Source organism: Alligator mississippiensis, chromosome 2, assembly GCF_030867095.1.
Source record: "Alligator mississippiensis isolate rAllMis1 chromosome 2, rAllMis1, whole genome shotgun sequence".
Taxonomy (NCBI): domain Eukaryota; kingdom Metazoa; phylum Chordata; order Crocodylia; family Alligatoridae; genus Alligator; species Alligator mississippiensis.
In genome coordinates this window covers 172958747-173011163 of record NC_081825.1, presented here as the reverse complement: position 1 = coordinate 173011163, position 52417 = coordinate 172958747, and the positions used below count along the sequence as shown (strand labels likewise).

Below are 52417 nucleotides of genomic sequence, written 5' to 3'. Positions count from 1 at the left end.
AAAGAGCAAGACTCCCTCTTGTATACACAAATATCTTCATTGTGCCTTCTTTACATGGCCTCATTTTTTTTACACAAAGCATTTCTAACCACACTTCAGGATATGATAGGCCATCCTTCCCTTATGATCTTTTGGGCTTGATTTTTGCTCTGAAATAAATGCTCTAGTTCAAGCAGAGGAGGAGGGATCACTGCAGGGATAACTGAGTGAAGTTCCCTCCATGTAAAGAAGGAAAGCATGTGGAATGATCAGGTGTTCATTTTGGCCTTAAAAAGCTATGAACAAAATATCACCATCCACACTGAGGGAAATCCTACCTAATTAGATCATTTAGCAATACCATGTGGGGGCTAATAGGCACAGTGCCCCTGAACGCTTAGAAAATCTTTGTAAATATACTGACAAATATATCCTAAATTATGTAGTACTTCCCTATTTTAGCATGGAGAAATTTGAGAATAAATCCTCTTTCATCAGAACACTCTCCTCCTACGATCTCATCATGTTAGGTTGTACACACAGGATCCCTACAGAGTAATTTACCCTGAATTTTTCTCCACAGTAAATTCACTGTTTAGTAAACAGCAGACCATGGGCAGATCTGGGATTTTGAAAAGGGGGTTGCAGATGGCATGGCGCACCATCATATATAACACAACACATATTTTTCTCCAGTTAAAAAAGAAACTAGAATCTTTACTAAAGAGCTAGGGGCCTAAGGCTATATTATTCAGCTTAAGATCAAAGCCCAGAAAAAAAAATATTAGAATGTGCATTAATTTGCTATATCATGCATTATGTATAAAAACAGAACAAACTAGGCACAAATAACCAAAAGATGCTGTTTCATTAGTTCTGTAGCCATTAGAATTTCACGTACACCTCTTTCAGATTCATAAAACAAAATCTAGTTTTCTTGAGCACCTTGACAGTGCATTCAACACTTCACTGAAAGTTATTTCCACACCTGAGTTAATGTTTTAAGCAATAGTTAAAAGCGGTGTGCAGGGCTGTGAAATAGGAGCTACATGACTTGGAGCAGCTTACAGACAGCAGAATTGCAGAAGGACAGATAGGGGAATAATTCTAGTGGAATTAATAAAGACCATTAAAAAAGGAGAGAAGGTTGTTAACACTTTTGCAATGCAGAGTTTAGCAGAAATCAGGTAGATTATAATGACATATTAAGACACATGACTCCCTCAGTGCTGCCTAAATAGAAATGCTGCTGACACTGCCAAGCAGTTTGTTTCAAACTTTGGGTGGACCATGAATCAAAGGGGGCTACAAATGCACCACTGCACTCTGTCACCACACTCTCTCAACCCCATCAGCCCCTGGAGCAGACAAACAACTAGCTTTCTCCAGCCAGCCCCCTGCATTAGGTGCTTTTACAGTGTGTAACAAATAGGTGGTAAGGAGCTTGTCTGCACAGAACAAACACCTAACCAAGGATAAAACTGACTAGGAGCACAGACCCTCAGCACTTCCTCTGCAGTCAGTTACACTAAAATAAAGTTATTAAAGTTTTTTTTGCAGGGTAACTTTGCCCCAGAAAAGAGACAGGTAATCTGTAGTAAGACTCTGCCATGTGTCCACTCCAATTTTACTATGGTGTGGAGCAACTATACCCCACAGTAAATGAGCCTTGTGTCCACAAGCTTCATGTTTGCCCTTCCTTCAGCAATGAGGGGAAGGATGGGCCAGTGATTTAGAGCTATTGCATATACAGGAGACCCAAGTTCAGGAGCAAATGGGGGGGGGGAGGTATTGGTACATTGACACCCCTCCTTTGATTCCTGCCCCACCCAAACCTGCCTGGTAGGGGCAGTGGCATTTCTATTCAGGCAATGCTGAGTCAATTGTCTTTGTGGCTCATTAACCATCTCCCTGATTCCTGCTGATCTCTCCACTCCACAGCTGTTAATGACCCTCTATCCTTTGCAATGGTCTTGACGTTCCACTATTCAAACTATCCTTTCTTCTGCAATTTTGCTGTCTGTTAGCCATTCCTGGTAATGTCTCTTTTCTTTTTCACAGCCCTGTTTTTAGCTCTTGCTAAAATTCTTAACTCAGGTGTGGTAATACTAACTGGGCACATCTACATGAGATGCTTTACTCACAATTAGACCAAATTACTGCACAGTAAACATCACCATGCACATGTGCAGATGCTTACTATGCAGCAATTTGTTCTAATTGTGATTTACTTGTGATTAGTTACTGCACAGTGGGTGCATCTACACATGCATTCAATCCGGGATCAGTTTAGTTGTGAGTTAACTACTCCTGGGCAAGTGTCTACACATGGAGGGACATGGGACCAGATTTGCTGCTAATGACAGCAAACTGCTCCCACTTCCTGGGGCCCTACAATGGGCCACTAGAGGGAAATCTAGGCTCCCCCTGGGTGTTAGCCTGGGGGCTGGCATGGAGCACTAGGCCAAGAGATAGCTCTTTCCTGGCTGGGGCTGGGACACTACACCTTGTCCCCATGGACTGCCTGCTGCTGGCGTGGGGAAAATGTCTCCGTGTCCCAGTAGTGTGGAGCTCCTAGCCCTTGGGCCCAATCAGGGGCAGGGGACTCAGAAAGAGCTACAGGGAAGGGGAAGATCCCAACCCCCTGCCCCAATGCTCCAGTAGAGCAGCTAGCAGCTAGCATGCTGCTAGCTGCCCCACCAGCAGATTGGGGGAAGACTGGGACCTACCCTATCCCTCTAGCTCTTTCCAAGCCCTGTGCCTCTATCACCTAATCAGGGCATGGGACTGGGACCTGCCCCTAACCAGGACAGTTCCCACAAGCAGAGAGCTGGGCAGGGAACAGGCTGGGGAGCTTGTTCCATGCTCAGTTCTGTGGGTTTGGAGCTAGGCAGGGAACAAGCTCCCCAGTCTGTTCCCCACTCAGCTCCATACTCAAGCTGGGCAAAGAACGAGATCCCCAGCTCCTGCCAGCTGGGAGCTCCCAGCGCCAGCTCTGCATCATGGAGCCAATGCTAGGAGACTCTTATCTCCCAATGCCAACTCCACAAGCGTGGGGCTGGCGCTGGGAGACCCTTATCTTATATATAAGGATATATAGGGCTCTCCCAGTGCCAACCCTGCAACTGCAGAGCTGGCACTGGGAGATAAGGATCTACGAGTCCCCCACACCCCCATTGCAATCTCAGAGCAGAGGGCGTGGAGATCCCTGCTGCCGGGGCAGAGGGACATAGTCCCTGCCTATGCTCCGGAGCAGCAGGAAACTAGTGGGGGGCAGGGAGCAATCTCCCATCCCCTGGTGGTTGGCTGACTGGGAACATATTTGCTCCCCCTCAGTCATCTACAGGAGCACTACTGCACTGTTACTAATCAAAAGTAAATTTGCTACTTGCATTTGTAGGTAGCAAATTTATTCAAGATTAGCGAGGTTTACTTCATAGTAAGCATGTGCATGTGTAGACGCACATGCTTACTTTGCAGCAAACTACACTACTGTGCAGTTAAGCATCTTGTATCAACACTCCCAGAAACACATGTATAGATGTTGACCAGGAGCCAGGCAGCCACCAGGCTCTGCCTGCCCCAGCCCCAGCCCCTTAAAGCCTGCAGTGATGCTAGGGCCCCAGCCTGAATTTTGGTACAGGCTGGGGGGCTGCATTTCTCTATAGCAGGGGGCACGGACCTCTTCCTTGGATCTCTCAAGTGAATTTTAACAACACTTGCAGTGGTAAGATACTGACAGCCCTCATCCCCTGCTTTACTGGTGGCAAGTTAAATTTGACATGGTTGATTGTGTAGTTTTAGGAATACGTTAGACAAGCACTTGTATAGGATGGTTTGGATAGAAATGATCCTGCCTTGAGCAGGTGGTTGGACTAGATGACCTCCTGACATCCCTTCTAGTCCTACTTCTCTATAATTCTATTCATCTGTGACATGTTAGGGATGCTTAGATCATGGTGATTGAAATGGGTAACTGAAACAGGACTTAGACATGAGGTTGCCTTCTTTGTGAACCCCACATGAGCTGGAGTGTGAAAGAGACATCAGGATATTCAGCTCAGCTGAGATGGTGGCACCTCTGGTCTTGTACAACCAGAGAACTGTACAGTTTCTGGTTGGAAGGTTGCCTTTGCATCCCTGCCAGCTGAAAACTTACTTTTTAAAAACAAGAGGCCCTAGGGTAACTTTACTCTGGCAATAACACTGGTGCTAATGAACTCTCAAAAGATTATGAATTGTATTTTTGGACTTAGGCGCTTAAATTCTGCTTCAGTTGCACTTAAGACCTGTATTTGTTTAAGTCCCTGGATAATATTACCCATTGCCCATTGCATCACCTCCTTTCTCTCACAAGTGCCATTGCACGAGAGAGGAGCCAAAAACCTTCTCAACTTCTCTTTGTTGTTTTAGACAAAATTCTATGGAAAACAATCTCCTTTTGTTTTCTGACCAGCTCATCAGAATTATTTTTTTGTCCAAAGTTTTTTTGTCTGAGATATGGAGAACTGTTTCTCAATGAGCTCCACTCCCAGAACTGAGAACCAGGTGGCCTTGCTCTTCCTCCAACAATCATCTAAACAGACATGATTTGTTCTGCAGATGGGGAACAGGGTCACAGCAGTCATACAATCAAGTGGCAGGGAGCAATAACTCCAGCAACTACTGTGCTGTTCCTTCACTGTTACTAAAAAGAACATCTTTGTAGGGCTGGAGTGTCAAAATCACCCCAGGCCCCAGGTCAGTGGCCAGATCTGGACAGCAGGGCTCCTGCCAGGCTGGTTCCACAGAGCCAATAGCAGCTGTGGTGGGTCTGATGGAGGCAGCAGGGGTCCTGGGACAATAGAGAGGATCCAGAAGTGGCACTGGGTCTGGGGGTTGCAGCAGGGATCTGGTGGGTGCAGGGTGAGCAAGGGCTGTATCTGCACAACCTTCACTCACCCTACTGCTGCAGATTACCATGTCCATCAAACCTAAATTCTGCAGCTGGCCTCACTCCCTGGTCCTGCCCCCTAACTTCCAGTAGCCTTCCAGGAGCCTGCATGTACCATAAAGTATCTTAGACACCTTTGCTATAGGGTATTTAGCTGGGTTTGACTGACTGTTTTCTGACAGCCTCAAAGTCTTAAAGCAATAGCATCACAAAGGTGGGAGGTACCAAGGTACCAGTCCTGGATGCCAACCTTTGGGTGTGTGGGGCACAAAATAGCAGCAGCTGCATTGCTAGCCCAGCCATTGATGCTGTCCCATGTGCCACTGTCTCCAAGGACACTCAAGCAGCTAGTTAGGCCACTGTTTTATGGTACTTACTTCATTGCTCAGCCCTGCTTTTCAAAATCCGTGAAACAGCCCCAGAAATCATATTTTGTGTTTTCTTTTGCTTTTTGTTTTTCAGTTTTTTCCCACAATGAATATCCAGTTCTTTTCCTTTGCCTTCTATTTCTTGAATTTTTGAGTTTTCAATCTTCTGCAGCCATGAGGACTAGAATTTTTATTTGTTAGTTTTTCAGTGAAATCTGAGTGTCTCACCTAGATAACATGGCTTTAGAGGAGCTGGAGCTTTTGGCAGGGGAAATTTACATTTATGCTCAAGTTGATAGTATTGTACTAAAGCCTCATAAAAGCCCATTGAGGTAGGGAAGCATGGGGGTGGAGAGGCAAAAACATATAACTGGCTTTGTCTGATGCTATTCAGTGTCAGACAAAGGCTATAACACAAGATGCTGCCAAGGCCTGGTCTAATCTGAAGCTGCTACCTCCCAAAGTGTGAGAGAGCAGAGGACTGGACCCTGACTTCTACCATATCACGTTAGCCAATGGGTCACCTGTCCTTTCCTGGCCTCCAGTAGTCAGATCCTCAGATCTTCATGATGTGCAGCTTCATAGGCAACTCAAGAAGATGAGCACAATCTCTAGGGAACAGGCTGTAAGTCTTACAGCATTCATGTCTAAGATCAAACACAGGGCCTGGGGCTCCCCTCTGGATAAGCTATCCAGCAACATCACTGCACGCACACATGCACACACACACTCACTGAGTTCACTACTATACATCAGTTCTTCTCTCTCACATAAACACACATCAACCCCTTCCCAGCCCCACATTCATTCAGTATGGCTGAATTTTGTCTCTGGGACAACCAGGAGGGTCATCCACATTCTCCGTTTCCCCCTGTCAGAATGACCATCTCCCCCGGGTTGGGGAAGTGACAGTTGCAGTTTATAACAAGCTCAGGAAAGCGATTCTCACTTACAATAACACAGCTAATCAACCACAATAACATCCTGCCAAAAGTGGCTCCTTCCCAGGATGTGGGCCAGTTCCCTGTATTCCAGTTTAAGGAGGAAACAGAAGCCAGAGATCAGACAAAGGAAGAGCAATTCCCAGGCAGGCTGAATTAGTCTCCTACCGTCATCTTCCATCACAATTTCTGTGGGGATCCCAGCAAGAGGCAGCTAAGCGGGGAGGGCACTCCTGTGCTCTGACGGCACCCAAGATCCAGAAATAGAGCAAGGGACATGAATTCATAAATAGAATGGGGAGACATTTTTCAGGTGAACTATTTTCCAGTGAAAAAATGAAGATTTGACCATATCAGCTTGTTTTTGGTTTCACCAAATATTACATCTCTGGGGGGGGGGGGGGAGGGGGGATTCAGGCGAGTCAATAAATAAGTTGAAGAGTCAAAAAAATTCTTTTTTTTAAGTAAAAGGTTTCAATTTTTTCTTATTTTGGTATTCAAAATGTGCTTTCTTTTGCAAATTCTCAGATCTGTGTGTCTTGTTTCAGTTCTTTTTTTTTTTAATTGCTCAGAAACAAATGGAAACATTTTAGGTTGAATTAAATATTTCATTTCTCCTGAAAAATGGGTTATGGGGTAGTTTTCAGGAGGGCTGTTTGGAGGGTTTTGAGTTTAAATTTATTGGAACTACCGAGGAACAAAAGTGAGTTCTTTCCACTGTTCTACCTACCTGTATTCATTGCCTTCCCATGTAGCCCCAGTAGCGGGAAAGAGCTGGGCTATGCCAATGTTGTTGCTGGCAGAGAAGCTCACCTGAGTAGCTGGAATCAGAACCAGGAATCATGGGTTACTTTGGATAACTGAGGAAGTGGCAGAGTCAATGGGCAAGAGCAACAGGTGAAACTTCACTGCCCACTTGGCTCTGAGAAACCTGATGTGGGATGCTGTCAGAGAGCGGCTGTTTCAGGGAAGTCAAAGGGACAAGCCCAAAATGATAAGCCCAGCCTAACAGGAAGGTTTTAATGTAAGTAGTTTGACCCCAGGAGCCTCTTGGTTCCAGCTTGTCAGAAAACACATCTTGCCTTGAGTTTTTCCAGCTCTGTGTCCTTGCCAGAAGAGGTCAGTCTGTACCCAGGGGTGGTGGAGTTCAGATCTAGGGGCAATGCAATGGCTAATGAATTGGGAGGAGGGGCCCTTGTGGAGACAGACCCTCCCTCCCCTTAGTGAATGCATGCCTGAGCCATCCTAAGAGGAAATGTAGCAAAATTAGGAAGAAATATGTTTAGAAGGGAATTAAAAGTTTGGTTTTGGTTTTTTTTAATAAAACATGCCATTAACCTATGGAACTCATTGCCATGTAATATTTTTTGTGGTGAAGCATTCAGTAGGATTCAATAAAAGCCTGTGCCTTTAGATGGCAAACATCCATGCTTATAATAGATTGAATGACAATGTATTCAGAAATATAAACCCTCATACCTCAGGGCATAAATCAGTCATTTATTTCATGAAGCTAGAAATAAATATTATCTCATGGAGAGTTATTCATAGAATTGTCCTAGAATTGTGTAAGTAACTTGGCGAGGGGTTGCAGAAAGGTTGTCCTTTCACCAAATCAAAAATAAATGTCATGTTGTCGATTTTTAATTATGCATTTTAATACCTGAACTGATCACCTTTTTTTACTGAATGAAAAAGATTTTAGAAAGCTCTTCCGGGGTCAGGTAAAATGATTGATCTGTCCCCAAACTAAATATCCATTGAACTTTTTTTTTAGCTTCTTGTAACATTTTTAAAGTCAAACTACTTTTTGAAACAACAAGAAATGTCATCTTTTATCAAAAATACAAAACATTTCATTTTTTAAAGATTGACATTAAACATTTCAACTTTCCCAGATTTTTTTTTTTGCTTTATTTTTTTCCAGATGAAGCAATCCACCAAAATGGACATAGATTCACAAAACATTTATTTTGACCCAAATATGCTTTGTTTGGTGAAAAAAAAATTACAGTCATCTGACCAATTTCACCCAGCTAGTTATTTCGACAAGGAGCATACAAGATTCCCAGCTAGATGGACTGCTGCTTGGACCCTGACACGCAGGTCCTAAATCCAGCAAGCACTGAGGCTACATAGATCTTGCTAAGGAACATGGCACATTGGGGGAGCCGTAACAGAGCCTACAGCTGCCAGACAAGAGGGGAAGGGACAGGCAGGGTTGGAAGACAAACTGCCGGTTTCTATTTTAAAGTTGTTTTTTCCCACTATAGACTCAGATCAGCTTCCGAACATGATGGGGAGTCAGAGGTCACCAGAAACACTGCATGTTTGGCCATGAAAAAGCCAGGAGGTCAAAAAGCAGCTGGCAGTCATGTCCTGACAAGGGAGATCCTCATGATGAGGCATCCCCCTTCCCCCCCGCTGATGCTGCCCCGTCCTTGCCTCACTGGAAGCCCTGCTCCATGGGGACCCATCCTTTCTGATAGCATCCACAGCTGTGTGTTGGCAGCAAAGCAACCCTGGAGACTTGCCCTCGCCTTCACCAACTCCTTCAGGCCAGACCTTGCCAAGTCTGGAAGTGATTTTGGGTGCTGCTGGGGGATGTAGCCCAGCAACCAGGGAAGAGGAGCAGGCTTTTCAGATCACCGTCGTATTCATTCTTAATAGTCCCGAAACCAGCCTGCAGTTTCCTGCCATCCCCGCCCTAGGTTCTCCTCATACTTCTGACAGTAGCCCTCACTCCTAATCGGCAGCCCCCTGCTAGTCCATCCCTGTGCTCCCCGAAACAAAACTACTAACACAGCTAAATCAAGCCCTGCATCAACCCTAATATCCTATCCTAACCCTGCATGCACACATACCACATATATTCCTCTCACCTGCTTCACTCTCCCCTGCCCCACAACTACCTCCCCACACAGCAGGCCTGCTGTTCTAGTGTAAACCACACAGACCCATCATGATTACTGATCTTCCAGCCCTGGGCTCCCACCCACAAATACAGTCCTGACAATACCCCTCAAACCACTTCCCCGCTCTCTCCAACAAACAACCAGCACAGGGACCCCACATAACTCTGGTGATGTCCCCTCACTCCCTGCTATTGCATCCCTCCCCCCACTACACAACTCTGCCAATTAACACATGAGAAGGAAATTTGTCACAGTATTTGCATCCTTCGTGTTGTCATCCTGCTGCTGGCCACTGTGTTATTTAACTTTCCGATTTGTCCATGTCAGTAGCATGACTAATTGTGCATCAGCATCACAAACTTGCAAGTCTGGTTCACACATGCTAAAAAGACACATGGATACTCCCATGGGAAATTAGACACTGAGGCTGCCTGGTTTCTCAAGGTTCCTGGGCAAGATGCCTCTGCTACCATCTCATGCTATGAGCATGTGACATTCACTCTCTCTATCTAGAGGCTTCAGTGGTCAGTCAAAGCCAATATGCTCACAATTGCTAATATTGCTGGTCTTCCCAACAGCCATCTGGAAAAGCCTCTCCCAAACCCTGACTCGGAACTGAGACACCTGGGAGACAAAGTCAGTGACTCAGCAGGGTCTGGAAGCCAGGTTTCCCATGTGTTAGTCCTATTCCAAGAGCCCTTTGACAACTGGCAACTGGCTCTTGGGTCACTGAAAGGCATGCCCAGGGTCAGCTACTTCAGTCTCAGCCTCAGATCCATTGATTCAGTCTTAGAGAAAAACCTCCCCAGCTCTGAGGGTAGCAGAACACTGGAACAAGCTGCCCAGGAAAGCTATGGAACCCCCTTCATTAGAGATTTGCAAGAATCTCTAATCTGAGCCAGGTTGGACCGTTCCAGGAGGTTCCTGGCTGAGATACAGGACCTCCACTTAAGCCAGGAGGTGCACAGTCCCACCAGAGGGAATGCCCTGTTGGACCTGGTCCTGGCCACAAGTGATGATCTGGTAAAGGGGCTTCAGGTCCTTGACCACCTAGGTGATAGCAATCATCGCTTGCTGGAATTCATGACCAGCGCAGGGTGACAAGGGCCTGCAGCAAGGCAGTAGCCCTAGACTTCAAGAGGGCCAACTTCAACGAGTTGAGGAGATTGGTGGGAGAGGTGCTGGGGTTCTCGAGGGCAGGGGAACTCAGTGCCCAAGATGAGTGGTCGTTCCTTAAGGAGACGATACTCAGGGCCCAATGGGTGACAATCCCAACAAGAAGCAAGGGGGGCAAGAGTGCCCAAAAGCCTCCCTGGCTCACCAAGAACGTCCAGGAATGCCTGGTTGCCAGATAGGTGGTGCACACCCGGTGGAAGCGGGGGGTGATCTCCAAAGAGGAGTATACCTCCACTGCTCGGGCCTGTAGGGGGCTGTTAGGAAAGCTAAGGCGGACATAGAGCTAGGACTGGCGTCCAAGATCAAAGATAAGAAAAAGTCCTTTTTCAAATATATAGGGAGGATGAAGAAGGCGCCGGGAAATGTGGGGCCCCTGCAAGATGCGCTGGGCAATCTGGTGGTTGTGCCAAAGGAGAAGGCAGACCTCTTTAACAAATTCTTCACCTCCGTTTTCTTGTGCAGGGACCGGGACTCCCCCACCATGTTTCAAGACAGACTCGAGGGGAACGCCTCAAGACCTAAGGTTGAGGAGGACCGGGTTAGAGTTCTTCTGGAGGGGCTGGACATGTTCAAGTCAGCAGGTCCAGATGCTCTCCACCCCAGGGTGTTGAGGGAGCTAGCAGGGGTTATTGCTGGGCCCTTGGCACGGCTTTACGAGCGCTCGTAGTGCTCAGGCCAATGGTCACAAACTCCTCCAAGACCATTTTTAACAAAATGTATTGGTTAAAACTGAAACTGCTCATGAAAGAGTCAGTTTACCCTAACTCTTGACATGAGACATGTTTTGAAAGAAAATTAAATGATTTTTTTTTTCAGTTTTTCCAGTCAAACAACTATTGCAGTGAGCTGCCATGTCCTTCGCTCATCTGATTGAAATACCTGGTTAGGATGCTGCTGTTCCAACTTTTAACTCAGTAAGCACCACTTGTGGTAGTGATTGGAATGAAAGGAGTTGCAGGCCTGCTGGGTAGGTGATGGGTTTTGCTATAGAGAGGGAAATGCAAAGGGAAGAGTAGATATGCATGCAGAAAGGGAAAGACCAAAACAAAAAGAGGGTGAAGGAAAGGGCAGGGATAGCAGCATCCTAAATTACATCAGATTATCTCACTGGGGATCAGTGTGCTGATTAGGTGCTGGACCAATAGCACATAACAGCTGAGGGCCAGATCCTATTTTAACTTTCCATGCCAAAGAGCCATGTGAGCGCCCCCTTTACACTCAAGTCCCTGCATCTGTGGACCATGAAGGAGATGACAGTAGGTGTCAGAAAGCTGTTTCTGTTTCCCTGAGGGTATCAGCCAGTCTGTGCCAGCCCAAGCATGCTGCTTTCACATCCCACTGCCACGTGATCATAGAATCATAGATGTAGGGCTAGAAGGGACCTCTGGAGGTCATCTAGTCCAATTCCTTGCCAGACACAGGATCATCCCTGTCCAAACCATCCTATACAAATCTTTGTCCAACCTACTAGTAAAACTGCATAGTCTACCAGACACATGACCACAAGGCTTAATACCCTAACATGCCACAGGTAAAGCAAGGTGACAACAGTGGCCAATGTCCTGATGCTACAAGGGTTGTTAAAATATGCTTGAGAGATCCTGGGAAGGCGCCCCCCTCCCCCCCGGCAAAGAAAGGCAAAAATCCCCATAGTCCATACCAATCTGACCATGGGGTAAAATTCCTCCTAACCCCACATATGGCAATCAGTCTGACCCTGAGTGGAGGGGCAAGATCCTCTAGCCAGGAACCTCCATATTTTAGTCCCAGCAGAAGCACTGGCACACCCCACCAAAATCCTCAACCTTGGCTGAAGCCTACACTCTATACTTCTGAGGAACGTGAAAAAAAAAACCCTGACATGCATTGCAACTGAACTGGAAAAATATTCCTTCCCAGCCACACGGCAACCAGCAAAGCCCAGAAGCATGGGAAATATCCATAGTATAACATATGTGGTCCTCTATGAACCATACCTGAGGCAAGGATTAACAGAGGTGAACTCCAGCTTGGGCCAGGGTTCAAATTACACTCCTGCTCTTGGCGGGGATCTGCGGTGGTGGCAGCCAGAAACCAGAAGGAGCTGCCTATGCCTGAACTGCTTAGAAAGGCACAGGGCAGGCTGGGGGCTCTCATCTCCTATGGGAGGCTTGTAGGGGTCTCTCATCTCCTATGGCGGGGGCTGAGCACCCCCTCCATATTTCAAACCCTGTCTTGAACTATCCGTGCCACACCCTTTCTACCACAGTACATTCAAGCACTGGGGTTCTGGCTTTAGGCCAGGGGTCAGCAACCTAGGAGGCATGGAGCCATTAGATCTGGATCTGGCTAGCAGACATGGATCTTCTGTGACATTTGACTTGAGTTGGGTCATTCCAGCCCACCACCTGAAAAGGTTGCTGACTGCTTCTTTAGGCCATTCAAGATCTCCCCCTGTTGGAGAGTGCTCAGCTGGCCAGTAGCACTAATGATTGGGTCGGAGGCATAAAAAGCATCCAGAGAGTAATTTGAATTCCTCCCAGTAATTGCAGTCCTGCTCACAATTTACAGGCCCCTTCTGCCCCATTGCAATCCTCCATCCTCCAGATTTAGCCCCCGACACACATCTCCTCCAGTTAACTAGAGGAGATCTTGTATAATGGGTCCTACTTTCCTTTCTGTGTTATTCCTACTGTGGCCACTGCTCAGGTTGACTGTATGTCTTTTGTGTGTGTGTGTGTGTGTGTGTGTGTGTGTGTGTGTGGCCTGCTCCTAACTAGGACAATGCAACCTTTCATGCTTTACTGTAAGATCTTGTGGTTCCCAAGGGGAGGGTGAAGACCTCACAGCTGGGGGCACAACAGCAAACACAATGTTTGTGGAGCCATTTGCTCTGGGAGGTAAAGTGTGAAAGTAGTTCAGGGCCTTCCCCTGCCTCTTTCAAAGCAATAAACAAAGAGCCTTCACATTTCACTTCAAAGGGGAGAAAAAGCCTTGAGGAAAGTCAGAGGAGGGATTCCGAGGCTTTGGATTTACCAAACATCAAGGTACATTCTTTCCAGCCAGAAAAACTATCATATTGTAGATTCCTATAGAGAGACAAGGACTTTTATGGTTGATATCTTTTCCTGAACCAGCCAATGTTTAATTAGGCCAATCCAATAAAAAGATAGTGCCACAAAAAACCTTGCCTCTCACGGTTTTTCTAGATCATCCTGGCAACAACATCAACCCAACTCTATCACCATGTGAAGAGACAAAGCACTTGGTGCATCCACCCCAGCGTAGTTAGACAAGGTCAGCATTATACCTTCCATTTTACTTGTCCTCACCTGGCACACCTCCCAGGCAAAATGGAGAGGCTTATCTGCTCTACACAATTTATCTACACATAACTCCTCCTGCATTACTGCCATGAAGAACTTAATACAGTAATTTAGGTTCCAGAATCTGTGGGCGTTTATAGATGTGCTCCAGGGGGGGCGGCTTTAATTAGGGCAGCTCCGAGAGCTACGCTAATTAAAAACGCTCAGAGCATCATGTGTAGCAGCATCCTCATGCTGAAAAAGTGGGGTGAGATTTAGTTTAAGTCAAACAAACTTTAGTTTAAAGCACTCCACCGCCATTTTTCAGTACGGGGACGCTGGCCAGCGACACCGGCCCCATGTGCACCGCGCGGGCGATTGACTTTCAAGCGACGCTTAGACAGGCGTAGCCCCGGGAGGAACCTGGGGCCGCAAGCGCGTTCAAAGTGTCGATGATCAAAGTGGCCTGCAATTCACATTAATTCTCGCAGCTAGCTGCGTTCTTCATCAATGCACGAGCCGAGTGATCCACCGCTAAGAGTTGTCAGGTTTTTTCACAGGCTTTTTTCCATGGTTGCCACTTCGCCCCATGCAGGCTCCTGGGTCCACATGAGGTCGGGACAGGGTCCCCTGATACACATAACACTGGAGGCTGCTGGAGTGTGTTAATTTCCATGCTCCAGCAGACTCGATTAATCGGGTCTGCTCTGACGAACTGGAATTGCAATGCATCAGAGCAGCCTCCCTGCACTTGTATAGGAGCTCTGTGTGTCCACACATGGAATAGATCAAAAATAGCTATCATACCTCCCTATTTTAACCTATATTAATCATAAAGCATGGACAAGGGCTCGGTTTAATCCAGTATGTTATATTAAACTGCAATAAAGTGCTCTTCATCCAGAACAAGTGTGTCTACATCAGGAGTGATTTGGAAATAACTACTGTATTTTCAATTCACACCCTATCTTAATCTGAGTTAGTTTCAAGTGTTGACAAGCCCTCTGTTTTTAGAAGGGGATAGCTAACACCGATTAGTAAGCCCATGGTAAAAATGCATTTTTGTCAGTGAAATCATGGCTTGGATAACATGGCAAACACAGGCCTAGACCTCTTGTTGCTATCCCTGACAGTCCTAGTGGCCACTAACTGTATTTGGCCTGATATGTGGGCTAGTGGAATCACATCCCAAGTGCTTCATTTCAGGGAGATGGCAGGAACTTTGTATTCACAACTGACCAGGCCATGAGGTCCTTTGTGTGTTTTCACCCATACAAGCTAGCTGTGGTCACAGAGTACATGACACAGGCTAGGCTGGTTTATCTCCAAGACTACTGCTCACAAGCCTCAGGAAGAGCCTCAGGTCAAGTCTATGTTGTGTATATTCCTTATCTGTATCACCACAGTACCTAGGAGCCTCAGTCATGAATTGGGACCCCACTGTGCTATGTGCTGTACAAACCCAGAACAAAAAGATGGTCCCTCTTTCAACAGGACAACAGATGGAGACCCAAAGAAGCAATGAGATGCTGGACAATGCTGAATAATCACTTAGAAATGTTGGTCTGTTGGGTCAGACAGGGGGTTGCTCACACCACAGCCATGGAACCACTCAGCTGAGGTTCAACCTCAAATCATCAGCATCCTTTGGACAGAAACAGCAATGCCTTCAGGTTGGAGAGAGGTTCTGGTGATGATGACTAACAACTGAGAACAAAGACATGCTAAACACATTTTCCCTATGACCCAAGGCAGGCTTTGAACAAGAACTGTTTGAAAGATGCCGAGCTTTCCAAGGAGTCCTAGCTTCTCATAAAGGGGGGCAGAAGGAGGAGGGGAAGGAGAACAGGCTTTGTTTAGTTTTCAGTCACCAAAACCCCCAAATTCCTGGACCCCAAATTACCCCCCCCCCGCCCCCCAAAAAAACCCTTAAAGCTTCTCAGACAAATACCAGGGCATTTCAGGTTTCTGTCGGAAATGTTTCAGTGTTCAAGATTTTGCTTTTCTGATTACATGTCACTGTGCTTTGATCAAAACACACACTGCACTAAAAAAATGTTAATTTGAAAGCATAATTTTCTACTGGCATAATGTTTCAACTACATGCTTTCATAGAAACCTAGGGGTAGAAGGGATCTCATGGGTCCCAGAGAGATGCCCTTCCAGGCTCTTCTTCAAAACTTTCCAGTGAAGGACCTACCACCACCTCTCTGGGCAAAAAAGTGCAGGGATTCCCTTGAAGCATAGGTGTCAAAATCACCCCAGACAACTGGGCCTCCTCCTGGGCTAGATCCATGGGTAGGGTTACCATACATCTGGGTTTCCCGGGCACGTCCTCTTTTTGAGTCCTCCAATCTCCATCCAAGCTGTTTTTTGAAATAGGAACAAATGTCCGGGCTTTTGTTGGTAGAACTGTATTTTCCAGCTTGCCCTAGTGGCATGCATGTTTCCAGGGATTTGGGTTTTCCGTTTGCTATGGAAAAATGCAGATTTTCCTCCTTAAAGGAGGAAACCATGGATTTCCCCTTGCAGGCTGGTAGCCTTCCAGCCTGCAAGAAGCTGCTTGGGGTGATTGGCAGTAGAGGGCACCATGTAAATCTGCACGTGCACGGGGCCGGCATACAGCTAGACAGGTTGGTGGGACCAGCCCTGGCAGCTGGATGCAAGTAAGTCTAGGGGGAGCTGGGGTTAGAGAACCAGGCCTGAGGGACTGTCCAGGAAGCTGTGTGTGTGTTTGTGGCAGGGATATGTGGAGGGGATGGGTATGCAGGAGAGGGGCAGGTGCCTGCCAACACTACGGGAAGGTATCTGGGCACTGGGGCTGCAGCAGGGCACACAGGACAAGGGGGAGGCACCTGACCCTCCAGCAGGGGATGAGGGTGAGGAGCTCCTTCAGGGGGAGCTGCGCAGCTGGTCAGTGGCTCTGGGACCAGTGCTCATGGTCAGTCACAGGGGCAGGGGAGCTGGGAGATGCTGCCCAAGGTGGCAGCCTATTGCCAGGCTGCCTGGCATGATGCAGGAGCCCCAGCCCAGGATGGGGGATGCCACAGGCCTCCCCTCCTTCTCCCTCCAGTCCACACTAGGGCTGAACTTGCTCCACCACTGCCTGCACAAGCTGGAGCCACCACAGCCACTGCAGCTGGGAGCCCCCTCTAGTAGGGCTGAAGGGAGCAGGGGGCTGTGGGTCAGGAGTGAGGGGTACCAGCAGGACTGGGCAGGCTATGGCTTGGGAATGAGGAGTACTGACAGGGTAGGGAGCTATGGGTCAGGAGTGCAGGGCACTGACTGCATTTGGGGGCTGCATGTCAGGAGTGAGGGGCACTGGCAGGGCCAGGGGGTTGTGGCTCGGGAGAAAGGGACACTAGGGAGACTGCGGGGCTGTGGGTCAGGAGTGCAGGACTCTGGCAGCTCCAGGGGGTTGCGAGTTGGGAGTGAGGGCCAACCCCCCACCACCAGGTATCCCTTTTTTTTGGAACTGGAAATATGGTATCCCTGTCCATGGGGCCAGCAGCAGCTGCAGTGAGGCCACATATGAGCAGCAACACAGAGCCACATCTGGATGGCAGCACAGGTGTAGGGGGCTGCTGCCACTGGCCATGTGCACTGGGATCCAGGGACACCAAATTATGTGGCAGGCTATGCCCCACAACTTACAGTAGACTGCAGGACTGCTAGTGAGACAGATGGGACAGGATCTGCCCTGAAAGCCGTATGTTGGACACTCCTGCCTTAAAGTTTCCAACACTCAGACCACAGCAAGTCCATGAGGGATTTGAAGCCTGGACCTCAGATGAGGAGTCTAATGCTTAGCAAATGGAGCCATCCAGGCTCACGCAAGGACTTTATTTCTGAACAGAAATTGGACCTGGGCCACAGTAGTGAGCATGCAAGATCTAAACCAGTAGGTCACCAGGGCCTCTGAATAAGCTCTACTTCAAATCAAGTGCTAAGAGATGGAAACTCCCCCATCCTCAGAGAGAAAAAAAGAGCAGCTGAGAAAAGCAGCAAAACTCATCTTCCTGGCCTCATACAAAGACAGCTCATTCCAAGCCCAGAAAGATGGGGTTTACTTCTCCTGCTACGCCCACTCTCCCATTCACCCTACATTGCAGGATGCCTCTGCTTACCTCTCCTACTGTGACTTGTTTTTCTTCTTCCTCTATCATATCATATTGGGAGAGAGAAGGCATTAAGGAAAGCCACAGAAAATTAAAAAGGAAGGGTATTAAAGGATGATTTTTAAGAAAAGATGCATGATTGCACGCACAAAAATGGAAGGGAAGCTCCTCTTTTCATCCAGGATTTTCGACGTGTGTGATGATGAGATGTAGCCACCCAAGATCTCCTGGGCACTAACTCCCTTAGGCCTCTTTGAAACTCCTACCCAAATCAAGGCAAGCCTGAAACTACACACACAATTTTTGCATGTGCATTGACCAGCTCTCATTCATTTTTAAATTGTGCCTGGGAAAATGGAGGGGGAAAGGGGGGGGGATAAATTTTGTCCCCCACTTCCTCTGTCACTGTCTGCCATTTTAGGGTTGGTGTCTATAGTCCAAGAGGCAAGATCTCCCTGACCTGCTTTACTCCAGCTCCCTATTTCATTAACTCATTCCCTGCTCTTTTCCACTTTCTCTCAATCAATCTCTGATCTCTTCCTTTTGCCCTTCACAGTCTTCCTCTACCCCAAATGCCCTGCCCCCTCCCCCATCCCTGCCTCTTGCTGTGTCTCAGGAAGGTGACACCTCTCTTATCTCCTTCCGACTGGTGGTCTGCTCCAGTATCCCCCCTCCCAGTGCCCCTTCCTCTCCACTCTTCTTAGGAAAACTCTGTTTTTTTGAAGCTGTCACTCCAATTCCCCTCCAGAGACTCCCAATCCATTCACTTCCCTCCTTGAGGGGAAATGGAAATGCCTGAAGGCCAGATAGAGAGTCTGTAGATCCCATCCTTACTGGCAAAAGGCCCAGTCTCTATTTCCTCCTGCAGACACAACTCCTGGGAGGAAGCTGCAGCCAGAATCTCCTTTCATAATACAGATGTTTTATTGCTTTAGGGAGATATTTAATTAATTGACCATAAAATGTTGCAAACAGTTAGAACGTGCCAAAAACTACTTGGGGACCTGCAAAGTGGGGACCAGCCTGTTCCTTGCCTTGGAAACATCAGAAATGTCAAGTCTTCCGTTCCTCTGGAGACCTCGATGGAGGCCTCAGAGACGTGACCCATTAGTGCTCAGAGATGTGAGAGGGCTGGGTCTTTACCAACAACGCCCTTTTCAACCTTTGAAAGTCTTCAGGTGACTTAGAAGTTCAAACAAATGTATTGTAAAGGATTTGATACACTTTTGCAGCAGCTGAACTAAATCACTTTTATGTGACACCTTTGTATATGACACATCAGTAAACCTTTGCTTGTAGAAAGGCTTTTATTGAGTGTTTTGCTGATATGGACCCTAATTGTTCCCTGATTGGGAATATAATTTTGAAATATCACAAGAAATATAGCAATTAGGCCCACAGCATATAGGGGCATTCAGAAATGGAACAGTCCATCATCTGGAGGTGATTTTTACTCTTGACTGACAGCATCCATGACAGTGTTTATTACATATAATATATGCACATGGATTTGCATCTTTAATCATTTGTTTTAACTTCCTGCAGGTCCTTACACATGCACCTAAGGGATGGTCTCTGCCCTGATGAGATCTTAAAGCACTTTAAAAAGGAAGTCATGTTGCTCTTCCCATTGTACAGTTGGAGAAACTGAGGCACAAAAACGGAAAGTGACATGCCCAAAGTCACTCAGGAAGCCTGTGGCAGAGCATTCAGGTCTCCCAAGTTCTGGGGTTGTGTGTGTTCCATTAGGCAACAACCTTAGATAGGGAAACTAAGGCCTGGGGGCTTTCTGAGTCCCTTTTATCATCATCCTGAACTATATATAGGCTTTTCCACCTTTACAAAGTGAGTGCAAAGAGGTTTGGATGGTTGTTAATGACTAAATGACAGTACTACTTCTCCATCACCCTACACTTCCTTATGCCAGTGGCACCAGTCAATAGGGGCAATAAAGGAATCCTCATTCAGGGCAGTGGCATTTTACATGCCTCTTAGCAATAACATCCACTCTTGTTATTTAAACTTCATATGTGTGGGTGTATATATAGAGACAAAGGAGAAAATTCATCCCAAAGGATTTATGGATTTGGCCCACAGCAGCAAAAAATTATGTCATAGTAATTAGGAAGTTTACCCAAAAGAGCTAAACAAAGAGAAACTTAATAAGGAACAAATTAATAGCCCTGCATCCTTTCCAAATCCAAATAAAGGGCAAGGGGACAGGATAGTTAAGAGCAAGTATATGAAGGATGTAAATAGCAGAAAAGACAAAGGATTATTTAGGATGGAAGTTAAGGAAATGACTTGCACTGCAGGACAAAAATAAGATAAAGAATTGTGTAGGATCATCAGGAAAAATTGCCTGGTAGCAAAATACTGAAATCTATTGTCCTGTTGAAGCATTTCTTTAAGGGAAAGTTGGAAATCCTATACACTGAGATGTTAAAATTAATAAATAATGGCTGAGACTAAATAAAATAGTGTATGTATTGTAGGAGTGTCTAGAGTTCCCAGCAAGGTTCAGGGTCCCATTGTGCCAGGGGCTGCAAAGCCTGGCTTTTCCTAGGGTTTAAACTGAAAAAAGACAAAGAATGGAGGGATAAATAGTAGTGAAACAGCTTGTGAGAAGCAGCAGTGAGACTAGAACTGCGATCCACTGAGTCATGATGCAGTACTCTATATTATCCAAAAATATTGCCAGGCAGCAAATTTAGTAATAAACTAATATTTGTTTGCAGCATCTGCAGAGCCTGTGGCATCTGATTGCACACTTTAAAACCAAGGTCTTTGCTAAGTCTCAGTGCTACCGAAAAGGAGGACTGCATAATTTTAAAAATAGCCAGGCATGAAGGTCACACATTAAACCACCTTTGGCTTAAAGACATTCCAGGCTTTTGCTACATTCAGTCATTGAGCTCCTCAGCTCTGCTGATTTCACCAGCTATCAAGGTTTCATCCTTGCTTATCCTGGATTGAACTGACTCATGTTCACTAGATTCAGGGTCATTTTCTATGGCCAGCTCTTCCTTGAAATATTCCTGACCATTCCTTAGGAGTGTTCCTTGAGGTGTTAATTGCTTTGTATGATCTAATTAATCCACTTATTACCTCTCTTAGTAGTGCCTCCTCCTCCTCCTCCTGTCCCTTTTCCTTCTCTTGCTGCCAGTCCATTCCTGGCATCTGAGGAAGTATGTTGTTGCCTGAGAAAGCTTAAGCTTCTGAACCAGTTGGTCTCTAATGTGCCCTACACTTCTGTAACTTCCACCTGACCATAGCTTGAAATACTCATTCAACTACACAGGTTATTAGAATATAATCACAATACTAGCAATCAAAATGCTTTGCCCATGAACCAAAAAGTGCTAAGTGTAAACACTGATTTCATCCCATTGGTATCCCTCAGGACTGAATAAAACCCAAAACATTTTACTCTCCATTGCATAGCTATACACATCAGGGTGTAAAGAAGTGTGATCTTATTTGAACACCACTGTAGAGCCACAGGCAATGCTCTCCTAGTATGAACACACTGTGTTGGTGCAGTTGGGCTTTGCATTAATAGTTAACTCCCTTCACGCACATACCAAGCAAAACAGTCCATACTGGTAAAAGCATGAATGTGAAACTGGGTTCCACAGGAACTACACATAACTCTCACTCCTCTGTCTTCCCCCACAAAAACTGCTAGAAATCTGTGGTGATAACCTGCCTACAATGTCCCATGAAAGCGGGGAGTCCTAAACCCTAATTCATAGTTCATAGTTGTTAAGGTTTGGAAGGGACCTTACAGATCATCAGGTCCATCGCCCCTGCACTTGGGCAGGAAAGACTGCTGGGGTCAGATAACTGCAGCAAGGTGGGCATCAAGATGCTTTTTGAAGCTCACCAGGGTGGGTGACTGCACCACCTCTCCGGGGAGCCTGTTCCAAACCCTCAGCACTCAACTTGTAAAGTTAAGAAGTTTTCCCTTATGTCTAGCCTGAAGTAATCCTTAATGAGCTTGTGCCCATTATTTCTTGTCCTCCCCTGGGGGGCCTTCCTGCTGGAGCTGCCCAAGGCTCAGTTTGGATTCTAACTAGAAGATAACTGGGCAAAAGTGTGGACCATCACTACAGTAGAGAGGTGTCCCTCACAAAAGAGATACAGATGCTGAATGCTGTAGAACCAGATAAGCATCCGTACACCATGCACTGCTCTGAGGGACCTACTCCCTGGAGGGGGGCAGGAGTGTAGACAACCCCACATTCAGCATCTCCTGTGGGCGAGCTCCAGGTGCTCTCATGCAACTCTTTCCATTGGATCCTCAGAGATCCTGGGCAGCTAACCCTGTCTGTCTGGATCACCCCGCTCAAGCCAAACGTCCAGCACTGCAGTGCTCAATAGAGGGGGCTAGGTGACCAATCTGGACCTGGCCCTAAGCAAATGCTTCCTCGGTTTTCAAGGACAAACAGGTTAACTGTAGGGGCAAAGGCAGGAGTGAAAAACAGTGTCAGTGCCCCACACCTCTACCCCATGATCCTGGCCTCGCCGGCTGGCTGGCCCACCCACCCCCTTGCGGCCCCATCCCATGTAGGGAGTTTTGGTGAGCTGTTGCTGGGGGGTTTCTAACCCGGGCCGCAAACCTCATCAAAACTCCCTATGTAGCCCCCAGGCCCAAAGAATTGCCCACCGCTGACTCAAACTACCAGCATAATCCAGATGGGAACATACAGGCCTAAAATGTATCAGGTGAGGTGCTTCCCACAGAGCTAAGGAAGGATTCATGCCACTGAACAAGGCCCTGGCAAGACCTTATCTGGGACACTGTGTGCAGTTCTGGTCACCCATGTTCCAGGGAAAGAATTTAAATAGGACCAAGTATAGAAAGGGTGAGCACAGTGATAAGAGAGGAAAGGAGTGCCCATTTTACAAGCAGAGACAATAGCAGCCTGGGTTGTTTAAATAACAAATCAAAGGCTGACAGGGGCTATGATAGCTCTCCCTAACTACATCAGCAGGGTAAATAGCAGAGATAGAAAAGAGCTGTTAAAATTAAGGGACAGCACTGACACAAAAAGAAAAGAGTCTAAATTGGCCATGAATAAATTTAGGCTGAAAATTAGCAGCTGGTTTCTAACAATCACAATCAGAGCAGTGTTGTTCTGGGACAGTGTCCCAAAAAGTAATGAAAGTAACAAAAAAAAATCTACCTGCTTTAATTAAAGACAGGGCTTGCTGAGTTTAGGAATGAGATAATGTGATATGCTCATTTGCATGTGCAGGAGATGGATCTGAAAACCCAAGAGCTCAATTCTAGGCTTCATGCCCTTTTTATTTTTATTTTTTGGTCTCAAAATATTTTCTTGGAGATGAAAAGGAGTCCATTTTTCAAATAAATGGAAGTTTTCTTGGAACTTTTTGGCTTTTGCATCAAATCCCCCACTCCTCACTATCCCCATCACCCCAATGTTTCAGTTTTGGGAGAGAAACCTTAAAAAAAAAATTTTATTTAATCCCCATCTACTTTGTTATTGATTTAGATCAATGATTTTTGTGGCAACAAACATAAATCGGGTAGCATTGATGCAGGGGCAGAGGCTCTGGGGAAGGATCCAGCAGCATTTGGTCAAATCTCAAAAACTGCTCTAACTTTATAGCTGAGAGGATTTTGCATCTGCTTCCCACTCCACTGGACCAGCCAATGTCCGCCTGTCCAAATGTACTAGAGAAGCACTGCCTTCTACCATATCTCTGTACCTCTCCACTCCTGTTTGCATCTGAGCACTGACAAATTTCTTTTCACTTCCAGCATTAGTTAAATCCCATTTAGCTCCTACTTGATATGATGGTTATGTTTTTTTTTTTAAATCAGTTTAACCAGAAGTATTTATAGCAGCATTGCCAAACTATATTTTATTGCAAATCTCAAAATGTTTGGAATTTTTTCTTGAAGCTTGAGCTTTTGGTTTCATGTGATTCTGAGTCTCAGGTTTCATTTTAAAAACCTAGCTTCTCTTTGTGGTAAGACTACACACTATTTTGGTTATACAAGTTTTAGAAAGATTAATTCAAACTGGAACAGGTGCAACAAAGCGTTCTCAAAGATAAAAAATGTAACTCCTAAAATGACCACGTGCACCCCCAAACTATTGAATTCACTTCATTTTTCTGGACCAAAATCATCATATTATCAGGTCATGGACATCTCTATTCTTTCTGTGTTTGTACTATTTTACAATTGGGGCAGTTCAAAAAATGGGTTTTCTCTCTCTCTGTTTGTCAGATGAGGCTGAAATTGGTTCCTTATTCCCAGTTCCTTATTCCTTATTCCTGGTTCCCGGTTCCTTTTTCAAAGTTAATCCAGACTCAATAAAAACTTGTTATTAATGAATAACGCATCCTAAAGAAACAGAATTTCATTAGCTACGGATATGTACTAATTCATATGTAAAATATTAGCTCTCATCAAGTACAGAGCCCTAAACGAAGGTCAGATTAGGATGGGATTATGGGGCAAAATACTTCTTGGGCCACCCCAAATTTTGTGGCGATGCCACTGCGGGACTGTTCCAAAGGACCATGAACACAGTCCTGCCCGGCCCAAAGGATGGTTTGGCCGTGCCAGGCTGCCAACTAACAGCCTCCATGCCCACCCGACTAAATATAATGGTTTGAATAAGGAACTGGCTTTCGGGCTGGGATTATAGCTAGAAATTCTGCTTGGGCCACCCATCAGAATACCTCTGAGTGACCAGGGACTGTTCTGGACATCTGTGACCAGAGATTTCCCCAGCCCAAAGCACGGTTTGGCTGTGCCAGGCTGCCAACAGACAGCACCCAGACCTCTGTGCTAAGTGTATGGAACCTAATAAGGAACTGGATTATGGGCTGGTATTATACCCAGAAATCCTTCTTAGGTCACCCCAGAACACAGCTTGGTGCCACCAGAAGATGCTTCTGGACATCTCTGAATAGAGACCTACCCGGCCCAAAGTGTGGTTTGGCTGTACCAGGCTGCCAAAACACAGCACCGCAGCCACTGTGCTAAATATCTGGACCTGAATAAGGAACTGGAATTTGGGCTGGGATTATACCCAGAAATCCTTCTTGGGCCACCCCATGGCATACCTCTGTGCCACCGGGGGACACTCCTGGACAACCTTGACTAGAGACTTGCCCAGCCCAAAATGCGGTTTGGCTGTATCAGGGTGCCAACTAACAGCACCCCAGCCACTGTGCTAAATTAACAGACCTGAACAAGGAATTGGATTATGGGCTGGGATTATACCCAGAAATCCTTCTTGGGCTACCCCAGACCACACCTTGGTGCCTCCAGGGGACACTTCTGGACATCTCTGAGCAGATACTTGCCTGGCCTAAAGCGCAGTTTGGCCATACCAAGCTGCCAACAGACACCAACCCCCAGACACTGTGCTAAGTATCTGGACCCGAATAAGGAGCAGAATTTTGGACTGGGATTATACTCAGAAATCCTTCTTGGGCCACCCCAGAACACACCTCTGTGGCACCGGGGGACTCTGCTGGACATCTCTGACCAGATACTTGCCTGGACAAAGACGTGAGTTAGCCGTGCCAGGGTGTCAGCTGACACCACCCCCCAGACACCGTGCTAAGTATCTGGACCCCAAGGGATTTTTCAACAGCATTTCAAATTTACGTCCAACCGCCACCCAGAAACTTGGTAAAATAATTTAAAACTGGGTGTTGTAATTGAAATGAACCTGCTCACTCACTAGCAAATGTTAAATTTTAACAAGTTTATTACAAGTTTATTACTCCCTAAGCAAAGCCTTAACTATTAACCTTTAACTGTAGCTCAAAACGGGTCACAGTCACAGTCAGAGGCAAAAACCTACCTGGGGCGCTCCCTCCTAGCCAAGTCACTTGGGAAGGGAGTCTCACCCACAGCTGCCATCCAGTGACTATACCACTTGCGGCCCAAAAGGAATTCCTTATTTGAGCCAGTATACTTAGTGCAGTGGGCATGGCATGCAAGACTCTGGTCAGAGATGTCCAGGAGAGTCCCGCAGTGCCACAGAGGCATGGCCTGGGGTGGCCAAGAAGTTTTTTCATTTCTAATCCCAGCCCCAAAAGAGTTCCCTGGTCAAATCATTGTCCTTAGTACAGTCGCTGGGGGCGGGGAGGGGTGGGGGTGCAGCGTGCTCTGAGTTGACAGCATGGCAGAGCCAAACCGCACTTTGGGCTGGACAATACTCTGGTCGGGGATGCCTGGGAGAATGACTCAGTGCCGCAGAGTCATAGTGTGGGGTGGCCCAACAAGGATTTCCATCTTTAATCCCAGCCCATAAAACAGTTCCTTATTCAAACCATTATACTTAGCACAGAGGCTGGGGTGCTGTCAGATAGCAACCGGGCACAGCCAAACTGCCTTTTGGGCTGGGCAAGTCTCTGGTCAAAGATGTCTACAAGAGTCCTCCAAGGGCACAGAGGTATGCCATGGGGTGGCCTAAGAAGGATTTCTAGCTGTAATCCTAGCCCAAAAACGTGTTCCCTATTCAGATCCATATATCTAGCACAGTGGCTGGGGTGCGGTCAGTTAGCACCCTGACACGGCCAAACCACCTTTTAGGCCGGGCAAGTCTCTTTTCAGAGATGTCCAGGAGAGTTCCCCAGTAGCACAGAGGTAAATCAAGGAGTGTCCCAAAAAGGATTTATAAGTATAATCCCAGCCCAAAAAACAATTCCTTATACAAACCAATGCATTTCGTACAGTGGGAATGGGGGGCTGTCAGTTGGCAGCCTGGCACTGCCAAGCTGCGCTTTAGGCCAAGCAAGACTCTGGTCAGGGATGTCCAGGAGAGTGTCCTGGTGCCACAGAGTCATGGCATGGGGTGGCCCAAGAAACATTTCCATCTCTAATCCCAGCCCACCAACCAATTTCTAATTCAAAGCCATATACTTAGCACAATGGCTGGGGTGCTTTCCGTTGGCAGCCTGGTACGGCCAAGCTGCACTTTAGGCCACGCAGGTCTCTGTTCAGAGATGTGCAGGAGTGTCTCCCAGTGGCACAGAGACATGGTCTGGGATGGCCCAAGAAGGATTTCTGGGTATAATCCCAGCCCATAATCCAGTTCTTTATTTGGTTCCATATACCTAGCACAGTGGCTGGGGTGCTGTCTGTTGGCAATCTGGCACAGCCAAACTGTGCTTTAGGCTGGGCAAGTCTCTGGTCAGAGATGTCCAGGACAGTCCCCCGGTGGCAGAGAGGTATTCTGATGGGTGGCCCAAGCAGAATTTCTAGCTATAATCCCAGCCCAAAAACCAGTTCCTTATTCAAACCATTATACTTAGTATAGTGGGCATGGGAGCTGTTAGTTGGCAGCCTGGCACCGCCAAACCGTGCTTTAGGCCGGGCAGGACTGTGTTCATGGTTCTTTGGGACAGTCCCCCAGTGGCATAGCCACAAAATTTGGGGTGGCCCAAGAAGTATTTTGCCACATAATCCCATCCTAACCTGACCTTCATTTAGGACTCTGTACTAGATGAGAAATATTTTACATATGAATTAGTACATATGTGTAGCTAATGAAATTCTGTCTCTGTAGGATCTGTAATTCATTAATAACAAGTTTTTATTGGATCTAGATTAGCTTTGAAAAAGGAACTGGGAACTGGGAATAAGGAACCAACTTCAGCCTCATGTTTATCAGAACATTTCTACCAGAGGGGAGAGGGTAGAGAAAAACACTGTTGACAATATTTTCCAGGATCTTTTTTTAACTTAACACTGGGGGGAAAATTATTTCTGAATAATTCTGAAATAATTATTTCAGACAGAAATATTTTGATGAGAACTTTGATTTTCTTTTTCTGCAAAAAGCAGGCACTTTTTGTGAAAAGTTTCAGCCTGTTGGAAAACCCATTTCAGCAGAAGATTTTTCAGGCAGCAATGTGGGGTTCTGGTCTGGGAGGCCCCAGTTCAAATAAATAGTGCTGGACTAATAGTTTTCATGAGCATAACAAAGAGTCTGGCCCATGCATATAATCACAGTGCAAAACCATGTGCTGATCTTGCCCTAAACCCCTGCCCATAAGCAGCAGCTGTAAAGGGTCTCTCCCCTCCCCCAACCTGTTCAAGGAACCGTGAAGCCTAACTGGGATTTCATTTAAATGCTAACGTTGTTGGTTTAGCCAATTCCTCTATCTCCTGCCCACACCCAGCCTCTCCTTCATTTTCTCTTTAAAGGTGGGGGGGAAACTGTAAAAGAAAATGTTAACACAACATTAAGCGTGAAGATTTAAAAGCAAACAAGCTAGGGAAGCAAACACCCAGCTTCCTCACTTACAAGGCACTTTGATTGTATTTTTTAATTGCTAGTGAGGTTGCTAAATGTGTATCTGCATACAGGGTGAGTCAGTCTGGTTCCAAACCCTTCAATTTTGCATTCTCAGTAGTTTTGGTATTTAACAATGTGCCTTTCCCAGTGTATTAGCAGACATGCTAATTTTTTTCCTGCACTTAATACGCCGATGTTTTCTGATCAAAAAATTCTTTAGGTTTGGGGTCCATCAGCACTGAGTGTATAACAGTTAGAGGCTAGGTTTTTTGTTACTCCCCCCCCCATGATACAAAGTACAAGAAGAGTTCCAAGAGACTCAATCCATTTCTTTTTCAAAGATAGGATTTTAAGATGTGACTGTCACCATCTATAAGTAACCCTAATTGGAAATCACTTTTAACAGAAGTTGCTGCCTGAACGAGGGAAAAAAGGGTAAATAAAATGCAGTGGCTGAAACAAAGGAATAACTAATTGCTAGCAAATGAACTTTGCTCAATGCCAGGAAGAAATAAGACAGATTTTTAGCAGAGTAGGGGAGGAATTAACCATGGGAAAAAATTGACCATTGGATCCTAGGGGAATTTTCATCATGCAGTTATTAAATCAAAACCGGATGTCTCTCTAAAGTTACGCTTTTACTCAGCCACGAGTTCTGGAATCGGTGCAAGAATCACTGGGTGAGGTTCTCTGGCCTGTGCTAAGCAGGAATTCGGATGAAGTGATCCCAGCAGTCCAACCATTCTTTAATTGCACAGCTCTCACATCTGACTTTGCCTTTAAACACGGGTTTCATACACACCCCAACTCAAGAAAGCAGCAAGTGCCAAGACATGCAGTTAGGGGGGCATATATTTGGGCAGAATCATCTTATTTCTAGGTACCTAATGGACCTGGTTTCCATTAGTGCCTGGAGCATCCCAAGTCCGTTACTACTTACTTGGTAATGGTGGTTTCAGCTTCCTTGGACTTTACTTTAGTAGTGCTTCTCAGCTGACTCAGGCTTCAGGCTGACAGAAAACCCAAACCTTCCATCCAACAAAAATGGCCAGGGTTTCAACATCCATTCTGGTGTCAAATGAAACCAGGACCTTTTAAAATCTTTTGTGAAAAAAACGCTGAGTGACAAAACCACCCCTGCAATGGGTCATAGCTCCATGATAAGGTGCTCCGCCGAAAGGGAAGAGACCCACGTTAAAGCCCATGTCTTGTTTGGTTATGAGTAACGACATGAACCTTGGTTTCCCAAATCCCCTGCTACATTACACCATAGGGCAGGTCTTCACCTTCTCAGACTGGACTTAACATAGGGTAGAACAATAATCTGAGTGTTAGTGTGCTGGCTCTCCCTCATAGTACAAAAAATGCAGAAAGTAACTCAAGTATCTAGGTTGTAGCTGTATTGGTCTAGAGGAAATGGCAATCAGGACTCATAGTAGAGATGATATCTTTTATTAGACCAACAAGATTTTTGCAAAAAAAAATTTCTTTAATAGCAAAATAGCTTTAATTGAAAGTAACTCAAGAAATAGATGACTCCACTCTAATTAAAAACACCCCTTCTCAGGTGTGCAGGAGGGATGGAGAGTGGAGGATCTTTCTTCCATCTCCTGTGCTCTCTCCTTTCTGGATAAACAGGAGACTTTGGGTGTCAAATGATGTTGGTCCAGACCTGGCATTCAAAACAGCTGGGAAGGGCTCCTATAGATCCCCTCTCTTTCAGAAACATAGTTTATTATTGCCCAGTCCAGGATTATTTTTTGGTTTTTTTAATCTTTCCTAAGACATGTTTCCATCCCATATCAGCATTCATGGCCTTATTAGGCTTGCTGGATCACAAGGATGCATTTTCTCTTCCAAGCCACTATCTTGAGTTGATTTCCATAAGCACTTTTCAGCATTTGTTTTTTAGCTTAGTGGCCTAAAAATAAAAAGAACTCAAATTAGCCCAGCACGTATCCATTAGGCAACACTTAAGCTGACAAATAAACAAAACATAAACACCCCCATGGTCCCTGCTTCCTTGCAAAGTGACTGCTTGCTTCTTCCCCCCAGAGAGGTGAGGTGAGGCCACCAGATGTTCAGGCGCAGAGAACAGAGGCCCAGCTCCTGGAAGAGCTAGGAGCTATTCCTGATTCGGAAAAGGAGCAGGTCCCATCCCAATTCTGTGCCTCAGTTTCCCCTCTGCAGCGTGGAGAATTACTTTGGCAAAGAAGCCAGAGGAGAAGTGTGCCCCAGAGGTTGGGGGAGGAGTATAGATTGGTAGGGGCCCCCTGGGCCACTGAGTCTGGTCCCCTACATTCATAGGCAGTTGTTAACCTAACGGGTCCCCCAAATCAACCCCCTCCCTCCCAAGCCCTCACATGTGGCTATGAGGGACAAAACAAGAAGCACCAAGAACACCCTGCATCAGGTAAAAGCAGGGGCAATGGGCAGCCAGTGCCATTCCACTGTAGTGACATGGAAGAAATTGGGTAATATATGCTCAGACGGTCCCAGGCAGAAGACCATGCTCCATACTACAGAGGCTGGCAAAAACCTTCACAGTCCAAGACAGTCTGTCTTGAGAAAAAATTCCTTCCTGGCTCCAGGTTGGATGACTGGCTTGACCCTGAGCAGACCAGCAAGACTCCTTAGGACTTCAAAAACCTGGGTTTGGCTCCCTCCTCTGCCAGTGATTTCTTATGTGGCCTTGAGTAAAGGCTTTAGGATCAGATCCTAAAACAGGCCTGAGATGCCTAACATGGGACTTAGATACCAAAATTCTACCTGTGATCCTGCCTGGCTGTGACCTATGTTCCACGGGCACCTATTTCACTTAAATTGGCCCCTGCTCCGGCACATGCCCAGAAGTACCTCAGCAGCTCAGCACCTCACAGAATGTCTAACCTGACTGGGATCCAGAAACTCAGGAGACTTTCACATCAGGGCTACGTACAGACAGTAAAAAAATCCAAAGCTGAATCGATTCAGTCTTTGCAGGTTAGTCTGGACTGCACAGATTACATTAACACAGAAGTGAACAGACATTTACCTTTGATTCAGGAAATGCAGCCACATACCTACAGTGGCTCAGGCCAGAAGCTGGGGGGCACTAGAGCATGGCTCTCTGGCTGGGTGTTCCCTTCTTCTTCCTGCTGCCCTTGAGGTCTCTGGGATTTGCAGCCCAGAATTACAGCAGCAGGACTCTGCAGGGTTGCTCATCACTTCTTCTTCCTGCTTCTAGTTGCCTCTGGGATTTGTAGTCCCCAGTTGCAGCCAGCAGTAAGTTTGAACAGGGGAAGTGGTGTTTAACCCCCCCTCCATGGCCCCAGACCACAGCCAGGGTTTGCCTGGGGTGGCAGTTGTTCTCCCCCCTCCCTGTCACAGACTGGGCTGCATCCCCAACCAGGCTCCCCTGCCCCCGTCAGCCAGCCTGCACTGCTCCAGCTAGGGAACAGAGGGGCATGGCCAGCCCTGCTCTCTGGAGCAGATAGCACAGCCCAACACTGCAAAGCATGCTGGGATGCTGGGAGACTGATTTAACTTGAACCAGGAAGGGGTCTGGGACAGAAATTTCATAAACCAGTTTGATCCAAATCACTTAGGGCTGATACTACATTCAACCATGTTTATCTTAAACCAGTTTCATGTATCTTGAAGCTGGTTTATGTGCACTGAGCGTCTGTTCTGTTACAGGTTTATACCAGTTTCTGACCACTTAAACCGGTTTATGTGTAACTTCTATCTCTAACCCAGGGTTCCCCTGAGGGGCTTCATCCAGTCTGTGTGCTTTGAAAACAAATAGCAGTCTCCACGCAATGGATGAGGATGGCCATTTTCTTTTAAAATTCAGGCAGAAGAGCAGCCCCTTTTGTACACCAGCATGGTTATGAGACCATTACCCCACAATGCTGGAGACCCAGCTTGAGTTTTTTTCTTAGCCTAGGGGTGCTAAAGACATGGCTTGTGGACTGGATCCAGCCCACAGAGCCCTGTCATCTGGCCCACAGTGCTGCCTGCTATGCCATATGCAGCATGTATTGGCCCTAGCCTCACATGCTTCATGTGGTGCGCAGAGACGGTTTAGTGTGAGTGACACAGAGTGCAGGGGATGGAGCTAGCGCGTGCGCTGTATGCAGTGCAGGGGCCAGTCTGGAGTATGCACTACATGTGGCACCTGCACCGGACGAGCCCTGTACACTGTATCTGGGCTAGGCCAGATTGGGCCCACAGGGACCTGTCTGGTGCAGGGGCCACAAGTATCATGCGCCCCAGACCAGCCCCTTGTATCATGTGCTGTGCCATCTGGGGCTGAGGCTGATGCATACTGCACATAATGAACAGGGCTGCTCTGGTGCTAGCTGCACATGGTTCACGGGGCTACAGCCAGGGCTTTTGCTGCATGTGGCACCTGCACCAAACCAGCCCTGCCACTGGATCTGCATCTGGTCTGAACTGGGCCCACAGACTGGCCTCACATGCTGAATCCAGTATACTGGGCTAATCTGGCACAGGCACCATACCACATGCAGCATATGTCCCAGACCAGCCCTGTACACTATGCAAAGCACAAGCCCTGGACCAGCCACACATGCTGCATGCCATATGTGGATCTGGGGTCAGCACAAGCTGCATGGAATGTGTGGGGCTGGAGCTCGTGCACACACTGCAAACAGCACGCAGAGCTAGTTCAGGATGTGTGCTGCATTCAACACCTATACCAGACTGGTTCTGTATAGTGGATCCAGCACAAAGGGCAGATCTGTGGGCCCTATGTGGCCCACCATCTGGCCCCATATCCCTCATCTGACCTGTGGGACTGGATGAGTTTGATACCCCAACATAACCCACGGAGCAGGGACAACAGCCCAAGATTCCCCCTTCTCAGGCAAGTGCCCTCATTGTAGGACTGCAGAATCAAGCTCATGCCTGCTCTCTCACTAACCAGTCTCAAATTCATTTTTGCCCTGCTGTCAGCCCTAGCAGGAGACCAGTGAGGTAGGAGACATTCTCTGCCCCCTGCCATAATGGCCTACCTGTGGCCAGGGGCTTGAAACCCTCTCCAGGGATGTGGGAGATGCAGGTTAACCCCCCCTGCCCTTCATCCAGAAAAGATCACGTACACAGGTATCCCACCTCCTGGGTAAACACTCTAACTACTGGGTTACTGGTAAGGGCGGGGGTTGGGGGGTCCTCCTCTGCCTGTGCTCAGTTGTGGGTTGTAGGCTGTGGTTCCAAGGAGAAAGAGGTCCACAACTTTGAGTAATACACTAAAGTCCTGAAAGGGCACAGAACTTTAGATGCATCCCTATCTTCAACATTTCCCTACTGGCTCATGCTAGGCACTCTCCACTGAGCATGCTGGCTGGTATGGAGCCCAAGATAAGGCTCCCAGTTCTCCCTCCCCCCTGCCCCCCCCAGACCCCCAACACACTCATCCCCTCACCAGAAGTCAAAGGAAAAAGAAACTGGGGTTTATTATGTTTAAAATCCAATGATGTTGAAAACCATTCCCTAGCTGGCTTGTACTTTTTGAATGGGCATGTCTGTCACATTGTGGCTGAGACAGCCTCATCTCTGTCATGTCATAAACTGATGCATCTTCAGACTTGGACACAGTTTGGGCAAATCAGTCTTGGGGCAGCAGGACATTAGTGACGGGAACTAGCAGAGCTATGAGGAGCAGCCTAGGGCAGGGAAGTTGTCTATGGGTTGGGAATGAGAGGAACTGACAGAGGTATGGAGAGCCTAGGGCTGGACTAATAGGGTGGAGAGGGGATACAAGTTAGCACTGGGATACAGTGGAACCTGTGTAGGAAGGAGGATCTAGGGCTGGGATAGCAGGGGGCTGTACACTAGGATTGGGATGCATCAACTGAGCAATTTAAAACAAAGCAGCAGGAAACTGATTGAATTGTAGTTTATTGGGGGGGGGGGGATTTCCCCCTTTGTTTTAATGTTTTCATGAAGTTCCAGTGCGTTCCAGCACAAGAGGTACTGCCTCCCATGCACTTATACGTTTGTAAGAGCATCCAAGGGCAAATATGCACAGGAGTGTGTCAGTGTGCACACCCATGTTTGTGTGCACTCTGCTTTGCAGAGAGCTCACCAGTCTGTGTTGCCATTCATTGCAGTCTGTGTCCTGGGCTGACCCTGGAGTTGTGCTTTGAGTTCACACAGAACCAAGATGTGCTGGCAAACCCCATGCACCAAGAAGGACAAACCCATGGGAGCATGCATACCAATGCACGAATACATACCATAGGCAGGCTACATCCATGTGTATTTGTGAAGGCAGGCAGAAGTCATGCTTAACTGCACACTCAAGTCACACTCAGAAAGTGGACAAATGCACATACACAAGATCCTATACAGGCTGACCTTAGCACTGAAGCAAACAAGGACACATTCAGGCTAGGGTATGGAAACATAGTGAGGCACAGCCAAACATCAAGTAAGGCAGCCTGGAAAAACCAGTGCATACATAAGCATGGGTACAGTACATACACTGACACACTATGTGTATCTGCCCCTGGATACAGGACCATGGACACATATGCACAGATAACACAGATGTTTCAACACAAAACACAAGCTGGTTCACATATTAGAATATAATTGAGAGCACACAGATATGCACACCCCAGTACACTTACATAGGTACATGTTGTCTCACATACTTATATAAACCCATGTGCACATACTCACTAATAGACAGAAACTGCCTTTGCACACTCATAGATCCCCCATGTGTACATGTATTAGACACAGCATGCATGCCCCAACACACAGAACTATAGACACCAACAGACATGTAAACACACACACAAATACAGAAATATACACGTGGTACACACAAAGAGGAGTGGATACCAGCCCATATGCATAAAGTACACCCACACAGAAATTGATGCACATGTATATATGCATTTAAGAACAGGCACCAACACAGCTGCATACACATGCAAAGAAGCAGACACCAGTACACATGCACAAACACATACAAGGAAACCAGCACAGGTGCACACACACACACACGCATTCCCACAAGAGATGATGCCAACACATTTGTATGCACCCATGCAGAAGCAGACACTGCCACTTCTGCTCACTGCAGAGTCCAGGGGTCTCCTTTGAAGCTTGCTCCACTTCTGGATGATTCTGCCCCCTTCCCATGAGGAGGGAGATCCGGTTCTTCTCCAGCAGCTCTTGTCACAAGGACAGAAAAGGGCCTTGGTACCTCTCACTTCTCCTGTGAATATCCTCCATGGCTAGACCCTCATTCCTGATTGTCCCTCACTGATGAAGCCAGCCCATACCACCATCCACACCCATCCCTTGCCCTGCAGCCTCTCATCCCAGAGCAGCTCAGTAGAAATTTCACCCCATATCTACTCCAGTGCTTTTTTGGCCAGGCAAGGTCTTTCCAGCCTCCCTCTCCTGGCTCCACATCTGCCTTCCTTTCAGCATCTCCAAGAACAATTGCTCCTGCCAGTTGTACATTCCTGGAGCCAATTTGTGAGGAGGTGACAGGACACATTAACAAGCTCAGTGACTGCCCTACTCCACCTCCAACCCATCCTCTATCTCCTTTCTTCCATGGCCATCTTCCCCCTCCAGATCCATGTACCCCAGAGTCCCCTCTGCCCTCTCCCTGTACACCCCCCTTTTCCCTTTTTCACTCACCAGCCTCAGCCACCAACATGCCTGCCCCAGTCCTGGCCAACTGACCTTCTTCTCTTCCCCTCCTCCCCACCTACACACCTTCTTGGGTTTCCACGGGGGTCCTCCACAGCAATGACAAAGAGTTCTCCTGACATCATTTTTAGCCAGGCTCATTTATTTTTTATACATAAAAAAGTCTATTGTATTAGCATGCCAGTGATCCTGCTCTCAGTGAGAGCCCCTTACTCTAAGCCGGGAACCTATTATTCAAAGCTCTGATGGGATGGCCCAAACAAAAGCTGCAGTTTCCAAGATGCCCCCATGAATAGGACCACCAAAAAAGCTAGTTTGGCCAGAGTCAGGTGCTGGAGATCTCACTGCAGTTCACAACCTTCTTCTCCCACAGGATGGAAACACAAGCCCCATACCCAGCTGGAGGGGCCAGGGCCTTTCTCACCAAACTGTGGAGGTTGAGACCTGGAGGGAAATGATAAACACAAAGGGAAATGCTCTGTGCTGAAACCTTGACCAGCAGGTGCTGTGGTTGAGTTCGGATGTCACTGGGGTTTGGTTCTGATGGGTCTGGCCCCTCTTGTAGACATGCTCTCCATCAGGTGATCAACAACAGAACAAGATGCTTCTCTGTTCCCCACATGCTGGGAAGCTCAGAGAATATACTCCCACAGTCCACCCATCCACAGTCTCATGGATTGGATGCTCCCCTTCCTCCCCCAACCCCTCTGACTCTCCTGGGCCTTGCTCTGGCACAGAGAATACAGGCAGCATATAGAGGTCCAAACAGTCCTGGTGCCATGACAGACTTCAAGCCCCATACTTTTGGGGCTCCTGGCTCCTCTCCAGTCAATGCCTGCCCCCGGCCCTTTCTTGATGCATGCAGCGAGACACACAGTCAAAGCTCCTCCTGTAGCCCACTGGCCCTAGGGTATGGCAAGAGGCTGACAGTGTAGCCTAGTCCCTAGTGGGTAGAGCTGAGGTCTCATCCTGTATGCACTAATGAACAGCTGCATGAACTTGGTGATGTCATTTTGCCTCCCCCCGCACCTCAGTTTGCCTGTCTGCTACCAGGCAATGTTACTGTTTTTTGTAAAGAACATTGAGACCTACTGATGGCAAGAGCTACTGGGGGCAGGTTACAAAGTAAAGGGGTATATGATACACATTTCCAAAAGTGCCCCTGCCATCCATATGAGAGGGTATGGGGTGCAAGGGTCACCTCATCAGACTCCACTTAGGGGAAGGGGGGAGGCTTTTCTATCTACTCCTCCCAACACACAACCACAGGGCCAGTTCTTCGCTCAAGGCTTCTCAGACCTTTACTTCCTGCTGCTAAATTGAGAAAGAAGGCAGACAGTTACGGGGGGGTGAAAGAAGGGACTGCAGCCCCACGTCTTCCTCCATCCAACCTCAAAAGGTACAATGAATTTCCAGAGGGCCAGGAGCAAGGCTTTCAGGAGAGGCAGCAGCACTAACCATTCTGTTCAGCCTCAGAGCACAGCAGGGGTTGCAAAAGCAAGGTCTAGACTCTAGAGAAAGAGGTAGACCGGAGCTGGATGATATGGGGTATCCTCCAGCCTCCCCACCCATGCCCCAAAAGCAATGAGAAACAGACAGCAAATCATGCTGAAACCTCTCCAGAGCAGGGAGAGAGGGCTTCACCTCAGCTAACCTCTGTCCCTAGCTATAAGCTAGGTCAAAGAGAGATTCAGCATGACTATGGAACTTTATCCATACCAGCCCTGCAACAGAGGAAGACAGGGAGAATGGGAGAAAGAGAGAGAAAGATGGAGGAAGAGAGAGAGGAGAGAAATGAAGAGGAAAACCTGGGAAAGAGGAGGAGAATTCATGAAAGGGAAGGTGAAGGACAAATGAAAGAAGCTGAGATGGAGTGAGAGTGAAGAACAGAAGGTGGGAAGGGAGAATGAGGAGAAAAAGATGGGTCTGGCTCTACTTGTCCCTGGTAGCAGGCTTACTCTTAGCCCCGAACCAGCGTATCATGAGTGTCTGGGCTCACCTTCTCTCTCTGTGTCTCCCCACCCTTCCCTGGAAGGTTCTGGCTGTGGCCAGAGGAGTAGCTGGCTGATTTATCCCCACCAGAGCCTGACCAGCGGCCCTGGCTGCAGCCCAGGACAGTGGTGCAAGCCTGCCGGAAGCGGGGGTCAAAGAAGGCATAGAGGAAGGGATTCAGGCAGCTGTTGATGTAGGCCACGCAGGTGCAGTAAGGGTGGAAGTTGTTGAGGAAGGTGTGGAAACTGCAGGACCAGGGCATCACCTCCAGGTCCATCAGCACATATATAGTCTTCACAAGGTGGTAGGGCAACCAGCAGACAGCAAAAGTGACCACCAGCACAATGATGATGGTCAGCAGCCTCTTCCTCTTTTGTAGCCCCTCATTGCGTTCCTTCCGAAAGTGTCCAGCAATGGTGCGTGCAATGAAGAAGTAGCAGGTCAGCATGACAGCAAAAGGAATGACAAAGCCCAGCAGTGTGGAGGACAGGCCCAGCCCCACCTCCCATGCCCCCTCAGTCCCATTGGCCACCATACTTGAGTAGTCCATGTAGCAAGTGATCTTGTCCTCCCCACGTAGCATGGCTGCCTCACGGAGGATCAAGGCAGGCAGGGCCAACATAGCCGCCAAGACCCACAAGGTGATGGTGGCCACCAGCCCACTGGCCCGTGATCTCAGTTTGGTGCTAGCCATTGGCCGTACAATAGCCAAATAGCGGTCAAAGCTGAGTCCTGTTAGGCAAAAGACGCTGGCGTACATGTTGACAAAGACCAGATAGCTGCTAAGTTTGCAAGCGAAGGTGCCAAAGGGCCAGTGATAATTCAGGCAGGTGTAGGCAGCCCACAATGGCAGTGTGGCTACAAAGGTCAGGTCAGCCATGGCTAGGTTGGCAATGAAGGTGTCGGCTGAGCGCCGCTTCTCGCGGCCCCCCCGAAAGATGGTCCACAGCACCAATCCATTGCCTGAGGTGCCCAGAAGGAAGACCAGCAGGTAAATGGTGGGAATGAGGGTCAAGGATGGACTCCACTCTGTGTACTCACAGTCACTAGTCTGGTTGTCAAAATAACTGCTGTCGTCATACCCCAGGTCCTCCATGCTCAGGGTCCTGACTCCAGGGATCGGAGAAGGATGCTAGAAGGTATCTTCTTCAGCCTGCTCCCTCTCTGGATAGAGGCTCTTGGGATGTAGCCTCACCACGTTTGCAGTCCCTTCTTTGCTGTCCAAGTTGGGTATGGGGGAGTGGGGGGTGAGTTTGAGTCCTCCGTGCTCAGCTCATTCCTTCTTTCTTTTCTTCTTTTTTCCCTCGCTTGCAAAGCCTCAGACAGTTGTGGCCAGATCCTTTCCTGCCTTCTCTCACATGCAAGCTCAGAGGCAGCTGTTCCTTCCTTTTACCATTCAGTCCACAGGCTTGTGCTTTAGGATCTTTAGTTACAACCTCCCCTTCACTCTCCCCTCCCCTCCCACCCCACCCTGTCCCTCCCCTTTGCCTCTCACACCACATCCTTATGTCAAGTAGACAAACAGACTCCAGCAGTGCAGGGCAGCATAGGGCAGCTCAGTCTGCTACTTGCATCCACAAATGTCCACCTCCTATCCCTCTGTCCCAGCTCCCTGGGGGCTAGGGTAAGAATGAGGATTGAAGCCAGCTGGAGCTGCTGGGGGGAAGGGGGGAGCTAGTGCTCAGTGTGAAATTTCACAGATACCCTTAGCAACCCCACTAAGTAAGTCAGCCCTGTTTGTCTGTCCCTCAGCCTCCTTCTGCCATTTCCAGTGTTTGGTTTCAGGGGTTTTATTGGCAGGAAAGGGATACTGTCAAAGCAAATACATCAGCCCTGGTTAGTCCCATCTCTGTGAGATCTAAGATCATGTCCTAATGCAGTGGTACTCAGTGCCCTCTGGATCCACCAGGGGACTTGTTTCTAATAATGTCTCTACCACGTTACTGAACATGCACTGGACAGGACTCCTAGTGCATAGCGTGCTCCTATCTGCAGTGCAACCTTTTTCCTCTCCATGTTTTCCCATAATACTAGGTCTCTGAGCCTGGCTGTTATTACAGTGTAGGTGAGATATATATCTATTTGCACTACAGTTTGTGCCACATTAGCCACACTGTCCTGGGTGAATGTCTCCTCATGTAATTCCAAAGTTCAGCCTAGGCAGGACCTACTCACATTCCCATGTGTCCCCACTATTTTACTTTTATTTATTCCTGTGACCACACGCAACAGATAAGTTCAAAAGTGCTGGTAAAATCCTTACAGGAGTTACAGTGTTGAAGTCTAGGAGCCATACTTCAAAAAAGATGCTTAAAAATTGAGGCTGTCACCCACAGTGGTTAGGATGACTCAGCAGTAGTCTAAATTCATAACAGTCTGGGCTAGTACTAGTGATTGCACTTTATTAAGCCAACAGTAATGGGGACTGGGTCATTGAGGCTAGGCTGTTACATGCAGCCGTACATGATGCCATCCGCATCACTCCTTTGTGTGCTGTTGGTAACAGAAATTAGTGTGTGCTGTAAACCAGCTAGCCCAAATGAGCAGCTGGACCTTTCAAACCAGGACAGCTGCAGAGAGCTGCAAGAAAGTTGGGAGGTTTGAAAAGCTTGTCTTGGAGCGAGGGACTGAGGATGACACCAGCTATTTAGATTATCAAAGAGAAGGTAAATAGGCAACTCCATTTCAGTCTGTAAGTACCTACAGAGATTAAGGGAGTCAAGGACCTGTTAATCTAATTGACAAAAGGCATCACAAGAGCCAGGGTAATGATAAAGGAATCCAAGCTGAAAAGGAGGTGCCAATGATTAGCAGCAAGGTAATTAACCGCTCTGACAACCCACCCAGGGGTCTAAAGGATCTTCCCTCCCCCCACCCTGAATCTGTCACCCAGATTTGGTGTCTCTGCAAAATTTGTTGCAGTTCCAGCATAAATCACTGGGCTCAGCGCAAGGACTATCCAACGGGCTTCCAGACTATGGCTCTGAGAATGTTTGGTGCACTGTGGGGCAATGTGGGGAGGACTTCCTTTAAGTAACATGTGAAATAGTTCACCAGCTCTTGTTAGCTTCCCAGATGCTGTAAAAGTGCAAGCCAGCAGAGCCTAAAAACACATATGCATTGGGCTTGCCTGTGCCACAACGAACATGCATTAACTCAGACACTACTCTGACACCAGGAGCCAAAATGTGTGCAGGCTCCCAACATGCCAGAGGCAGGTCTAGCATGGCCCTGTAGGCTAAGCAGATTCCAGGTGTGCTGCAGACTGGGAAGGACAGGTATATGATGACCTCCTACACACAGGGACAGAGGGAAAGATTCTGTCCTCGGTTAACTAGCAGTCAACAGGGCAGCTCTGGGGTGTTCCTGTATCTTGGTATACTCTGACTTGGCAGCTTAGGCAGTCCTGGACTTTGCAGAATGTGTTTGTCCCATCTTTCCACTCTCCCTAAAGTTTAAGGAAGCTTTTCCCCTTGCATTGTAGTGGAGGTGTCTCCCATTTGGCCAAATCATTAACTGGAATAAATTAACACATGGAGGTGATGCTGATTTCCAGGAGCTGTGACACTGGCTCCCTTGTTCCTAACCAGCGGAGGAGCCACTGTCAGTTTACAAAGTGAAGAGGAAATGCCGCTTGATTTCTCATCTGTTGTGTGGGTGAAAAAATCAAACAATTAAGTCACCCTTAGTCATGTCTCCAGCAGTCCCAGGCCTCTCAGTTTGGAGTTCCCTTTTTGATTTGATGAGATTGTGTGTGTATTTCTATATTCCTTGGTGGGGAGGTTCGTGGTAATATTGCTAATATCCCTCATGGCAAAAAAGAAAAAAGGGTAGTTAAGGCATGTCCGTTTCTGTAGCCAATGGTACACAAGAGTGTGATGTGACCAGGATCATGCTCACCTCCCTTGAATTCTTCAGGTCAAGCTAAGTCAATGGGTGGGGACCCACAGAAACAAGCCTTGAAATCTTGCATTTGATTCTGTAGCATGTCACTGTAGTCAAACTGCCAGCACTCCCCACTCTCAAATCTGCATCCTCCTGAAACACTTTGCGGGGCGGGAGGGACAGAACACAGAGACTTGAAGTCACTGGGGGTGAGCCCCCCCTGGTAAATGTCCTGTCACAGCCTTTGTCATTGCATCAAGAACCTTTGGATGGACTGCAGCAGGGACACCAAGATGCAGAAAGGGTCTGGAACTGGCCATCTATGGTTCTACAGGATGCAGCCAACCTCCTGCATCATAAATACACACCAGCAGGCATCCAATGCAAATTAGGGAGCACCAGCATTGTGTGCTTTCAAGCCATGTGCATGCCAGGACTGTGCAACCAGTACAGGCATAGTAGTGAAATAGCCCATGGGCAGAGAGCAGCCTGTAGAAAGCTATCCCAAGGAAGCTATGCTTTGTGCAACTGGAATAAACCCAGCCACTAGGAGTGAAACAAATTATTATACCTATAAGGCTCAGTGTTGTTATTATACCTATAAGGCTGTCAATGGGCTCCCTCAATCAGCAGTCACTCATCTTCACACCCTGACTCATGTAGCTATGCTGGCAGAAGTAGAGATATCTTCAGCTGGACTTTGCTCAGCAAACCTCAGGTTTTGGAGCAAGTTAAGGACACCCGAGCCCTTCAGCAACAAAAGCCTGGATAACACTAGCAAGATCTACATTTGAAAGGCCAAATCCCTCTGAGTAGGCACATCTAATAAAAAGCTATAAACAGTCTGGGTTCAACCAGACTCTGGGATTGTCTGATCATAAACAGCATAAACAATATGGGCGCCCCCAGGGGAAGATACGTTCTCTGTTATCAATCACCCAGGCTTCTTTGTCTCATGTAGCTTATCTTCCAGGCCACTTACTTTCAACCTGGTCCCTGGCCAAACCTATACAAACAACAGATTTTTTTTGGTTCACTGGCAGTTCAGAAAAATGAAGGGGAAAAATTTGGGGGGGTCAACCTGAAAATCAAATTTTTAGAAATTTTTAGCAACCAACAAGTTGGGGAGCAAAAAAAAATCATTTGGGGATTGAATTAAATATTTCCTTCTGCCTGAAATTGAACATTGTCTACATTTCCTGCTTTTTTATTATTTATTAAAAAGCAGTCAAAAGATGTTTCTCCACAAAAAGCCATGTCCCATCAAAAACATTGAAATGTTTCATTAAAAAAAATGTCAGGACCGAAAATTTTGACTCATTTAGAATTGTTGTTTGTTTCTCAATAGAAAGGATTTAGCAAAATTGAAACAAAATTGTAAAACCTTTCAGTGTTGACAAGTCTTCTTTTCTGGCTAGGAATTCACCCAGTCCCACTCCCAGTCTTAACCAGACATTGGGGGCCAGCACTAAGCCAGTTTTGCTGGATGAGCTGAGATCCTAAAGCGGAGCATCAGCTGTGCATTGCATTCTAAAGTGGAGCATCAGCAACATCCTTGCTCCTGCCTATTTGCTAAGACAGCCCCTATCCGTGCCGATCAAGAAGCAGGAGAAAATGGAAGCTGGGGATACTCCATATTAACACAAGTTTGGAGCCAACAGGTCATTTTTTCAAAGACTTCTTGGAGTTCTCTCAAGCAGCAAGAAACAGAGCCACTTCACGGCAGGTCCATCTGAATCTGCCAAACTAAAATCGAATCAGGAAGGATATGGAAGGCAGCTAACACACGCAATAATATCAGCACAGACACCTGATCATTATCTATGACTAAGCAGATCACCTACCAAATCAAGCAGCTTCAAGGGAGGATGGATTCAATGCACATACCCTGATAACAATCTAAGCTGGCTGTAGATGGATTTCATTTGATCTTCCCTCCCCAGTCACCTCTGTGTTGTGTGTATTTTGCATGTCAGGCTCTGGTGTAGAATCTGAAAGCGATCTAGCTGTCTGCATTAATTTTTTTTTCTTTTATCTGATCTTACTGGAATTCTCTCCCTATCTCTGTTTTGCAGATGTGTGCGAGAGCAAACAGTGTCTGTTCTGCTGGGTTTCCCTCCTGTATATGGGAGAAGAATCTTTGCTTGTGTGTACAATGTAGCAATCTGGTACCAGAAATGGGCATAGGTTGAAATGTTCCACCCACATACCTCAGAAGCCCAATCCTTTTGACTTTCATTGGAACATAAGCTCCTAAGTGATTTAGTGCTACTTGCCCCAGAGGGCTTAGGCTTCTCACTCATTGGGAGTTAAATGCCTCGATACTTTTAAGGATCTGAGTATAGAACAAATGTTATCCTACTTAAAGTGTTCCAGTCCAGTATTATCTGGTGGGTCAAGCACTGAGAAGGAAATTGGGACCTGGTTTCTACACGTGGCTATGCCACTGCCTCTTGGGTGACCATGGATAAGCCGCTGCCCCGGGTCTCAGTTTTTCCACTTGTGAAATGAACATAATTATTCCAGTCTCCTCTGGAAAGTGCCTGGAGCTGTGCAAGTAGGAAAACTCCATTTCAGGACTGGGACTAGCTACCCGGATCAAGGACAACAAGAAATCCTTTTTTAAATACACAGGGGGCAAAAAGGAGGTACCGGGTAACGTGGGGCCTCTGCAACACACGTTAGGAAATCTGGTCATCACACCAGATGACAAAGCTTACCTATTTAACGATTTCTTTGCCTCCATTTTCTTGAGCAGGGACCAGATCAGCCCATCCGCTGGGACCCCCCTCAGGCCCCAGGGGAGGCACACCCAGGCCCAGGGTCAGTGAGGACCTAGTCAGGGAACTTCTGGAGGGACTGGACATATTTAAATCAGCAGGTCCTGACGATCTCCATCCCAGGGTGCTGAGGGAATTAGCAGAGGTCATTGTGGGACCCCTGGCAAGGCTTTACGAGCACTCATGGTGCTCTGGTGTGGTGCCAGATGACTGGAAAAGGGCCAATGTGGATCCCATTTTCAAAAAAGGGAGGAAGGAGGACCCAGGAAACTATAGGCCAGTCAGTCTTACCTCGGTCCTGGGTAAGCTTTTTGAGAGAATTATCCTGGCGCATGTCCGCGAGGAGCCAGCAGGGGAGGTTATGCTTAGGGGCAATCAACACAGGTTCATTAGAAGCAGGTCCTGTCAGACCAACCTGGTGGCCTTCTATGACCAGGTCACAAAATCCTTAGACGCAGGGGTAGCAGTGGACATAGTCTTTCTGGATTTCAGGAAGGCCTTCGACACTGTCTCTCACCCCATTCTCATTAAAAAACTAGGGGATTATGGTGTCAACACCTACACAGTCAAATGGGTTGCTCGCTGGCTGGAGAGCTGCACCCAGAGAGTGGTGGTGGATGGGTCTTATTCAACCTGAAGGGATGTGGGCAGTGGGGTCCCCCAGGGCTTGGTCCTCGGACCCGCGCTGTTCAACATCTTCATCAGTGACTTGGATGAGGGGGGAAAAAGCACCCTGTTCAAATTCGCTGATGACACTAAGATGTGGGGGAATGTGGGCATGCTAGAAGGGAGGAATAGGCTGCAATCAGACCTCAACAGGGTGGGCAGATGAGAACAAGATGGGTTTCAACACTGACAAGTGCAAGGTGCTGCACCTGGGGAGGAAGAACCAGCAGCATACCTACAGGCTGGGGAACTCCCTTCTCGTCAGTGCAAAGGCAGAAAAGGATCCTGGAGTCATTATTGATGCCAAAATGAACATGGGCCGACAGTGTGGGGATGCGGTCAGGAAGGCCAACTGTACCTTGTCATGCATCCACAGCTGCACCTCAAGCAGGTCCAAGGAGGTGATCCTCCTCCTCTATGCGGCACTGGTCAGGTCGCAGTTGGAGTACTGCATCCAGTTCTGGGCGCCACACTTCAGGAGGGATGTGGACAACATGGAGAGGGTCCAGAGGAGGGCCACTCGCATGATCAGGGGGCAGCAGGGCAGGCCCTACGAGGTGAGGCTACGGGACCTGAACCTGTTCAGCCTTCACAACAGAAGGCCGAGAGGGGATCTAGTGGCCTGTTACAAACTAGTCAGAGGGGACCAGCAGGCATTGGGGGAGTCCCTGTTCCCCTGAGCACTACCAGGAGTGACAAGAAATAACGGTCACAAGCTGGCAGAGGGTAGATCAGACTAGACATCAGGAGGCACTACTTCACTGTCAGGGCGGCTAGGATCTGGAACCAACTTCCAAGAGAAGTTGTGCTGGCTCCTACCCTTGGGGTCTTTACGAGGAGGTTATGCTTAGGGGTGAGGAGGTTAGACGAACACCTTGCTGGGGTCGTTTGACCCCAGTACTGTTTCCTGGCCCTGGCAGGGGGTTGGACTTGATGATCTGCTCGGGTCCCTTCCGACCCTACCAACTGAAACTATGAGACTATGATTGCTGTTATACTGGTATAGCTGTTTCCATAGGGAAGAAAAATAAGCTATGCCTGTATATGACATGCTTACGCTAAGATAACTATGTTCACATGAGAAATTCTGCTGATAAAACTATAACAATGCCCTCTCCCCTTCCCCCGTTCCACCTCCCCTTCAATTAAATCTAGGGGTAGACCAGATCTTAGGCATTTTCCAAATTTTTAGCCAATGTCCAAAATAGGGGCCTAGCCTATAAGACCCACTCAGTTGTACAGTATTTCACTTGCTGGTCAGAAGAATGCTGTATTTGATGCAAGTAGGGGAGCTATATATAACCAGTAGCATGAAGTGTATGAAACAGCTTCTTGTGCTGATGTGACAGCGGGAGCATGTTTGCAATGGACTCGTGAAATGTGAGAGCAAAGAACAATCCTTAGTCATATGCAGTGTTGACAACTGGCATTTATCTTTTTCCTCCCTACTTTTCCTTTCTCAGCTTCTGTCTCTGGGCCTGGATCTGTCTGTCTTGGGCAGGCTTGAAAGCTACTGAAGCCAATAGAAAAGGTCCCACTGACTTACAGGGTTTTGGTTCAACCTGATATGTCAGTGAGACTTTACCACATTCTACCGCTGTCCTTCATCTTGTGCAGCCAGTTACATCAGTCCAAAGGAGCGTGTGATCTCTACCACACGGATTAGCTCTCATGGCCCACTAGCATGGATCACAGAATCACAGGTTTGGCCGGGACCTCACAGATTATCTTGCCCAACCTCCTACACAAATGCAGAATGTGTTATTCATAAACTTCTTTTTTCTGAGTTCCCAAGTTCGAAGGGATGAAATCAAAACCTCAGCACCACACAATGCTGAGTTGTGTGTGTTAGCCCATTACACTGCCAGGATAGACTCACAGTGCTCCCTTGTGAACATAGGCAAAATTTGGCCTGCCAGCTCTTCTCCTTTTCTCCCATGGTGGAATCCCATAACTTCTTATGATGTCAGCAGGAATTACTCATACCCTATGGGGAAAGAATCATGTCTTCTGTGCAAAGCTGTCTGTCTTTATATTTCTCTTAGGTTCCTTTACAGTCTGATGGGAAAGCAAGTTCTGGATGCCCATTAGTGGGATGGGAAGAGACTAAGTCTGGTAGAAGGAAGATCAATAGAGACAAAAGGCTGTTGGGAAATGCTGTGCTGGAGAGGAGGGTTGGATGAGTGGAAGGAATTGCACAGGATTTGGAAATGAAGACTGAATGAATGGAGTTTTACCCTATCCCAGGTAGACAGTGCTGAATAGCATAGGTGTTCAGACCACAGGTTAGATAGACCACAACTGCTCCTTTAAGCTTCCCCAGACCATCCACCTTCCTTCAAATGATACTAGGAACCTAGAGACTCTATTATGCAGGACTATGTACACTGGGAGAATGGAGGGTTTTAGTCCCATCTGGGCAGAGGCATTGTGACCATCTCATTTAAGTGGACAAGAGTCAGGCAGACCTGTCATTTAAAGATATTTCTTCAGCTGAAGAGATGGAGCCACATGCTTTGAGATCTGAAGGTATCAGGTTCAAATCCCCACAAAGATCCTAATAGGGGGTATGTGCATCTTATACAGGCTGTGAGCCAGTCAGCCTCACTTAGCTGGATCCCAGAGAAGTCTTCCTGAAGTATCTCACCAAGGACATGAAATTAGGCCATTGGCTCTACACTGACACACACTGCTAGATAAAAACAGGCCAAGCACTTGGCCTGCTCAGCTCAGAGACATGCAGACCCCAAACCAGCATCAGTGGGTTTATATGCTGTTTTTTGCTGTGTAAAAAAAAAGGCCCTGGCCCCTGAAAACAGGCACTGTTTGAAGAGGAGGCAAATGAGAAAAGCACGAAAGAAAAGAAATGAGGCAGGGAACACAGGAAGGAGGAGCGATAGCAGACCCCACATTGCACCATCCAGGTGTATTGCACCATCCAGGTGTATTGGGGCCAGTGTATGTAGTTGGAGCCAGTGTATGTAGCAATATAGTTTCCTCTCTCTGGCTTGGTAGTCAGGGCCTCTTTCAGGATCAAGATGACGAGGGCCCAGCAGGGTCATGACAGACACCGTGGCAGTAATAGAAAGGGACAGACCCTGATGATTCAGGAGGTCCTTTCAGAGCTGTGCTCCTGTCAATAGTTTATTCCATCAGAGCATTTGGTGAATTCTGTCTTGTTGGGAAGCTCTTACTTACCCTGAGGAAAAAGGGACAGAGAATGGAGGGAGAGAGATGGAAACATAAAAAGAGGCAGAAAGAGTGGGTTAGACTCAGAAAAAGGGAGCAGATGAAGGGCCCTAACAATAGGAGTATCCCAAGGAGAGGATACATCATTGGTGATGTGTAAGGGGTGCACACAGGTGCACATGAACCCCCCTGAGCGTGGCGGTGCACTCTCTTCAAAAAGGCGCCACGCCTGCAGGTGATCGCTGCTTGCCACCCCGTGCCCTCACTACTGACACCACCGGTAGTGTCTGCAGGCAGTTCATGATCACCACTGGCTGCTGCCAACACTGCCAGCTGCATCTGCAGGTGGTCGCCAACTCCTGGCTGACGCTTGCCACCCCTACACCCCCGCTGCCGACAGCGCCACAGCTGCCTGCGGGAGCTCCCCACTTACTGCCGCCATGCTCCCACCGCTGACAGTGCTGCCACTGCCTGCAGGAGCTCGCCATGCCCCCCAGCCTCCAAGGGCACACGGCGTTTATGGGACAATGCTACAGCCTCTCCTTGGCCCTCTCAGCTTTCTCATACACTCCCTCTGCCCCCTCCTCTTAATCTCCTCCCCTGTCTACAGGTATCTAGCTATCCTGTTCTCAGCTGCCCCATGCCTCTTCCCCAAGGGGATTGTATCACCCCTGAGTCCCTAGCAGCTGGGAAGTGGGGGAAGGGCAGAGCAATTGAAAGCCATGGCAGGACTTGATACTGGAGACCAGCAAAAAGGCTGGAGTGGGAACAGCTGGCTGGAAACATTTCTCAGGACTCCCCCCAAGCCATTGTCAGCCACTGCTCATTTGAGATGGAGGATTTTGTCCTCCTACCCAAAGGGGGAGCTCCACTCCCTCACCATCACCCCACTTTCAGCCATTGCTCCCTGCCAGCTCCAGAGGAGCTTGGAGGATGAATTTTCCACCCATTTGAAAGACACTGGTTCTGTCCCCATAGTCTCCTCTGGTAGAAAGAAGAGAGGAGAGCCTCTGAGGGGAGGCCAGAACAGGGGAGCACCCACCCCACACACTCCCCCCAGCCCCAGCAGAATGGGTCCCATTGAAAACAAAGGGTCCTTGAGTCCAGAGGTCCCACAGGGGGAAATGAGGTGTGGATCTCAGCCACCCCCTGAAGAATCAGAAGGAGCAGATTTTAGGGAGAGGCTCTTGGAGGCAATGATATACAGGGGAGCAACATGAGGGGAGGAAGGGGTCTCTTTGTGGCAGGGTTGGCGGCCACTTGCTGATGATGATCCTGAGCATCCCAGTGATGTGCCTAGGGGGTAGAGGCCTGCAGGGCAGGACTGGGGTCTAGGTGGCTGTCTAGGAGGGAGGTCTCCCCTGGGCAGGTACATGGTCCTCTCAGCAGTGGAATATACAGCAGTTGGGGGTCCCTATGAGGTAGGGCTTCTTGGGCCAGAGGTTTGCAGTAGAGAACAGGTTCCCTTTGCTATCTCTCCACACTCTTCTTGTCCAGATTAGGAGGGAATAGCTGGCAGAGGCTCTCTGCAGCAGGCAATGGCAGAAAGGAGACAGGAAGGAAAGGCCATGGGGAAAAAAAAAAAATGGTCTCAGGGCCCTGCTCATGCTTGGCAAATCCCTAGCCAGCCTTAAATCTTAAAATCTCTGCCAGGCAGATATTTATAGTAGCTCAGAATAAACGGAGCATTTGCAAAACAACCTAAAACTATGACTGCCAGGCGGCCCATGCCCAGGGGTTAGGGCGGAGGCTCCTATATCTCCTTGCAGAGTCCCCATGCAAGGAGATATAGGAGCCTCTGTGGTGCTTACCACCTCTACCTCCCAGAGCCTCACACACACAGAGGAACATGGGACCCCAAGCCCTGCACCCATCTTGATCTCCACCGCATCCCGTCTGTCTCTGAGACAAGGGCATGGCTGGTACACTGCCCTCTCTCCTCTTTGCCGCAGCAGATGATGGTCCGCAGGGTCTGGCAATGGAATGGGGAGGCACCCACAGGATCTGAGCCTTTTCATAAAGCCCCAACTCCTGAAGACGGGATGAGAGCTGGATCTTGGCTGGCAGGTTCAGAAATTAGAAGGCCTGAACAAAAAAAATGGAAAGGAAGGTTTATATTGGTGTTAGGGCTGTATCTGGGTGTGTTTGGGGGCGGGTATTGATGTGTGTATGGGAGAGTTGTTAGAAGTCTGCATATATGGGCATGGGGGGGGTTGACCATGTGTCTATGTGTCGGGAAATAGCTGTGTATGTCCATGTATGGGCATGTGGTTGCACATGGGAGGAAATGTCTATGCATATGGGTGTGCACATGGGTGTGTGGGTGCACAGGGGTGGGGGTGAGGGGGAGCATGTGTGGGGCAGACACTGGTGGCACTGTTTTCTCCCCTTGCCCCAAACTTAAATAGGCAAAGATTCTCAGCACCCAGACTACCTGGCATGAGAGTCCCAACTTGTGACTCCTGGCTATGAGATGTGGTAAGAACAAAGATAAATAGCTCTGGCCCTTCCCCTCAGACAATACAAGAGTCATCCAAACTAAAATGTTTTGCAGAAATGTGCCAATTCCCAACAGATTTTGGTTTCTGCCTTCTACCCTCTAATATACCCCTCCTCCCCCACCCCCGGGCCAGACAGAGGCATGGAAAAACCAGGCAGCTGGTCAGGACCCGGACAGAAAGGGGGCCCCCAAATGGTCATTTTTATTATTATTATTATCATTATCTCTGGCAAAGGGGGGCCCGATACTAAAAGCTTGCCTGGGGCTGCCAGGAGTCTAGGTACGGTGCTGACCCCACCCCATCAGAAAATGGTGAATAACCCATAGCAAAAAGAAATTTGCAGAGACATGCCAATTTCTAACTTCTGGTTTGGAGAGTAAAAGGAAGGTGGGGAAATGCTTTGACCATCTCAGAATGGGACATTTCAAGTATTTGTGGTTCAAAATAATTTCATGTTCTAGCTCTTGTTGTGTTGTCAAAAAAGTCAAAACTGGGGGTGGGAAGGACTGTTGATTTTTCTTACAGAAATATCTTGGTTGATCCAGGGTAATTTTTTCCACGAAAATTTCATGAGAAATTTCAAGTGCTGCAGTCAAGGTGGCGATTGTGGTGTTTCTCATTCCATTTTGGAGCAGGAACAAAATTTGGACTCTCAAAATCTCCCTCAAAATGGAAAATCTAGCATCTGCCTCACAGCCACAAGGAGTTGGGGCAGGAGGTCAGGCTTGGTGCTCCCTACACCCACGGGACTGGTGATGCCAGCACAGGGGGCTCCACTCACTGCATAGTTAACTATACAGGGAGGGTGGGGGGGATGGAGAAAGCATCTGTTAACCTCAGGGAGGTTAGGGCAGTAAAAGTTGCACTCCTGCATCAATGCCTTCTTTGCCTCTCAGTGTAATTTAAGAACCGTGCCCCAGCTAATGTCCTTTTTTGCCTCCCCACCTCTATGCTGTGAGTTATCTCCCAGAGCTGAAAGGAATCAGGCCCCATGTGCAGCACTGCCAGGCTCCACACTCCCTCTTGTCCTTGAGACCAGGCATCTCTCTTGACTCAAACAGTCCTGCTGATGGAATTGCAAGGGTTAATGTGCACTGGTTCCTATGCTTTGATGTTTTCCATGCACCCCTAATTCAAGCCCCATGTTCCTCTATTGTAAGGAGCTGCACAGGAACATCTTTTTCTCCCCCTGCATTTAACCCTGCAGAAGGACCATGCTGCATGATGATGACAGTCCTCCCAGGGCTGGCATTCCAGCCATGAACCCAAGTTCTGCCTAGTCCTATATGCCACCTCCCTTGCTTTCATCCCAGAGCTCACAGCACCACTTGCTGGCAGTTCATATGTCAGCAGGTGGTCCTTTTTTTATCCAAAATAGGCCAAATCAAATCTCAGATTGCTATTTCCTACCTGTGTTTTTCCAGGTGCGTTGGTACTAAACCTCTCTCCTCACCCACACTGGGGATCTCTCCACATTCAGGGATGCCTGCAAATGTCGTGAACATGTGATGAATATTATTCACTTCCTTTTGCAGATCATTAGTGTCCAGAACAGGACAAACACAGGCTTTTGTGGTGCCACCAGGAGCTGTGCTGCCTGACACCTTTCAGTCACAGAAAGACAGCATTGAATGAGACCATCAGGAAAGGTGTCTCCAGTAAAGACATGAAGGAACAGTGCCATTGGACAGTAGCATAACAAAGGGTGGGTA

General features: G+C 47.7%; 1 protein-coding gene and 1 non-coding gene across 2 annotated transcripts; both read right to left on the bottom strand.

Moving 5' to 3' along the window:
- Positions 1 to 13986: 13986 nt before the first annotated feature.
- Positions 13987 to 14139, bottom strand: LOC132248954 (5.8S ribosomal RNA). The gene has a single exon (XR_009460424.1). It is a non-coding gene; the product is annotated as a 5.8S ribosomal RNA (ribosomal RNA).
- A 21674-nt stretch (positions 14140 to 35813) lies between these two features.
- Positions 35814 to 39100, bottom strand: APLNR (apelin receptor). The gene is made up of 2 exons (XM_019485792.2): positions 37692 to 39100; positions 35814 to 36136 (listed from the first exon to the last, which is right to left on the bottom strand). The coding sequence occupies exons 1-2, from the start codon at positions 38778 to 38780 to the stop codon at positions 36113 to 36115; spliced, it is 1113 nt and encodes a 370-aa protein (XP_019341337.1). The 5' UTR covers positions 38781 to 39100; the 3' UTR covers positions 35814 to 36112.
- Between the last annotated feature and the right edge of the window lie 13317 nt (positions 39101 to 52417).

Coding starts and splice junctions, on each gene's coding strand:
- APLNR (XM_019485792.2), bottom strand. CDS start 38,780: ATGGAGGACCTGGGGTATGACGACAGCAGTTATTTTGACAACCAGACT. Junction 36,137..37,691: donor GGGAGACACAGAGAGAGAAG/GTGAGCCCAGAC, acceptor ATTTCCCTCCAG/GTCTCAACCTCCACAGTTTG.